This window comes from Somniosus microcephalus, chromosome 11, assembly GCF_052327205.1.
Source record: "Somniosus microcephalus isolate GS21.2 chromosome 11, FLI_Smic_1.0, whole genome shotgun sequence".
Lineage (NCBI taxonomy): Eukaryota > Metazoa > Chordata > Chondrichthyes > Squaliformes > Somniosidae > Somniosus > Somniosus microcephalus.
The window spans coordinates 173740235-173812323 of NC_140997.1; the positions used below are offsets into that span (position 1 = coordinate 173740235).

At 44.7% G+C, this 72089-nt stretch overlaps 1 protein-coding gene across 1 annotated transcript; it reads left to right on the top strand.

Annotated features, from left to right (window-relative positions):
* The first annotated feature begins 10822 nt into the window (after positions 1 to 10822).
* Positions 10823 to 60589, top strand: prok2 (prokineticin 2). The gene is made up of 3 exons (XM_086002288.1): positions 10823 to 11116; positions 49488 to 49613; positions 59994 to 60589. The coding sequence occupies exons 1-3, from the start codon at positions 11045 to 11047 to the stop codon at positions 60117 to 60119; spliced, it is 324 nt and encodes a 107-aa protein (XP_085858414.1). The 5' UTR covers positions 10823 to 11044; the 3' UTR covers positions 60120 to 60589.
* Positions 60590 to 72089: the final 11500 nt, after the last annotated feature.

A 72089-nucleotide genomic window follows, 5' to 3' on the forward strand; every position in this document is an offset into this window, starting at 1 on the left:
GTAGAGGGTGTGGCCAGCTTTCCTTTAATATGGCGGTGGCCATCTTTATTTTGCCCATGGTTGTGCTTTTGGAGGGCTTTTTTTTTGCGTTAGGCCGACGTTGAGGCCCGGTTTCAATAAAGGTGGAGTGGCTCCTCCCCAGTTTGTGGGAGTGAGTCGTTTGTTGGGCTTTTTGTGGGGCCCGTTTATTGTTTTGGGGGATTCATGTGGGAAGGGCTTTTCATTTTTGTGTAATAAAAAATTATCTTTATTCATGCAGTCTCCATGGTTGTTCTTCTTAGTGTTTGTTGGCTTCGCCGGCTGAGGGCTTGCGGAGCGGCTGCATTCATCTTCCCTCATGGCCCCTGGCCATTCCCTGACAGGGGGCTTAGAAGTACCGTGTAATAAGGTGGCGTCGTGCGGCCCTTGGCCCTGGTCGCTCCCTCCTGGGAACGTACTCCTGCTCCTCCTCCTCCTCCTCCTCCTCCTCCTCATGCTCCTCCTGCTCCTCCTCCTGAGGTGCTGGTCCAACGTCAGGTGGCAGTGCCTGAGTCCTGCGGATAGCCAGGTTGTGTAGCATGCAGCAAACCACCACAAATTGGGAGACCCGGTCCGGCGAATACTGGAGAGCTCCTCCGGAGCGATCAAGGCAGCGGAACCGCTGCTTGAGGACCCCAATAGTTAGCTCGATGATGTTGCGGGTGGTTTGATGGCTCTCGTTGTAGGCCTCTTCAGCAGCGGTCCTGGGCGCGCGGAGCGGGGTCATGAGCCAGGTGCACAAAGGATAGCCTTTGTCCCCGAGTAGCCATCCTCTTGGGGGAGGCTGTGCCTGGAACATGTCATGCACAGTACTCTGCCGCAGGATAAAGGCATCGTGGCTGCTGCCTGGGAAGCTGGCATTGACTGCCATGATGCGCTGCTTGTGGTCACAGACCAGCTGCACATTCAGAGAATGGTAGCCCTTCCTGTTGCGATACTGCTCGCCATGCTCCAGAGGGGCCCGCAAAGCCACATGCGTACAGTCAATGGCGCCCTGCACCAAGGGGAATTCCCCGAGTCTGGAAAATCCCAATGCGCGCTGATGCTGGCTCTCCATGGCCATGGGGAAGGAGATGAATTGGCTTCTCCTTCTGAACAGTGCTTCGGTCACCTGGCGGATGCAGCGATGCGCGCCGTACTGGGAGATGTTTGCTATGTCCCCAGCAGCGTATTGGAAGGAGCCGGTGGCATAGAAGTTCAATGCCACCGTCACCTTCACTTCCACCGACAGAGACGTCCTGCACCTGAGCTTTGGCCGCAGATCTCGGCGAAGCAGGTGGCAGATCTCTGCAATCACCCCCTTTCGGAATCGGAGCCTTTTAACACATCGCGCGGCACTCATGTTTAGGTAGGAGCGCTGCTGGCGGTATAGCCTGACTGGGTAAGGCCTACGTGGCCGACGCCTGTAGCCCCCTCTGCCTCTAGCCAGGGCTGCCCCTCTCACAATGCGTCTGCGAGCCCTACGGACATGGAGCTGCAGCTCCGCGTTGGCACCCCATGCAACCCCCATCAAATCCTGGCAAACACTCTAATTTCCAAATGGCCACTTGCAGCGCTGTTGCCTGAGTCCAAAAATACCTGGCTCTTGCTGCTTGAAACCAGTTAGCTATCCTCCTTGTTGTGTCTCCAGAAATGCGTTGCACAAGACTGTTTTCTGAAAAAAGGATGGCCTTTATACTGGAGAGGACGTTCCCTTTAATTAGCGCCCCCCGGGGCCCGCGCTGGTTGTGTTGCGTTCCTTTTTCCAAACGCTCCGGCCGCCCGCCGCACAATGGGGCGGTCCGACTGAAGTTTGCAATCGGGGCGGCCAAAGGGCGTTGCACGAGGATGTGACGTCATTTTCTGCGCGCGCATCCGGGCGGGCGCTAAACTTTGCGCCGGCGCTAACGGGCAACTTAATTTGGGGCGGGGCGCAAACTGCGCTGCGCCCGGGCGCTACACGCATAGCGCCCGGAAATCACTTCTCTTAAGGCGCTAACTGCTGGCGCAAGCAACTGAAAATCTAGCCCTAAAACTTTTTATTAAGTAAAGGTTATACTGCAGAAATTCTACATAATCAGAGGAGCAATATACTAAATGATTTAATGCTGAGCAAAAACATCATTGTTTATGAATAAACATTCCATAATATTCATGGATTTATAACTAGATCTGTACAATCAGACCCATCCATTGTTTTCACTTCATCTTGTGCTGGAACTAGAGACCACATTGAAGAATGTAATGGATAGTATCAAATTACAGTTCCATTTTGGGGCTGCGGTGGGTACAGCGAGAATCAAGCAAAGGGAGAAGGTCTAGGATTGGGCTGTTCCCACCCGTCTGAATAAAGATCTATTTGTACCTGAGCCAGTTTTTAAATCGTATCAGAAGGTGGAAGAGTGTGCTCCAAATAAACATTGGTGCACGTTAATAATGAACTTAAGTTCAGAATTGATGTAAATCCAGAACAAATCCAAATTAACAACTGTTAATGAAGTATCAATAGAGGATATGTCATGCCTGGCAATGAGTATGATAAATATTTCTATCACTGAAGCTGAGAAGATGGCCTGCATTATGAAATCCTGAGTGAATTCACGTCAGCTTCACATAGATGCATAACTCTCACTACTGAATTCATAACACTTATGGAATGTTTCCAACTGAAAAATTGCATAATAAACATTTGTTTCATGTCGATAATCCAAAAATATCAAAGGAAAATACGATGTGATGATCACACGTTTGTCATTTTGATGTAATAAATTTGGCTTAGAGCAAGCTGGCAATTTAGCAGACTTCACTGACTACATACTCCGCCTTCAAAATGTTGTTTTACATTCTTAAACAAAATTACAAGGACTTGACACATCTGTTTCCTTTTAATTAAATATACGTTTTATACATTTTGCCAGAATATTTAAAAATGTCCTAAGTATTTTTTACTCTCCTTAGATGGGGGTGTACCACAATTGTCACAAATGTGGTGTGTTTTGACCTGGCCCATGAAGACCCTGCCAGTTCCTTTTTTCTTTGTACATTGGGATGCAAAACCGATTTTGACTTCATGTCTATTTCCCAGTTGTGGGGGACTGAAAAAGGCTTTCCCAGATTCTTTAACTTTAACTCATCAAGGAGCAGCCTTTACCCAATGCCCGGGCCTAGGAATGGAATGGAAGAAGGGAGGTTGGCTGAAAAGATGAGAAGGGGAGAGCCTGAATTTATTGTGTATGGGGGAGGGTGGATCTTGGAATTTTCTGGGGGGTCAGCGGGTGGGATCGGTGGCAGATCAGGTGGGAAAGTGCTTTTCTTTGACGGGGTTCGGGACCCTGCTGTCAACCCACCACCACGCGCATTTACCATATGTCGGGTCTGTCAGCGCTGAGCAAGCCCGACTGGCAGCAGCGGGGGAGGTAATTCAGGTCATTATGGTCTTGGTAACAGAGGATTAACAACAATTTTGAGCTCACCTTTAGAATTCACCAGCTCGCCAACAGGGTCCATGCTGCTCGGGGATCACATCTGTTAAGCTGGGCGGGAGTTGAATGGCTATAGAATCATCTCATTACTTGACAGCTTGAAATGTGCTATAAAAGCTCCCATCTCACAGCTGTTCACTTTCCAAGCTCAGAAGCTGTTGATTACTGCATTTGGAAGACAGATTGAGCTTTATGCAGGTTGCAAGTGTTTGGAGCAAACTCTCTATCCAGTGTCACCTCATTGGAACAACCTCTCTCACCATTGACAGATTGCTTCTGTCATCTCAAGTTCACCTGCCATCTATTCCATCAGCGTGGGTACCGTTTATACTTTCTCACCTTGGTCCTCAGAATCTGACCATGATCAGCTGCAACACCAGCATCACCAGGCACACCAGCAGCACCAACAACCACACCAACTTTCTCCGCAATCACCTGATGCTGCACGGGACAGAGGACATCAGCACCCGGCCACATTGCTGCCCAGGACACCAGGGATGGCCTCACCATGGCCACATTTACTTCACTTGACGCTGCACAGCCTGGCCACTACATGATGCACCAGGTTGGCACCATCTCACATCAACACCATAAAGCATCCCCACAATGCCCAAGCCTTTCATTTCACTCTCATCACCATTGCGGGGGTACCGTTATGTCTCACCATTCACTGCAACTCACTAAGCCACTTCCATAGGTGCACACAAATCTGTGCAAGAATGGAAAGTGTTGAAAATAAAGATTTCAATGTTTGACACCACATTAATAGAAATTTCACATGAACATTGCCTAAAACACCCAAGTGCCTACCCTTGTGTGTTGTTAGTTGGTATAATTGGACTAGGATGAGGGTGAGTGTGAGGGGTGGCTAGTGAAATGGGAAAGTGATAACGTAGATAGAGAGGAATGGGTGGGGGTGCAAGGTAAGTTGGTGTGAGTAGGGTAGGGAAGGCAGAGTGATGGGGATGTGATGCGTGGCACAGCAGGATGAGATTGAGTGGAGCTTTGCAGTAACGTTTTGTGATCTACTGAGATCATTGAAAGATTTGCACCACTGAAGCCAGGTCCACCTGACGACATCCCTGCTTGTGTCCTCCTGTGCAATGTGCAACCAGGCTGCGTTGGTCTCCTGGGGTGGTCTCTTCCACCCATTGGAAGGGAAGAGAAGCTCCCTCTGAGCTATGACTCCCTCCATTAGCATATGGAGGGAGCCATGGGAACACCTGGGTGCAGCCTTCTGTGTGTATCGGGCTTCAATTTTGTTGGCTTCCCCCATTGTGTATTTGGGGTGGATGCTGTATTTTGTGTGTATTAGGGTCTTATACTTGCGTAAGAAAGCTCACATCTCTGCATAACCATTGACACGTGTATCTGGCCCTCAGCTCCAAAGGTTGGACATGCTGCCTTCAGATATACAATAATGCGGTTATGAAACCTGATAGACATTGAATGAACATCACGTTGTACTTTTAAGGTGTTAAGCTAAACTGTGCAGATATCCATGGTCGGATGCATTCTCACAATATGACCCTATCAACTACAGATGGCTGCTGTATTAACATTAGTTACTGTTATTGGCATACCTGCCAATGGAAGGTAAGACAAAATGTAGTAGGTTAGTTAAATAACAATAAATATTGCAATGCAAAAAGAAAGACAAAAAAATTACATCAGGTCAATCGTGGAAAAGACAAAATACTGTCATTACATCATATATGTAAATGGTAAATAAATTATTCCCTGAAAAGTACCCTTTGGCTGTTCCTTGATCTATTTAAATGTGCCTCAAATTGGATCGCAAAAATGTCTATTCCAGCACATAAGGTGCATGTGATCCACTTCCAGGAGAGCAGGAATCTACGCCTGACCCAAATTCAGAACAGCTACAGTCTCAGAATTTATGTCTCAATGGAGTAAAGTTGTTTGCTTTTAGTACTATTCTTCAGTTACTTACACTAGATAAGTAAAGTGTTTTCTTCAACTTGTGTTCATTATCTACTTTCATTGCATGAACTGCTGGATTTTTGTTTCAAACAGAATTGGTTCAAGTGTTTTGTAAACTAATCACTCTTGATATGTGTCCTGTTTAATTTAGTATGTTTATGTTTTTAAAATTTAAATTTAATGTTTGCTGTTTAGTTGTCAATTTCATTGCAATTCATGTGATTATGCATGTTTTTGGCATTTTCACTTAATCTATAATGGTTAAGCTGCCTGAAATTGGTGAAAAACTATTGGAAGCAAATTTGAAGTTAAAAAAATTCCATGAATCAAAGAATTGTACATGTAGATTATTAATTGGGGCTGGTGGCTTATAGAAACATAGAAACATAGAAGATAGGAGCAGGAGTAGGCCATTCGGCCCTTCGAGCCTGCTCCACCATTCAATGTGATCATGGCTGATCATCCAAATTCAGTACCCTGTCCCTGCCTTCTCCCCATACCCCTTGATCCCTTTAGCCTCAAGAAATATATCCAACTCGTTCTTGAATATATTTAATGAACTGGCCTCCACCGCCCTCTGTGGCAGAGAATTCCACAGGTTCACCACTCTCTGGGTGAAGAAATTCCTCCTCATTTCAGTCCTAAATGGCTTACCCCTTATCCTTAGACTATGACCCTTGGTTCTGGACTCCCCGGCCATCAGAAACATCCTTCCTGCATCTAGTCTGTCCAGACCAGACAGAATTTTATAGGTTTCGATGAGATCCCCTCTCAATCTTCTAAACTCCAGTGAGTATAAGCCCAATCGACACAATCTCTCCTCATACGTCATCCCTGCCATCCCAGGTATCAGCCTGGTGAATCTTCGCTGCACTCCCTCCATGGCGAGAACATCCTTCCTCAGGTAAGGTGACCAAAACTGCACACAATACTCAAGGTGCGGTCTCACCAAGGCCCTGTACAACTGTAGCAAGACATCTTTGTTCCTGTACTCGAACCCTCTTGCTACGAAGGCCAACATACCATTTGCCTTCTTAACCGCCTGCTGCACCTGCATGCTTACCTTCAGCGACTGGTGCACAAGGACACCCAGGTCTCTTTGCACTTCCCCTTCTCCCAATCTATTGCCATTCAAATAATAATCTGCCTTCCTGTTTTTGCCACCAAAGTGGATAACCTCACATTTATCCACATTATAGTGCATTTGCCATGTTTCTGCCCAATCACCCAACCTGTCCAAATCGTACTGGAGTTTCCCAACATCCTCCTCGCAGCTTACCCTCCCGCCCAGCTTTGTGTCGTCTGCAAACTTGGAGATATTACATCCAATTCCCTCGTCCAGATCATTAATATATATTGTGTTTATTCCAACTCTTTGCTTTCTGTCCGCCAACCAGTTCTCTATCCAAGTCAATACCTTGCCCCCAATCCCATGTGCGTTAATTTTGCACGCTAATCTCTTGTGTGGGACCTAATCGAAAGCCTTCTGAAAGTCCAAATACACCACATCCACTGGTTCTCCCTTATCTATTTTACCAGTTACATCCTCAAAAAATTCCAGTAGATTAGTCAAGCATGATTTACCTTTTGTAAATCCATGTTGACTTTGTCCGATCCTGTCACTGCTTTCCAAGTGCTCTGCTATTACATCTTTTATAATAGACTCTAGCATTTTCCCCACTACCGATGTCAGGCTTACCGGCCTATAATTCCCCGCTTTTTCTCTACCACCTTTTTTGAATAGTGGGGTAACATTAGCTACCCTCCAATGCATGGGTACCGTTCCAGAGTCTATCGAGTTCTGGAAGATGATCAGTAATCCATCTACTATCTCTCGGGCCACTTCCTTAAGTACCCTGGGATGTAGACCATCAGGCCCTGGGGATTTATCGGCCTTCAGTCCCATCAATTTTCCTAACACCATTTTCCTACAAATACTGATTTCTTTCAGTTCCTCTCTTTCATCAGACCCTATGTTCCCCGGCATCTCTGGGAGGTTATTTGTGTCCTCCTTTGTGAAGACAGAACCAAAGTATGCGTTTAGTTGGTCTGCCATTTCCTTGTTTCCCATTATAAATTCCCCTGATTCTGACTGTAAGGGACCTACGCTTGACTTCACTAATTTTTTTCTCTTCACATATCTATAAAAGCTTTTACAGTCAGTTTTTATGTTCCCTGATAGCTTACTCTCATATTTTATTTTCCCTTTCTTAATTAATCCCTTTGTCCTCCTTTGTTGACTCCTAAACTGCTCCCAATCCTCAGGATTATGCAAAATAAGGTACTCCTTTTATGACCTTGGTAACTCATAACTCTCACATAGTGAAGGCATGGTGGGACTTGGCAGCCTATACTGCATAAACCATTAATTGCTGCAGCGCATTTTTTATTATGACCTTCAAATTGAAACTATATGCATTTCAGACAGTTAATCATAGTGCGGTAGATATGGTCCCATTTATGAATGCTAATAATGCCTGAGGTCCACTATTTAGTAAGATTTGGAGTGAATTTATTTGCATCTGAACAGCAATAACTAGCATTAATGTCTAAGTTAAGGGCAAGGAGACAATTTGACCTCCTGACAATGTCAGTGGATTCGTTTTTAAAAATGAACAGTAACAAGTCTGCCAACCAACTGTACACTGCTACTTAGAGGAAAGCCCATCCATTGTCATTAAATAGCAAATTGCATGTTTCATTAGCAGGGCTATAATATATTAGCTTTGACTTTATCACCTTACTACTACTATTTAACACTGTGCCATGCCTCATCTTAGGTCTTTAAAGTTCGGGGACAAAACATGCAAGTCTTGCATGAACCAGCTTGCCAGTTTCAGTTTCTAATAGCTCTTAAAATAGAACCGTCGCCAACATGAAACATTGTGAGTCTATGAGGGTGGAGGAGAAGAGAGAGGAGTTCTAAAAACAAATGCAGAACCTAAATTTACCCGATTTTAATGTTTTTATTTGAACACTTCTTGGAATTAATTGTGAAATTAATCTGATTAACTGGAATAATCTTCTATCCCAGGAAACACTTTAAAATCTCTGAAATAAAAACCAATCCTTCAAATGTTTCACTCCAGTCCAATTAGACATTTTAAAATATACAGGTTTGAATTCTAAGGAAATTGTGGCAACATTTATTTTTGATTTGGAAGGTCAATCTTTGCAGAATTCCCATATTTTCTTTGCTGAAAATCCCAATAATTATGAAAATATTAAGCTGTTTATCCAACTAACTGTCAGTAAGTGAACATTTCCACAATAACTAAACACAAACTAAGAATCTTGTGAACTTTGCCGATGGTAAGTTGAATGATGTGCTGTTTTTAAATGACAGTAGCATTATACAATGTAAAACACAAAATTATTTTGCTGCTAAAATGAAGCTGTGTTAAACTGACATGTCCTTTAAAATTCTAACTGCAGTTTGCAAATTGGAAGGTGCTGGTAATTTTTTTTAACTCCAGGTCTGAAGAACTCAGCATGAAATTGATAGCTATCTTTCTCATTTGTTTATGATTGTTTTTGCATCTGTAACAAATCGTGACATCTGGAGTGTGGTGTTTGAAAAGTGATGACATACACTAAATGCAAAACTTGGATATTAGTGGATCACCAGTACCAGATATGCTGTTTTATAAGGACAGTTTCATTATACCATGGAATGCTCAACACAGTATTCACCTGCTAAAGTGCAGCTCTGTGCAACTTGGCGTGTCACTTCAAGGTATAAATACTGCGACTGCCTGCGTTAATTAAAGGGTAATTGTTCTTAGGTAAATTGTCTGGGTCGATTAGAAGTCAATTTGGTTTCTCATACCTTTTTAAAGTGTGACTCCTCAAGCAAATTAGAAGGTATTTTCTATTGGTGAGAAAGTTTATCTCTGCATTAGAAATGATTGGATTACTTTCTCACTTTTTAAAATTATTTTATTCGGTGTAACAGAAATGTGTGCAACATCTGAAGTGAGTAGGGTGTAATCAGAACTATGTATTTCCCATGGCATTTCTCATGATAAGTAGGATGGTACACTGCTTTAGTAGGACAGCATTGTTATACCATGTAATACACAATGTAACATTCTGCTAAAGAATTAAGTTGTGTCAGCTATGGCTTAGAGGTAGCACTCTCACCTCTGAGTCACATGGTTGTGTGTTCATAGTCCCGCTCCAGAGACTTGAGCACATAATCTAGGCTGACACTTCACTGCAGTACTGCGGGAGTGCTGAATTATTCAATGTGCCATCTTTCGGATGAGTCGTTAAACCAAGGCCCCATCTGCCCTCTCAGGTGGACGTAAAAGATTCCATAGCACTATTCAAAGAAGAGCAGGGGAGTTTTACCTGGTGTCCTGGCCAACATTTATCCTCAACCAACATCTAAAACAGATGACCTGGTTGTTTAATTCATTGCTCTTTGTGGGAGCTTGCTGTGCATTTTTTACATCACAACAATGACTACACTTCAAAAGAACTTCTGATGAAAGGTCATCGGCCTGAAACATTAACTCTGTTTCTCTCTCCCCAGGTGTTGCCTGAGCTGCTGAATATGTCCTGCATTTTCTGTTTTTTTTTCAGATTTCCAGCATCTAGATAAATGCAAGTCTGTCTTTCACAAAAGGTGTGCCCCATTATGGTAACTAAGTCTAATTGTTGTTAAGCAAACACAGATTCGGTCAACCAGAGCATAATTGCTCATTGGTCAGGGAAGTTTGAACATTGGACTGTGCTTGTCAGTTTCAGGCTGCAACTCAAAAGCACCCAATATCATAACTTTGTTTTCTATCTGCTACAAAGTGTGATATCTATATATGCTAGATGTACTTAAACATATTAATAGATAGAGATTATATTCCATTTCCTAATACACAAATAGCAATGGAGAAGCTTTTGAAGGGTCCTTTTACCTGTGATGTGAAATAATTATTGTTGGAAGATCTACATGCCAATCATTTTTTACAAAGCCAAAAACTTAGCATAAACATCACTAAAGATTGATTGTGGAATAACCCATAAGTGCCTCAGTATATTCATTGACTGCAAATAAACTGATGGAAGGTTTGTACTTTTTAAGCTTATTAATGCAGCTATTTGTCTTAAAGTATTAATTTCCTTGTAATTGGATGTTGGCAAGTATTAGCAGAGGTTGGAAATTACAGCACATACTGTCCTAAAACCACTAACCTGAGTCCAAGCAACAAATTACTGTGCTCGCTCTTGAACTTGCATTATGAGAATGACATTTCCAAGTTGATCGCTAAGGTAGTCTTCAGTTATGTTTCAAAGTGCCCAGCAAGTCTGGGGTTCTGGAAATAGTTAGCTTGTGAGACTGGCTGTGAACAGCGCTGGGACTGAGGCAGGGTACTGATTGCATGTGCTTTGGGAATGTTGGAGCCGTAGTTGCTGCCGCTTTTCCCGTGTTTCGCGGAGTTTTGACAATCAGCAATGTGGCCGCAGCCTCTGATGAGTCATATAGAGCTGAATGACAGATCGCCCCTCTGCTCAGGCTCCGTTATATTACAGCCGCTCATGTTCAACAACGCACATCAGTCAATCCGACAGAACGAGCAACCGGGCGGGCAAAAACCCCAACACTTTATCGAAAGGGCATCATGAAGAGTCTTTCCTTCGCCCTCATCAGCTTTGCTGCCATCAGCTACGTTCACACTGCCGTAATTACTGGGGTGAGTTAAGGAATTTCTATTAGAATTATTTCACCATTGGTTTGATTATGTCAACGTCTGAGCTACTAGGAGAAATAAATTAAATCACAGTTGTCCTGGATAAGTTTATATTCTGTGCTTCGAGTTTAAATGCGCAATTAAAAAGTTTCTCGTCTGCTAAATAGACTGCAATCTACCTGTTACAGTGACAATTCTCTGATGAGACATCATCTGCTGAGACTCGGCCAGGCTTGATTTTAAAACGGCTATTGGATATAAAAATAGAACTAATATTTGCCATTTGGAACTTAGATTTTGTGTCCTTGTAGTTTGGGGGATGTGTGAAAGATCTCCCTCTCCAGAGGCTGCAAAATTAAACAAAGCTGGTAATATGTAATAACATCACACCTTAGGTTGATTGCAGGAGTTGCTGGTATATTTGCCCTTAAACCAATTATCTAAGCTTCAAAAATAGGAAAACTGTTGATTTTGCAACAGTTCAGAACAGCACAGATTTCTGCATAATTATTGTTACTGCTACTGTCCTGATAATTTAGAATAAAAATAGAAAATGCTGGAAACACTCAGCAGGTCAGGCAGAATCTGTGGGGGAGAGAAACAGAGTTCACGGTTCAGGTCGATGAAATAAAGCAAGTATGAGTCAAGTGACATCATAGCATTTTGGTTTTGAAGTCACAGAACCCATTTTCAGCTGTGAAGTCAGTCATTTCAATTAACTGCCTTACCCATCAACTACAAGTTTTGCACAAAATTTGCGCTCACAGAAAATCTCCATGCTCACTATTTCACATAAGACATTCTCAACCGAAGCGTCTTTGAAGTCTGAAATACCAATTGTTTTGTCACAAGGCTGTGTTGCACCTGTGAGTTCCTATGGTGTTAATAGATCATTTGAACATCTGTCCTATGGTTTATCGTTCTCTCTGAATTACACATGTTGCAGCTTTCCAACATACTTCTACCCAAAGTGAAAATACCTGGAATAACAAGTGCTTTAGCAGGAATTATAATTGTTAGGTTGCAGCAACAACAGTGACTTACATTTATATTGTATGCAAAAGAAAGAAAGACTTGCATTTATATAGGGCGTCCCAAAGTGCTTTATAGTGTAGTGCAATCACGGTTGTAATGTAGGATATGCAGCAGCCACCAAGTTCCCACAATGTGAGAATAGCCAAATAATCTGGTTTTTGGTGGTGTTGGTTGAGGGATAAATATTGATCAGGACACCAGGGAGAACTCCCCTGCTCTTCTTCAAAATAATGCCATGGGATCTTTTACATCTACCTGAGAGGGCAGACGGAGCCTCGGTTTAGTGTTTCATCCAAAAGGCAACACCTCTGATGGTGCAGCACTCCCTCAAAACTGGACTGCCGTGTCAGTCTAGATTTTGTGCTCAAGTCTCTGGAGAGGGGCACAAACACCTGACTCGAGGCGAGAGTATTACCACTGAGCTATGGCTGATGGACCAAGCCTCACACCCAATGGATCGGGCAGCCAGTCTGCCCGCTCCACCAGCCAGCCGCCTGAGAGTTAAAGTCTACTCTATACTGTACTTCGAATTTAATTTGTCATCAACTAGAAATCATTTCTCAATAAAGTAGTAATAATTACATCATCATTGTTAGTCTCGCAATGTGATTGTGTTCATCCACTACTAGAAACAAGGGAAAGTACAATCAGAAAAGTCCATCTGGTGCTCCCAAAAACTAATACCTCTCAATTGCCCAGTTCTTCAAATATCTATTCAATTCTCCCATAAATCTTTCCATACGATCAGTCTCCAATGCCTTCCTGGGCAGTCCATTCAACACATTCACCACCCTCTGCGTAAAATAATTATACCTAAACTATATACTCATCCTCTCTCTTCTAAGCTTGAGCTTGTGTCCCCTGGTTCTAGAGTTTGTGCCAATCTCGAACATATTATCCCGGTTCAATTTACCTATGCCTTTAAGAATCTTGAATATTTGAATAACATTTTCGCTGAGTCTATTCTCCCCAGTAAATAATGCCAGGCTCCTCGTGGTACAAATGCCTTAAGCTACAAATTGGTTTGTTTGCCCTTTTCTGTACTGTTATCAATGCCTGGATATCCTTGCTGTAATATGGTGACCAGATTTGTACACAGAAGTCTAGATGTAGCCATATCAGTGCCTTCTCTCTCCTCCTTTAAGACACTCCTTAATACCTAATTCATTAACCAAGCTTTTGGTCATCTGTCCTAATATCACCTTCTTTGGCTCGGTGTCAAATTTTTTTTGTTCAATTAAACTCCTGTGAAGCACCTTGGGACATTTGACAATGTTAAATGTGCTATATAACTACAAGTTATTGTTGTTATACAGACTCAATACTACCTCCTGTGATTTGTGCTCTATCCCTCTGGCTATAATCACAATTTCCAGTTAGCTTTCCTTACTGCTGCAGCATACTGTGCTGCTGGTTTCAGTAAGCTAATCACCAATACCCCCGATCCTTCTCCTCTGTATTGTGTTCTGCAGCCTAGAACCATTTACTTTATATTCCTACTTTTTATTTCCCTTCCTCATGTTGCATTTGTGTATGTTAAATGCTATTTCCCACTCATCAGCTCACCTTCCCAACCTACCTCCCTTTGTATTATGTTTGCCTGTTCCCTATTGTTTGAACCCCAAAATTTAGCTCTGCTTCTGTTCCCAGTTCCAAATATACACAGCAATGTCTCCAGCATTGATCACTGTGGCACCTGCTAGTGATTTCTTACCAGTCAAGTGCAGCTCTTTTCACAATCATCCAGTGTTTTCTCTGATTTAGCCAATGTTCAATCCCCCTCAGGAGTTGCCTCCTGTTCCATTGTCTTCCTACCTTGTGGACTAATTGTGGCGTGGTATTAACAGCCTTGCTGAAGACTAAATGTATCACATCACAGAGTTTCTATTGTCAACAAAGCCTGTCATCTCCTCAAAGAACTCCAGTAAATTTGTTAGACAAGATCTCCCTTTCATAAATCCATGCTGACTCCCTCGTACCATACTTTACATATCATGATTTTTCATTATCTCCTCTTTCAGCATGCCTTCCAATATTTTGCCCATAACAGATGGGCAACACATAGTTTCCTGAGTTGTCCATTTCAAAAGATTGGTGTCATGTTAATATAATAAAACTTGCATTTATATAGCACCTCATCCCATTGTAATGTCTCAAAGTGTGTTAACAAGTAATTATTTTTGGAATGCTGTTATAGCAAATGCAGCACCCATTTTGCACCAACAATGTCCCACAAATAGCAACAAGTTGAATGACCAATTAATCTTTTAGTCTGTTTAATACATTTATGAAAACATCTTTTGGCATTTCCATGTTGCTGACCTTCCTCATCCTTTTTGTTCTTCAACCTGCCTCTTCAGAAGCTTCATTTTATGAGTTATGTCCCCACCATTAACGCTCTTATGTTTTGGTAATGTGGCATGAATCTGCATTAAAACCAATATAAAATTAAAATGGCATATAATCTAAAAAGAGTGATTTCTAAGCTGTAATCTAATTTCATATTTGGAACAACAACAACTTGTGTTTATATAGCACCTTTAACATAGTAAAACTTATCAAACAAAATTTGACACCAAGCCACATAAGTAGAAAGTAGGGCAGATGACCAAACGCTTGGTCAAAGAGGTAGGTTTTAAGGAGTGTCTTAAAGGAGGAAAGAGAGGTAGAGAGGCGGAGAGGTTTAGGGAGGGAATTCCAGAGCTTGGGGCCTTGGCAGCTGAAGGCACAGCCACCAATGGTGGAGCGATTAAAATCAGGGATGCTCAAGAGGCCAGAATTGGAGGAGTGCAGATATCTAGGAGGGTTTTAGGGCTGGATGAGGTTAGAGATAGGGTGGGGCAAGGCCATGGAGGGATTTGAAAACGAGGATGAGAATTTTTAAATCGAGGCGTTGCTTAACCGGGAGCCAATGTAGGTCAGCGAGCACAGGGGTGATGGGGGAACGGGATTTGGTGCGAGTTAGGACACGGCAGCAGAGTTTTGGATGACCTCAAGTTTACAGAGGGTGGAAAATGGGAGGCTGGCCAGGAGTGCATAGGAATAGCTAAGTCTAGAGAGAACAAAGGCATGGATGAGGGTTTTAGCAGCGGATAAGCTGAGGCAGGAACCACATATAAAGCCTTACAAATATGGTTTAAATTCAACAAACTATTACTTTTTAATCTCCCTTATTCATAGTAAGTTAGTTAAAGTGAAAACTACAGAATTCAATAGTGAGAAAATTAGGAAAATATCAATCCTCCTCATAAATGGTTTCACCCGTATGGTATTAAATTTTAATGAGTTGTGTTTTTTGCAATTTAAAAATGCATGTGTTCTTTCAATAATTTTCTTGAATTTTATGGAATCAGGGCAGATGATGTTTTTCTACTGTCCGTGAAGTTATGTGAAATGGTTTTCACCTTTCTCTAGAAGCCATTACATTAGAAATCCTCTAGATGAAGATTTGGATTAAAAATCTAAAATTGTATTATCAACACACAATGAGGAATTAGGTTTAAAGAATAAAAAGTTAAAATCGCTGTGAAAACCACATGAAAGAAAAAGAAAAACACATCATGATTAAAACTGGATCACCTACTTGACAATCATGTTCCCAGCAGAGTTATACATAGGACAAATCTACTACATGAAAATTTACATTCCATTCAAGCACAGATCTCTTTTTCCTGTTAAGAGAGCAATGCAACAGCTGGACGTATCACATGGGCCTGCTTGCCATAAGTGTATCTAAACAGGTCTTTTAAAGGACCTGTAATATAGTGATGTACCTACTGCAAGACCTCAAGGGATTAGGTGAATGCATCACCACTAAAAGGATGCATCCCCCCTCCACCAGACTATTAGGGACCTTATATGCAGACATATACCACATGGCCACATATCACCATCCTCACTAACCTTCTATGGATCAGATATATTCTCTATCTTTCTAGTCAGGAATTGTATATTCCCCACATTTTATTTTATGTTTTAACTCCTTTAAAGGGAAAGAACAGCATACCTATATTGTAGGAAACATCTTTGGTTTTGTTATTGATTTACCACCCCATGGAGACTTTCTGCTTTGGTCGCTGTCAAATCAATCTGTACATGAACCCAATGGCCTGGATTCTGCAGTCAACGGTGCATGAACGACGTACACTTGCCCACAGACTTTCTATGGGCTTTTGCACTGGAACTTGATGGGAACGGTAGCATAGTGGTTATGTTACTGGACTAGTAATCCAGAGGCCTGGGCTAATGATCCAGTTAGATGTGAGTTCAAATCCCTCCACAGCAGCTGCAGAATTTAAATTCAGCTAATTAACTAAATCTGGAATAAAGAACTAGTAACAGTAATGTTGACCATGAAACTATTGGATTGTCGTAAAAACCCATCTGGTTCACTAATGTCCTTAAGAATAAAACCAGACGGACCACCCGGCATCAACCTCGGTGCTGGCTTCGGACACAATAACGCACACTCAGCCCAGTTGCCCTACAAAGTCCTCCTCATTAACATCTGGGGACTTGTGCCAAAATTGGGCGAGCTGTCAAGCAACAGCCTAACATAGTCATACTCACAGAATCATACCTTTCAGCCAATATTCCAAATTCCTCCATCACCATCCCTGGGTATGTCCTGACCCACCAGAGGTGGTGGCACAGTGGTATACAGTCTGGAGCAAGTGGCCCTGTGAGCCCTCAGCATTGACTCTGGACCCCATGAAGTCTCATGGCTTCAGGTCAAGCATGGGCAAGGAAACCTCCTGCTGATTACCACCTACTGCCCTCCCTCAGCTGATGAATCAGTACTCCTCCAGGTTGAATACCACTTGGAAGAAGCACTGAGGGTAGCAAGGGGCACAGAATGTACTCTGGATGGGGGACTTTAAAGTCCATCACCAAGAGTGGCTTGGGTTGCATCACTACTGACCGAGCTGGCTGAGTCCTGAAGGATGTAGCTGCCAGACTAGGACTGCGGCAAGTGATGAGAGAACCAACACGAGGGAAAAATCTACTTGACGTCCTCACCAACCTACATGTAGCAGATGCATCTGTCCATAACAACATTGGTAGCAGTGACCACTGTACAGTCCTCGTGGAGACAAAATCCAGTCTTCACACTGAGGACACCTTCCATTGTGTTGTGTGGCACTACCACTGTGCTAAATGGGATAGATTCAGAACAGATCTAGCAGCTCAAAACTGGGCATCCACGAGGCACTGTGGGCCACCAGCAGCAGCAGAATTGTATTCCACCACAATCTGTAACCTCATGGCCCGGCATATCCCTCACTCTACCATTACCATCAAGCCACCAACCCTGGTTCAATGAAGAGTGCAGAAGAGCATGCCAGGAGCAGCACCATGGTACCTAAAAATGAGGTGCCAACCTGGGGAAGCTGAAACACAGGACTACTTGAATGCTAAAAAGCAGAAGCAGCATTTTATAGACAGAGCGAAGCGATCCCACAATCAACAGATCAGATCAAAGCTCTGCAGTCGTGAATGGTGGTGGACAATTAAACAACTAATGGGAGGAGGAAGCTCCGTGAATATCCCCATCCTCAATGATGGCGGAGCCCAGCACGCGAGTGCAAAAGACAAGGCTGAAGCGTTTGCAACCACCTTCAGTCAGAAGTGCCGAGTGGATGATCCTTTTCGCCCTCCTCCTGACGTCCCCACCATCACAGAAGCCAGACTTCAGCCAATTCCGATTCACTCCACATGATATCAAGAAACGGCTGAGCGCACTGGATACAGCAAAGGCTATGGGCCCCGACAACATCCCGGCTGTCGTGCTGAAGACTTGTGCTCCAGAACTAGCCGCACCTCCAGCCAAATTGTTCCAGTACAGCTACAACACAGGCATCTACCTGACAATATAGAAAACTGCCCAAGTTTGTCTTGTCCACAAAAAGCAGGACAAATCAATCCGGCCAATTACCATCCCATCAGTCTACTCTCAATCATCAGCAAAGTGCTGGAAAGTGTTGTTGACAGTGCCATCAAGCGGCACTTACTCACCAACATCCTTCTCACTGATGTTTGGGTTCCGCCAGGACCACTCAGGTCCAGACCTCATTACAGCCCTGATCCAAACATAGTCAAAAGAGCTGAATTTCAGAGGTGAGGTGAGAGTGATTGTCCTTGACATCAAGGCAGCATTTGACCGAGTGTGGCATCAAGGAGCCCTGGTAAAATTGAAGTCAATGGGAATCAGGTGGAAAACTCTCCACTGGCTGGAGTCATAGCTAGTACAAAGGAAGATGATTGTGGTTGTTAGAGGTCAATCATATCAGCCCCAGGACATCGCTGCAAGAGTTCCTCAAGGCAGTGTCCTTGGCCCAACCATCTTCAGCTGCTTCATCAATGAACTTCCCTGCATCATAAGATCAGAAGTGGAGATGTTCGCTGATGATTGCACAGTGTTCAGTTCCATTCACAACTCCTCAGATAATGAAGCAGTCTATGTCCGCATGCAGCAAGACATGGACGACTTTCAGGCTTGGGCTGATAAGTGGCAAGTAACTTTCGTGTCACACGTGTACCAGACAATGATTATCTCCAACAAGTGAGAGTCTAACCACCGCCCCTTGACATTCAACGGCATTATCATCGCTGAATCCCCCACCATCAACATCCTAGAGATCACCATTGACCAGAAACTTAACTGGACCAGCCACATAAATATTGTGGCTACAAGAGCAGGTCAGAGGATAGGTATTCTACGGCGAGTGTCTCACCTCCTGACTCCCTGAAGCCTTTCCACCATCTACAAGGCACAAGTCAGGAGTGTGATGGAATGCTCTCCACTTGCCTGGATGAGTGCAAGACAAAGCAGCCCATTTGATCGACACCCCATCCACCACCTTAAACATTCACTCCCTCCACTACCGGCACACCGTGGCTGCAGTATGTACCATCTACAAGATGCACCGCAGCAACTCACCAAGGCTTCTTCGGCAGCACCTCCCAAACCCGTGACCTCTATCACCTAGAGGGACAAGGGCAGCAGGCGTATGGGAACACCATCGTATGCAAGTTCCCCTCCAAGTTACACACCATCCTGACTTGGAAGTATATCGCTGATCCTTCATCATTGCTGGGTTAAAATCCTGGAACTCCCTCCCTAACAGCACTATCGGAGTACCTTCACCACACGGACTGCAGCGGTTTAAGAAGGTGGCTCACCACCACCTTCTCAAGGGCAATTATGGATGGGCAATAAACGCTGGCCTTGCCAGTGATGCCCACATCCCATAAACAAATTTTTAAAAATTGGAAATCAAAAACAGTGCAGCGTCCTCTACAGGGGATCTGGAACCTGTGTGAACAGGGCAAGCAACTGTGTGTCTCCTGAACCAATCAATGTGAAGAATCCTTACTGAGCAGTGCAGGTTAGAATATTTAATTTAATGCCAAATCTTGTACAGAAAACAAAATAAAAAGAGAGAGAGAAAGATGGGATTAAGAGAGAGTGATAAGAGAGACATAAAGAAAAAGTTAAAATAAAATGATTTTAATGTTCTAATTATTTTAAATCTCCAACAATAATTAAAATTTGAAGGAATGAGACTCCACACTTATGAAAATTAATTTTCAGTGCCAGCGAGGTTGTTTGACAGTATTTAAGACTGGAATGGACAAGCCCTAACTTTTTCTGGTGTGTTTACTGGGTATCTATCATGTAAGTACAGAAATTTCACAGTGTTCCATGTGTTTCAATGCTGAGTCTTTCGGTGAGATACCATTATCACGCAGCTTTTGGTGCAGCAGAGCAACTCGGACAGCAACTTTATGATTTCCGCATTTAACTGCGCATGTGCGGTCGGTGGAAGTTGCTGTCTGATTTACTCTTTAATAATGGTGAGCGCTGTTAGCCTCACTGTTATTTTTGTCGCAAAATCTGGGCCCTTATATTCAACTTTCCCAACAAGACTTGCTGGAAGCCTTGTGGTTTAAATCACTGTGGTTCTGAATTGCCAGTTAGAAAATAAAGTAGCATGTTTTTTAAGTCTAGCAAGGTAGATCTGGTTCTTCCTTTCGGGACCTGTGTAATCAAACCTCACTGTTACAAATTGGTGACTCAATGGTGATTGAGATAGTGATATCTCATTCAGGGAAATAGATGGTGAGCAGCCTGCAGCTATCGGTAATGGAGAGAGAGGGGAAATGTCTAGAAGAAGACCCCAGAGTAGAGAAAAACTCTTAACTCTCAACATACTATAGGAATCAATCATATGCTTGCTGCTAGATGTTAAGGATACTTTAAAAGGCAAGACAGCTCAATAGCAAATTAACAAAGTCTTGGCTGAGATAGATTCTCAGCAGTGAATTTGGCAAGTCTAAGGCAAGCTTCAACAAAATAATTGAGAACCAGTGCAGGAATGCAATATGTGATGAATACCTGAATAGATCAGTGTTCTGAAATATTAAAGATGTTTGGACATGTGCCTATAATCTTCAGTTGAATTCAGATAGAAATTATGAAAATAGATTATCTGTAACCAAAACAGGAAGAGACAGGGGGAATGAAGACAGGAAATGCTCTCAATTTAAGGAAGAGTGATCTAATAATAAGTCGGGAACTTCAGCTACACAGGAAAATGTCACATCTCCATTCGTCCAGATGAAAGATTATTGAAAAATTAGAGGATGGGATGCTGGTTCAGGTATATAAAGAAGAATCACAGTGCAATATGTGGGCCCTGATCCAAAAGCAGCAATGAACAGACAGACAATAACTAGTCTGTAATCCCATTCATAGAACTCTGAGCCCAAGTCATCAGAGTTGAGTCATGCCTTAAGCTACCTATATAATCATCAGAGAATTAGAACCCTCAATTTCAAACAGTGCATAGGTTCAAAGGAAAAACCAGACAACAGCAATATATAAAACTCCTAGTGAACTTTCTGATTGGCACCTGAGTAATTATTAGACTGCTGGGATCCAGTGATTACAACAGTTTTTTTTTAAACTAAGGAGGCTACATCTAGAAAATAATTAGGCATCTTCCATTTGAAGTAAAAGAATAAACAACTGAGCTTAGGTACTTGGTTACAAATAAAAAATGAAAACTCTATCTTTGAAGTTAAAGGGCAGGTTAATGTTTGGGTGGACCCTTCACCAAAAGAGTACTTAATCTTAAATTCAGCTGCATCAGGGCAAAGGATAGTTTACTCTTTACTTGTAAACTACAAAGCAGATATTTGCAGAAATATTGAAAATCCCTGACTTAAATTTTTAATCACTTGTCCAAAACAATATATGCATTGCCGTTGATCAGTTAAACTATTCACTGCGTATGCACCAGCACTGCAACACAGAACAACATAAAAACACTGGAGTGGCACAGGTTGCTATTCTCACTATTCCTTTCAAAGTTATTGATGCTATCTGCAGACTCAATATTAACAAGAAAAGGGAAAGAATAACAAAAGTGAAAAAATAACCCACTGCTCTTTGAATACTGACGAGACTCAATTATGCATAAATGGCAGCTGAGGTATGCACAAAGTTACAACAATTTGGAGACCACACTATACCCCCACAATGTCCAGTTGCTAACTAGCTCTGAATCTTAAGTGGAAAGAAACTAAACAATATTGCAGTGACTCAGCTAAAATCTTACCTGAATATCCTGCAGCAAAGTTTTACTAACTACAATGAGATAAAACTCACAGCAAGAAGAAATGGACTTGTTTTTGCAGCCAATAGGGAATCCATTAGTGGAAATTAGACAACCTAACAACTGGTGTTGCCTCGAAACATGAGAGCTGAAGTGCTTGATCAGCCAAAATCACTGTTGATATGTCGACACCTAATCTGGAAGGCTGGTAAAATTATGTAACAACCATTACTGAAGTAGCTGTAGCTGATACAACAACATGCATTTATATAGTACCTTTAAAGTAGAAAAACATCCCAAAGTGCTACACAGAGATGTAATCACGAAATGGACGCTGAGCCAAAGAAGGAGATATTCTAAAGGGTAACCAGTAGCTGAGTTCTGACTAGCAGGGCTACGGGGAAAGAGCGGGGGAGTGGGACTAGCTGAAGTGCTCTTGCAGAGAGCTGGCACGGGCTCGATGGGCTGAATGGCCTCCTTCTGTGCTGTAATCATACATTCTTTGATTCTATTCTATGATTCTATGGCCTAGAAATTCGGTGGTGCCCCATTTGGGGCGCCTGTCTCACCTGGGCGCCGGAAGTACTGCCCCGGAAGGAGCCGCGAATGCCAGCCCAATATTCAGTTTGAGCGCCCCAAACAGAAGCGCGGCGCTACTCGAGGCGCCCCGCATCCGTCTTGGGGCGCTGCAACTGAAAATTGCAGCACAACATGCCGCAGCGCCACACGCTGCGGCACGGCGTGCTGCGGTACTGCAGGCCTTCCTCCCCTTCTTAAAGGGGAGGGGCCTGCTGCAGCGCGATCAGAGATCACGAGTGCCGGCAAAAGAGCCCGGCACTGAGGAGAAGTGCCGGGCTCTTGGGACACAGCCGGCACAACGCGGGGGGGTGGTTAGGAGGCCAGGGACGGGAGCGCAGAGAGGTGCTGGCAGGCGGCCAACAACAAAGATGGCCACCCCGCACCTCTCCTTTAATTTGCGCCTCTACCGCCGCAGGTAGGCCCCCCTGAACTGGTCGCAAATTGCGACCGGCGTTACAGCAGGGGCCGCTACCAAATATCGCGATCGGGGTGGTAGCGGGGCACTGCGCACACTGATGAAGTCATCGGTGGCGGCGCAGCGCTACAGGCTAACGCCGCCATTAGTGCCCCTCTAAATTTCGCGGGAGGCATGGCCAGTGGCGCTAAACCCACTAAGTGCCCTCTTTGGGCGCTAACTGGTGGCGCAGCCCACCGAATTTCTAGGCCAATGAGTTTTAAGGACAGTTTTAAAGGAGGAGAGGGAGGGGGAGAGGTGGACGGGTTTAGGGAAGGAATTCCAGTGCATGGGGCTTAGGCAGCTGAATGCACAGCCATCAATGATGAGGCAAAGGGAGTGGGTGATGCACAAGAGCCAAGAGTTGGAGGAGGGGAGTGGGGGTGGTTGTAGGGCTGGAGGATGTTACAGAGATAAGATGGGGTGAGACCATGAAGATAAGGAAGGGTGAGGCCACTGCTGGAGATGGTCTACCTAGGATCAGAGTGGAACCAAGCAAGGGCAGTCCTACCAGCTATACACTGGAGGAGAAATGTTGAAGGAGGATGGTGTCAGAACATCAAAGGCTACAGAGAGGTTGAGGAGGGATAATACCACAGTCACAGAGGATATCATTTGTGACTTTGCTTATGCCGTTTTGGTGCTGTGGCAGGGGAAGGATTCAAGCAGGGAGCTTTGAGAGCAACAGGCAAATTTGTAAGGGGTCATGTTCAAGGACTTTAGAGAGGAAAGGATGGTTGGCGATCAGGTTGAGGATGAGGCTGAGGAGGGAATGGCAGTTTTGAAAGGGAGAGGGGCAGTACCTGAGGAGAGGAAACCATGTACAAATGTCAGCTAACTTGGGGTTGAGGAAAGTAAGTTGGGTGGGAATGGGGTCAAAGGAGATGCATATGGGTCTCATGAATGAGATAAGCTCAGAGAGGGCATGGGGAAAGATAAAAGAAAAACTAAAGAGAGACATGGGTTTAGGTAACCTGGGAGAATGTTTGGCTTGGTGGGCAAGTGGAAGGGGCGAAACAGCAGAGGCAGCTGAACAGATGATCTCAATCTTGGTGACAAAGAAGTCCCTGAGCTCCTTACTTTTGCTGGAGAAGCAGCAGTGATGGATTTCAGGAGGGGAGTGGTAGTGGAGAAAAGAGGCCTGGGAAGATCTTTGCTTTTTGGGATGATCCTGGAGCAGTGGATGGTTTTGACAGAGTGGATTGAGGCCCAGAAGTGCTTGATGTGATCCAACCAAATCTGATGATTAATGGCTAAGCTAGTTCTGTGCCATATACACTCAAGCCTATGCCCCTTGGACTTGAAGGAGCGGAGATGGTGGCCATACCAGGGGAGCAGACTGGGATGGAAGACTGCAAAGGTTTTGTTGAGGACAAGGGCATCAAAGTTGGAGGTTGAGCAAATTGGCAGCTGCAGAAGTATTGTGATGAGTGGAGGGCCATAGACTAGGCTGCTGGCAGTTACAGCCACAAAAAGGTGGTACAAGGTTTATGACTGAGGAAAGAAGAAACCATTAAAGACCATTTCAATAAATGGACATAAGCATATCTTCTACACTATACCTTTTTTATGACTTGTACCTAAATTTTGTAATGTAATGTGTTTTGGAATAGGCATTTTTTGAGTTAATATTGATGTGTTTAAGGCTTCCTTTACTGTCCTAAGAACATTTTTGTCAATGAACAGGCAACTTATTCAAATTCAACCATTCTATTACAGCCTTGAGGCCAGTATTTAGTGTCCATTTCAATAATCTAACTTCAGCGAAACTTAAAGCTATCTAAACAGAAGAGTAGGCATGCAGTTACAGACTTGCATTGTCTGCTGTGACATGCAATTTACTCAATCTTCATTCAGCACATTGCTTGGCATGATTCATGAATCTCATTGCTGCCCACAGGCCTACTTCAATATATATCAGTAGACACGTTAAAGGAATGACCAGCAGCAAGGGCATGGTTTAAGTAGGCATGGAGAAGGGTGTTACTTGGCACAACTAACCTTCTCAGCATGTTACAATATATGTACCCCAGAAAGCAGACCAGTCACCCACTACAGCAGACATACAGGTGGAAACAGTTGCAGGGCTATCTTGGGAACCAGTACAAGGAGGTACAGAACCCTAAGGCCCAGCAGCCAGGCACCACATTTATTCCTTCCTTAGAAGAAATCATAGTTTAGGAGTTAGAAAATGCACATGATATGCTAGCACCAAAGAAAAGCAACAGGGTGAAAAAAAACCTCTTGAATTATAATGCAAAGTAGAGTAATAAACTGGTTGCACTGTATTTGAACTTCGTCCAAACCGGAACAAAAAAGGAGTGGCATTGATATCAGTTGTGATAGAGGAGAGGACAATGTTCCTGTTGCTCCTTTGGGCTGCTTTGTTGTGTTCATGTGGACTGCAGGGGGGCTAAATTTGACAGCCCCCAATAATGGGCGCAGGGATCATGATGCGCGATTAACCCGCTCCCGTTGCTTCTGATGCAGGCAGCACGCAAACTTCGTGCTACCTGCTAATTTAAATGATTGCAGCGATGATGCAGTGCTAAACGCACTGTTGAGTGGCTGAGCACTTCAGCATGGGGCCCAAGTTTGTGCAAGGCTAGCACCACTTAAAGATAGCCTGCACTACTTAAAGCCAGCCTGCACCTCTTAAAGGGGAAGTGCATTCTGGCCGGAGCAGCTGCTGTACATGGCTGGGGAAGCGAGTCTGACCTGCAAAACATTAATGGAGCAATAGGGGAGAGAGTGGCTCCAAGGTTCTCAGATATTGCACTGGAGTCCTTGGTGGAGGAGGTGAACAGGAGGAGAGAGGTCCTCTATCCACAGGAGGTCAGGAAGCCCTTCAGACAAACTCTGCAAAGGCAGTGGGAGCAGGTAGCCATGACGGTTCATGCCAGAAGCCATGCCACGAGGAACTGGATGACATGCCACAAAAAGTTCAATGACCTCACACGAGTGGTCAAGGTGAGTGAATTCATCTTTAACTCCCATATCCCACCAATTGCACCACTAGCCTCACACACTGCTCAATGTACCAGATTCCCAACACTCACCTACCAACAATCTCTATCAGTCATACCACACATTCATAGCTTCACCTCACCCTTACACATTTAGCACTGCTGCAAGCCTCACAACCACATCTCACAGCTTGCACACACTGTCAGCTATTCAACCATGACAGGCACATCACCCAAAGACATTGCACCACACTCACTGACACACTTCCCTCTCCCTTGCAGGACACGTTGGCGCATAACCGATGGCAGCAGGAGTTAACCGGCGGGGGACAGGCACAGCTGCATGACTTTACCCTGATGGAGGAAACGGTGGTTGCCATCATTGGAGCAGCCATCACTGAGACCGTGGCTAGCTGTGGGGCTGAAACAATCGAAGATGATGGTATCCGTATACCTAATCCTCCTTCTCACATCCCACTTCCCCCTCATCCCACAATTTCTCATGATTTACAAGCTGCAGATAGTGTAAGCATGCACCTCTTGCTTCCAACCCCCACCCCCGCCTTCCCTTGCCACAACCCTCCCCTCATGCCATTCTCCTTTCAGATACCCAAGAACTCCAACTTGGCCAGGTAATGGTGGACGAGCAAGAACTGGAAGAAGACATTTGCAGCCATCAGCTCAGATACCAACATTCTGCGTACTTTAGAGGATAGCTTAGACGTGGAATCTGCATGTGAGACACCAGGCATGAGTGGCCTGCAGTCAGAGCAGGGGGCAAGGGTAGCACAGGTGCTGGCTCCCCGGAGGGAGAAGTCACACATGAATTCTGCAACAGAGGACTCGGATGAACACTTCAATGGAGCAGGCTACAGAAGAAGGCTGATGGGTATGCACAATGAAATGCTTGGTGCATTGGCAGGTCTGCCAGAAAGCCTGCATGCAATGTCAAGGAGCATAGAGGAGTCCGGCACCAACTTTGCACAGGGCTTTGCACAGAGCTTGGAGCCAATCCTTTCCAGCATGGAAGTGATGGCCAACACCGTTAACACACTTGTGGACCCAACCAGGATGCTGTGTCTGATGGCCAATGTCTCAGCTTCCATTGCAGCATAAGCAGCATCTAGTGCTGCAGTGGAAGCTCAGCTTGCTGCCACACAAGCTCAGTTTACTGCCACACAAGCTCAGACTGCTGGCATTGTGGCTGTGCTTACCAGTGTTCAAAGGGGCTTACAGGGTGTCACAGCAGTCCAGCAATCTGTCCTCCAACAGATTACTAGGATTGCACAGGTGCCGCCCTGGGGAGTGGCAGAGGCTCCATGGAGCACAAACCTGCTGTCCTCTGTCAGGATGATAGCATTCATGCTCCCACTCCTACTCCGCCAGTGCCCTTGCAGTTGCCTGTCAGCCAACCAGCCCGGACTGCTGCCACCCATGCTGAGATGGTGCAGTCCAAAGCCGAGCCTTCGAGGCCCAGAGTCACTTGAGGTCATCCTCCAACGCCATCTACAGTCTCCTCCACTGAAAGTAAGCAGCCTTCCACCAGCCATGCTACTGGGGTAGCACTGCATAGGAACACTAGGACAGGCAAAGCCACACAAATGCACAAGGATGATTAGTTTACGTTTGTATGCAATATGGCATGATTTAATTTATAAATTTGGCTTGGAATGTTTATTTTGTTTTGGCTTTTATTTTTGCATTGTGGCCAAGTAGACACTGTGGTGGTCAGTGACAGAGGGAAGGTAAGGTGTGTGACTGTTGGTAAATGTGGAATTGGGGTTGTGTTTATTGGCACTGCATTCGGTCACCGACAGCCCGGCCATAGAGGGGCTAGCTGGGTTGCCTTCTCCCCTCCTCTTCCTCTTCCTCCTCCCTTCCTTCTCAGCTGGTCGCTGTACGGCTGGTGGCAAGAACTGTGTCCTCACGATGGCGAGGTTGTGCAGCATGCAGCAGACCACCATGAATCTCGACACCCACTCTACCAAGTACTGCAGGGCTCCTCCAGAGCATTCCAGCCAGCGGAAGCGTTGCTTCAGCACGCCAATGGCCTGCTCAATGATATTTCGTGGGGCAGCATGGCTTTCATGTATGAATGCTGGCCACATGTGCGTGGATTGCACACCGAAGCCATGTTGTTAATCAATAGCCCTTGTCGCCCAGTAGCCACCCTCTGGTTTGTTCTGGCGGCTTAAATGCAGATGGCACAGCGGACTGCCACAGAATAAAGGCATCATGACTGCTGCCAGGATACCTGGCATTGTCCTGTATGATTCGCTGAGTATGGTCGCATACCCGCTGGGCATTGAGGGAGTGGAATCCCTTTCGGTTGCGGTACATCTCAGAGTTTACATGCGCACCTGCAAAGCAACGCTCGTGCAGTCAATGGCATCCTGCACCATGGGGAAGTCTACAATCCTCGCGAAACCGTGTGCTCGCTCCGCCTGCTACTCTCTGGCCAGAGAGAAAGAAATGTATTCAGCTCTCTTGGAATACAGAGCCTCAGTTACCTCCCTTAAGCAACAGTGGACGGCAAACTGGGAGATGTTGCAAATATCTCTTGCTCCAGCCTGGAAGGAGCACAATGCATAAAAGTTCATGGTCAGCGTGACCTTCATAGCGCACACGTCTGACACACTGTTCTTCGCTGAGGTTCAGGTAGGAGCATTGCTCCCTGAACACATTGGGCAGCTATGGCCTTCTGTTGAGAGCCCTTCTCCCCCTCCTCCTCCTCCCTCTTCCTGCAGCTTGTCCTGTTCTGTGTCACCTCTGCTCATTCTCCCTGTCATGCTGTAGGCCAAGTGGAATTCCTACTACTGCACCCATGTCTTGGAGCAAGTGGTCTGTGCAGAATCCTTGAAGTCAGGACAAAGTCCTTCAGCACCTGCCACACCACTCCCTGTAAACTTCAGCCACCTGAAATAACTGTACAAACCACCAAACACTTCTACAAACTCAGCAACAGCCAGTAGCAATCAATCAGCAGCTAAAGTGTAAATAGTTGATGATTCCTTTAAATAGCATTGGTTGGGGGTTGTTCCTGCTGCTGAACGCATGTTCAGCTGTGCGAGCTTGAGTGGGCATTAGTTGGAGCATTGAATTCCAAAATGGCACCGCTGGCATCAAATCAGTTCTGCATGCTGATTGACGTAACGATCTGCCTACCCTGCATACTTCCGGCACACGCTACCTGTGCCCGTGCTAACGCCCTACCCAAGATGGCGTCCGACACAGCCCACATCAGAAGCATGCATGCATGCCGCAGATGCCATTTTGGAACCAAAGCGGTAGCACCCAAACAACGGGCACTTGGGAGCTGAAATTTGGGCCCAGGTTTCTTTAAATGTCCAGCTCAGATACTTAGGCCTGTAAATTAGAGAGCGATTAAAAACCTGTGGGCCAGAGTTAATGGCCACCGAAAATAATGGCACTGGCAGGACCAGGATATTGGTGCTGATTGCTAATTAATATTAGCCCAGCGGTAAACTTACCGTGCAAGGCCTTTTTCATGGCAGTAGTCCAAGCAGGAGGCCCAATGTAGCATGGCCATAGCATCATTGCAACCAGAACAGCCTTCTCTTAAAGCAAAGCTGTCATTTTATAAAGCAATGTGGTCCCTTAAAGGGGAACTACCTTCTAAAATAAAAATCATTTAACAATAGGCAGTTGTTAGCCCTTACAGTTGTACTGCCTTCTGAAAAAAAATTTACATTAAAAAGAATTCCCAAATGAAAATCTTCAGCTTTTAAAGCTGAATTGCCTTCTGCACCTAAAAAATGAGAAAAGTTCTTCAGCACTAACACAAATGGCTCAGCAAGCCAGAGAAGGGGCATCCAGGGTCTCGCACACAGCACTCCAGCTTTGTGCAGGAGGTTAACACTGCAACAGAGGTACACTACCCACGGAGGCCAAGAGGTCCTCCAGAAAGAAGGATGAGGGACCACATCTCCGAGGCTGTCACTGCCAGTGCAGTGTAGCCCCCACCACCTGGCTCCAGTGCCCAAAGAAGCTTCATGACCTCAGGCCACTGGTCAAGGTCAGCGAATGCATCTTCGAAAGCCGTCTCCTACCAACTGCACCACTAGCCTCACACACCTCTCAATGCCCGCCCCCCCCAATCACTCACCTACCAACAATCTGTACCAAACGCGAGGCTTACCTCCCATTCCTAGCTTCACCTTACCCCTTTGGAGGAGATGGTGCTGACCATTCTTGGCAGGGACATGGCTGAGCCCTTGGACAGTGGTAGGGCTGAAAGGATACAAGATGCTAGTATCCTCATACGCTATCCTCCTTCTCGCTTGCACCTCTTGCTTTCCCACCCTCCCCTCACCAGGACTGCACTCTTGTGCCTTCCTCATTTCGCAAACCTAAGAAATACACCCTGCCCAGCCAAAGGTTGACCAAAAAGAGGGAGCGGAGAGTGAAGAAGAAGAAACACCATCACTTGTTTTGACACTCCCAGTCACCGGCTCCTCGAGGTCGTCCTGCAAGGCCATTTGAAGTGTCCCCCAATGAAAGTCGCAGCCTTCCACCAGCCATGCTGCAAGCACTGAGGTAGCACTGTGTGACATCAGTAGGATAGGCAAAGGCACACAAAAGACTGTCACAAAGGGAATGCATAAGGGTGATTAGTTGATTTCTTGATGTCATATTGGATGGTTAGATGTATAATGTTGGACTGGAAAGTTTGCTTTGTGGTGTCTTTTATTTCAGCATTGTGGCCAAGAGGATGCTGTGATGGTCAGTAACAGAGGGAAGGTAAGGAGTGGGACAAAAATTGAAAGGGGAATTGGGGTTGTGGTCACTGGTACCACAGGCGGATGATTCCATCCCGGCTTCCCGGCCAGAAATGGGCTGTCTGTGTTGCATCCTTCCTTTTGCTTCCTCCTCTTCAGCTTCCTTCTCTTCTGTTTCTTCCTCTTCTGCATCTTCCTCTTCCTTCTGCAAGCGGATGCTGGAAATCTGAAATAAAAGCAGAAAATGCTGGAAATACTCAGCAGATCTGGCAGCATCGCGACCTGAGTCATGAACTTTGTTTCTCTTTCCATGGATGCTGCCTGACCTGCTGAGTATTTCTAGCATTTTCTGTCTTCTCAGAGGCCTTCCTTTACCATCTGAGGCCTTGCAAGCATCCAGCAGCACTCCCTGCACACTTTAAAAGCTTTTAACGTGTATTGCACCAAGCCACTACTTCAATAAAATATAAAAAATCCAGTCCAAAAGCTTAAATGCAAACTTACTTGAAAGATGTGTATGTCCCTTTAAGAAGTGCTGACAGTGTCTCTGTCCGTCTGCTGCACACTCGTTTTTCACATTAGTCTTCTGGCTGTACAATTGTTCAGGCATATGTTGCTGTGGCTTTGTTTGCAGGTTGGCCTATTCCTGCATGGTAAGAACATAAGAACATAAGAAATAGAAGCTGGAGTAGGCCATTTGGCCATTTGAGCCTGCTCTGTCATTCAAAAAAATCATGGCTGATCTTCTACTTCTACTTCTTCTTGTACGAGGCCCCTTGGGTCAGAGCGATCATAATATGATCGAGCTCTCAGTCGAGATGGAGAGTGAGGAAATTGAATCAGAGACTAAGGTCCAGAACTTAAATAAAGGGAATTACGAGGGTATGAGACGGGAATTGGGTAAGATTGATTGGGTGGTGTTTCTGGGGGGATTGACAGTGGATAGACAATGGCAAGCATTCAAAGATAGAATGGAAGAATTCCAGAACATGTTTATACCGGTTTGGCATAAAAATAAACCTAAAAAGGTGGCTCAACCGTGGATAACGAGGGAAATTAGGGACAGCATAAAATAAAAAAAAAGGGCATATCAACTGGCAAAAAAAAGCACCAGACCGGAAGATTGGGGGCAGTACAGGATACAGCAAAAGAGGACAAAGGGATTAATCAGGAAGGGGAAAATAGAATACGAAAGTAAACTTGCAGCAAACATAAAGACAGACTGCAAAAGCTTTTATCGGTATATCAGGAGGAAAAGACTGGTAAAATCCCAAGTCGGTCCCTTGCAGTCCGATTCGGGAGAATATATAATGGAGAATAAGGAAATGGCAGACCAATTAAACTCATACTTTGGTTCTGTATTCACAAAGGAGGACACAAATAACCTCCCAGGAATATCGGCAAACATAGGGACTAATGAGAGGGAGGAGCTGACAGAAATTAGTATCTCTAGGGATATGGTGTTGGGTAAGTTGAGGGGACTGAAGGCCGACAAATCCCCGGGGCCTGATAAACTACATCCTAGGGTACTTAAGGAGGTGGCCCTGGAGATAGCAGATGCTCTAAGGATCATCTTCCGGAACTCCATTGACTCGGGAACAGTACCCGTGGATTGGAGGGTAGCTAATGTTACCCCAATATTTAAAAAGGGGGGTAGAGAGAAAGCAGGGAATTATAGACCAGTAAGCCTTACATCGGTTGTGGGCAAAATGCTAGAGTCCATTATTAAGGATAAAATAGCGGAGCACTTGACAAATGGGGAAAGGATCGGACAGAGTCAACATGGATTTACAAAGGGTAAATCGTGTTTGACTAATCTGCTGGAATTTTTTGAGGAAGTAACTGGTAAAATAGATGGGGGAGAGCCAGTGGATGTGGTGTACCTTGACTTCCAGAAAGCCTTCGATAAGGTTCCACACAAAAGATTATCATGCAAAATTAAGGCTCATGGGATTGGGGGCAAAGTATTAACGTGGATAGAGAACTGGCTGGCGGATAGAAAACAGAGAGTTGGAATAAACGGCTCGTTTTCGGAGTGGCAGGCAGTGACCAGCGGGGTGCCGCAAGGATCTGTCCTGGGACCCCAGCTGTTCACAATATATATAAATGATCTGGATCAGGGAATTGGATGCAATATTTCCAAATTCGCTGACGACACTAAACTAGGAGGAGGGGTGGGCTCTGATGAGGATGTCAGGAGGCTACAGTGCGATTTGGACAGGTTGGGGGAATGGGCGGATACGTGGCAGATGCACTATAATGTGGATAAATGCGAGGTTATCCACTTTGGGGGTAAAAACAGGAGGGTAGATTATTATCTAAATGGCAATAGATTGGGAGATGGGGAAGTGCAGAGGGACCTGGGTGTTCTTGTGCACCAGTCACTGAAGGAGAGCATGCAGGTGCAACAGGCGATTAAGAAGGCAAATGGTATGTTGGCCTTCATATCAAGGGGGTTCGAGTATAGGAATAGGGATACCTTACTACAGCTGTACAAGGTGCTGGTGAGACCGCATCTGGAGTATTGTGTACAGTTTTGGTCGCCCCATCTGCGGAAGGATGTTCTTGCCATGGAAAGAGTGCAGCGGCGATTCACCAGGCTGATACCTGGAATGGCGGGAATGACCTACGAGGAGAGATTGAATAGTTTGGGCTTGTACTCACTGGAGTTTAGAAGATTGAGAGGGGATCTCATCGAAACATATAAAATTATGGCAGGCCTGGACAGGCTGAATTCAGAGAGAATGTTTCCAATGGCAGGGGAGCACAGAACCAGGGGCCACAGTCTAAAAATAGCGGGCAAATCATTTAAAACAGAGATGAGGAAGAATTTCTTCACTCAAAGAGTGGTGAGCCTGTGGAATTCCCTGCCACAGAGGGCTGTGAAGGCTAATTCAATAAATATTTTCAAGAGAGAATTGGATATATTTCTGAAGGCTAAGGGGATTAAGGGTTACGGAGAAAAGGCGGGGACGGGGTACTGAACTGGTAAGATCAGCTAAGATCTCAGATGAAGATCAGCCATGATCTCATTGAATGGCGGAGCAGGCTCGAAGGGCCGAATGGCCTACTCCTGTTCCTATCTCTATGTTTCTATGTTTCTAACTCTACCTTCCCGCATTATCCCCATACCCCTTAATTCCCTTAGTTCCCCAAAATTTATCAACCTCTGTCTTGAATATACTCAACGACTGAGCCTCCATAGCTCTCTGGGGTAGAGAATTCCAAAGATTCACAAACCTTTGAGTGAAGAAATTTCTCCTTATCTCAGTCCTAAATGGCCGACCCCTTATTCTGAGACTGTGACCCCGTGTTCTAGATTCCCCAGCCAGGGAAAACATTTTCCCAGCATTAACCCCGTCAAGCCCCTTAAGAATTTTATGTACTAAACTTTAGGGAATATAGGCCTAGTCTACTCAATCTCTCCTCACAGGGCAATCCCCTCATCCCAGGAACCAGTCTAGTGAACCTTTGTTGCACTCCCTCTAAGGCAAGTATATCTTTCCTTAGGTAAAGAGACCAGAACTGTACACAGTACTCCAGGTGTGGCCTCACCAATGCCCTGTATAATTGTAGTAAGACTTCTTTACTCTTATACTCTAATCCCTTTGTAACAAAAGCCAACATACCTTTTGTTTTCTTAATTGCTTGCTGTACCTACATGTTAACGTTCCATGATTCATGTACAAGGACACCCAGGTCCCTCTGAATGCAAACATTTCCCAATCTCTCACCATTCAAAAATTCTGCTTTTTTGTTTTTCCTACCAAAGAGAAAACTTCACACTTCCCCACATTGTATTCCATTTGTCATGTTCTTACTCACTCAGTTAACCTGTCTATATCTCTCTGCAACCTCTTTGCGTCCTCCTCACAGTTTACTTTCCCACCTAACTATGTATCATCAGCAAACTTGGATACATTACACTCAGTCCCTTCATCTAAGTCATTAATATAGATTGTAAATAGCTGAGGCCCAAGCACTGATCCTGGCGGCACCCCGCTAGTTACAGCCTGCCAACCCGAAAAAGTCCCGTTTATTCCTACTCTCTGTTTTCTGTCCATTAACCAATCCTCAATCCGTGCTAGTATATTACCCCCAATCCCATGAGTCCTAATTTTGTGTAATAACCTCTTGTGTGGCACCTTATCGAATGCTTTTTGAAGATCCAAATACACTACATCCATTGGTTCTCCTTTATCCATCCTGCTAGATTATTCTTCAAAAAACTCGAACAGATTTGTCAAACACGATTTCCCTTTCATAAAACCATGTTGACTCTGCCTAATCATATTACAATTTTCTAAGTGCCCTGTTACCACGTCCCTAATAATAGATTCTAGCATTTTGCCTACTACTGATGCCAGACTAACTGGCCTATAGTTTCCCATTTTTTCTCTTCCTCTTTTCTTAAATAGCAGGGTTATGTTTGTTACCTTCCAATCCTTGGGGATTGTTCTAGAATCTAGAGAATTCTGGAAGATTAATACCAATGCATCCACTATCTCTGCAGCTACCTCTTTTAAAACCCTAGGATGTAGGTCGTCGGGTCCAGGGGATTTGTCGCTACTTAGTCCCATTAATTTCTCCTGTGTGTTCTCCTCCCACCTGTGGTGGCGCTGTCACAGCAGATAAATGGTTGGGTGTTCTCTTGGTTAAGTTTAGCTCTCTTTGTTCGGAACTCTCCAGAACTTCCCTTTCCCTTCGAATAAAGCACTTCATGTTTGAATCTCTGAGTTCTGAGTTCTAATTGTGTCTAGGTAAAAAAGGTACCGACACAACAAAGTGGCGACGAGGAGCAGATGAACCTGCGTACGTTACGGGTGCAGTGAGTAAACAGAAATTTAAATTTGAAACGTGAGATGGCTACTATATTAGGAAACATCGGTGATTTTGATGAAAATGTGGAGCAATGGAGCGCTTATATGGAACGTTTTCACTATTTTGTCTTGGTGAATGCGGTGGCAAACGAAAAGGTTGTGCCTACCTTTTTGAGTGTAATGGGACGGAAGACATTCAATTTACTTCGCAGCCTTGTGCAGCCAGATAAGCCAGGAACTAAAACATATAAGCAACTAGTGGAAATTCTTGGAGCACATTTTTCACCAAAACCTCTGGTTATTGCTGAGAGATTTAGATTTCACAAACGGAATCAAGAGGAGGGGGAATCAGTGACAATGTTTATTGCTGCTTTAAAAAGGTTGTCGGAACACTGCCAGTTCAAGGAGGTGCTGAATGACACCATTAGAGACAGACTTGTATGTGGTCTACAAAGTGCAGCCACAAAGAAGCGCCTTCTCACTGAGGACAACCTTACTCTTGAAAAGGCCATTGAAGTTAGTGTCTCCATGGAGATGGCGGAAAAGGAAGCTCACCAGTTGAGTTCAACAGGGAAAGTTCACAAGGTGTCGTCTGAGCCTAAAGGTGCGCGGAACGGCACGTGTTACCGTTGTGGGAAAACGGGCCATCACGCTAATGACTGCTGGTGTACGGAGCTGGAATGCCGAAATTGTGGCAAAAAGGGTCACATTGAACGTGCCTGTAGAGGTAAAAAAAGAACAGACACAGCTGGGAAGCATGGAAGCAAAATGTCTGTATTTGGACAAGAGAGGAAAAAGAGTGTTCATTCAGTGCAGTATGATGGAACAAGCAAAACAGAGGGGAGCGACACCTCTGAGGAGGAAGAGGTGCATATACTGACGGTTGCAGGTGGTTCAAATGGCTACTGGGTGTCACCACTGGTGGAGGGACAATCAGTGCAGATGGAGGTGGACACAGGCGCGGCTGTGTCCCTTGTTTCAGACACTGCCTACAACAAAATGCTAAAGCATCTTACCCTTCAGCCAACAAACATTGTGCTAAAGATGTATACCGGCGAACCTGTGGCCATGAGAGATGCCATTGAGGTGACAGTTAAATTGAATGGACAGACTGCAAAACTGCCACTATATGTGGTAAAGGGAAATTACCCATCGTTACTCGGACGTGCTTGGCTAGAGAAAATCACACTGGACTGGCCTGCAGTCCGCATGATGTCAAAAGGGGAGTCAGGTCTGACTGCAGTGTTAAACAAACATGCAGAACTCTTCAATGGGGAACTTGGGAGCATGAAAAAGATCAGCGTGAGACTGGACATTAAACCTGACAGCAAGCCGAAGTTTCACAAAGCCCGACCTGTACCCTATGCAATTAGGCCAAAAGTTGAGGCTAACTTGGTGGCCTTAGTCAAGAATGGAGTCCTGGAGCCTGTGAGCGTGAGCAAATGGGCCACACCCATTGTTCCTGTCCTGAAAAAGGATGGATCTGTTCGAATCTGCGGGGATTTTAAAGTGACTATTAACCCGGTGCTGTCTGTGGAACAGTACCCTCTTCCCCTCATTGATGATCTTTTTACGGGCCTGGCCGGAGGGCAAAAGTTCAGCAAAATAGACTTATGCCAGGCTTACTACAAATGCATGTCGATGACAAATCAAAGGAGCTGCTGACAATTGTGACACACAAGGGGCTATACAGGTACTGCCGCCTTCCGTTTGGAATTACGTCGGCCCCTGCTCTATTCCAAAGGGCAATGGATCAGATTTTGAGTGGACTGCCAGGAGTCCAGTGCTACCTGGACTACATCCTTGTCACTGGGACAAATGAGGAGGATCATCTTCTGAACTTGGATGCGACACTACAACGACTGAAAGAGTACAGACTCAGAGTTCATAAAGACAAATGTGAATTCTTTCAGTCTTCAGTTGAGTACCTGGGGCATGTGATTGACGCTACTGGCCTGCATAAGGCGCCGTCAAAGGTCAAGGCGATCGTGGAGGCCCCAGTACCCCAGAATGTGAGCCAGTTACGTTCATTTCTGGGGCTACTTAACTACTATGGGAAGTTTATTCCAGACTTGGCAACATTGCTGAAGTCGTTACATCAGTTGCTATGTCAAGGCAAAACATGGAAATGGACTGAACTGTGCAACGAAGCTTTCACCCAAGCAAAGAAAGCATTGCTGAAATCGGAGGTCCTGACACACATCGACCCAAAGCTACCCGTGCAGCTAACATGTGATGCATCACCATATGGTGTGGGAGCAGTCATATCCCACATCATGCCTTCGGGTGAAGAGAAACCTATCGCCTTCGCATCACGCACCTTGAACAAGGCCGAGAGTAACTATGCGCAGATCGAGCGCGAGGCCTTGGGAATCGTTTTTGGAATTCGAAAATTTCATCAGTATCTGTTTGGGAGAAGGTTCACACTCCTGACAGACCACCGTCCATTGACTTCAATCTTCGGGCCCCACACCGGAATTCCATCTCTCGCTGCAAGCAGGATGCAAAGGTGGGCTTTACTGTTGTCAGGACACACATACGACATCAAATATCGCAAATCAGACTTGCATGGCAACGCAGACGGTCTGTCGAGGCTACCCTTGCCTGTTACTCCCCCAGAGCCTCGTCAGATAGACATCTTCTACTTTAGACAAGTAGAGGGAGCAACTGTCACTGCAGTTAAGGTGCGAAGGTACACCCGCAACGATCCAGTCCTGTCTGAGGTAATGGACGATGTCATTCGAGGGAGAGCGATAGGAGACTCTCCTAGTTTGAAACCTTACGTTTCATAAAGAAATGAGCTCTCCGTCCAGGCAGGTTGTCTTCTTTGGGGACGCTGTGTCATCATTCTGCCACCTCTGAGGGAACCTATATTGCAACAACTTCATACAGGCCACAGTGGGATGGTTCGGATGAAGGAAATGTCAAGAAGCTACTTCTGGTGGCCAGGTCTCGATGGGAATATTGAGGAGAAAGCCAAAACATGTTCCCCATGTCAAAGGGTCCGGAATGTTCCACAGCTGGCAACCCTACACCCCTGGGATTGGCCTGCAGAAGTGTGGCAGCGAGTACATGTGGACTTTGCCGGTCCTTTTGAAGAGAAGATGTTTATGGTGGTTGTGGACGCTCGTAGCAAGTGGCCAGAGGTCGCTGTGATGAGGTCTACCACGGCAGAGAAAATAATTGCGAAACTTGGTGAGATGTTCAGCCATTATAGCTCACCGGAACAACTCGTAAGTGACAACGGTCCACAATTTGTATCACAGGAGTTTGCAACCTTCCTGCATGGGAATGGTGTCCAACACATCAGGTCTGCGCCCTATCATCCCTCTACTAACGGCCAGGCAGAAAGGTTCGTGCAGACTTTGAAGCACGCTTTGAAGGCATCACAAGGTCAGGGCTCAATCCACCAACGTCTGAACAGCTTCCTGTTGTCCTACAGGAACGAGCCGCATGCCACAACCAAAACTTCCCCCGCTTCGCTCATGATGAAGAGGCAGTTGCAGACAAGTTTTGACTTACTCAAACCTCCAAGGGCAGAGCAGGTAGTCCATCATCAACAACAAGCTCAAGTTGAAAAGAGAGAGAAAAGAGCCAAGGAGAGACGGTTTCATCCTGGAGAGCACGTCCTAGCTCGAAACTACAACACTGGACCGAAATGGGTTCCTGCTACGGTGATCGCGCAGACGGGCCCTGTGTCTTACACAGTTGAGACTGCTGAGGACGTCGTCTGGAGAAGACACACAGATCAACTGTTGCTAGGAGCAGAGACCGCCACAGAGGCTCTAACGGCTGGTTGGCCTGAACTGTTTCCGGATGATACCGCAAACCAGCATCCTTTGCCACAGTGCTCTTCTCCAACACAGGAAGTCAAAGAGACTGTTCCATCTGTGCAAACTCCTGACTTTCGACTGACACAGGCACCTTCTCCATCTAGGCCTGTGTCAATGCCTACTGCTGTGGAAGCCAGCGATGACCGCCGGTATCCTGTCAGAGAGTGGCGGCCTCCAAGACGCTTGGATCTGTAGGCTTAGCGACTTACCCACAAGACTGGGGCAGAATAAACCCCAGGGTAAAGTTAGGGGTTGAGGCAGTCTACCTCTACCCTAGGTTAGTTGAGTGCATTGAAAGTAACTTACTTGTTGAGGAATAATGTCGACCTTCCATTTAAGAGGGGAGGAATATGTTATGTATTGTGTGTTCTCCTCCCACCTGTGGTGGCACTGTCACAGCAGATAAATGGTTGGGTGTTCTCTTGGTTAAGTTTAGCTCTCTTTGTTTGGAACTCTCCAGAACTTCCCTTTCCCTTCGAATAAAGCACTTCATGTTTGAATCTCTGAGTTCTGAGTTCTAATTGTGTCTAGGTAAAAAAGGTACCGACACAACATCTCCAGTACTATTTCTTTACTTATACTGATTTCTTTAAGTTCCTCATTCTCTCTAGACACTTGGTTTCCCATTATTTCCAGAATGTTTTTGCGTCTTCTACTGTTGTAGGTATGGGATAAGATTTTGCACATCTACTGACCTTCTAACTGTTCAAGCTGACACCCATCTGCAGTGTGACCTGAATGGAATCATTTCAAGCCACTTCGACTGTGCGCTTGCAAGCTTGTTGCCTCAAATTAAATCTATAGCAAGGGAATGGGAAACAATTATGCCCTCTCATCCTGGTCCTCATAATCGGGTGAGTAGCAGCACAGATCTTCCTGGGAAGAGGAGTAGGAGGAGGACGAGGGGCGCCTTGCATGCCCTGTTGTGACCAATGCAGCATCCCTCCAGTTCACTGCTGTCTGTCAAGCAGGGTATGCACACTGCCATGCCACATTAGCATAAGCTTACTCTTCAACCATAGGTGGCTACCATATGGCTCTGTAATTGCAGGCGACACTTGTCCAATGTCATACATCATCTCTGCTATACCCTGTTATGTCCTATCACTTTTACCATCAGCATTACAAAAGCAAGTCACCCTGAGCCCTCAATGCGCTTTTGCCATTTCCCATAATACATAGGCCACACAATCAACTGTTTGACATAATTTATCTTTTACACATCACAAAAGGATAATAAACCAGCAACAGTCAGGAAAAAAAGGATAAATCACCCAAGTGACACCCTTGTGACTATAGGTGCTTAATCTTTCTCTTACGCATGCTTCTGCGTGGTGCTTCCCCTATGGCTTCAGCAGATGTAGAGACACCTTGCTGACTAGGATGCTGCACCTGCTTAGACACCTTTGGTGGGTGTCCTCTGGGTTTGGGAGCCTGGGAGGGCTCTTCAACAGTCGGCTCTTCCTGTGGCTGTGCAGGGGCTGAAACGGCCATCTCAGTTGTCTCTGCAAAGTGGGTCTCTGCAAAGTGGGTCTCTGACCAAGGGCTCCTCAGTAGCATGGTCGTGTGAGCGCTTTGAGAGGAGCCCACACTTCCTTCTGTCCTGCCAACAACATCCCTCTTATGTGTCAGCCACACCTCAGTGCTGGCAAGTGGCTGGAGAGCACCTTGTTGCACATCAGGGGGACCATGAGGACCCGAATCTACACTGACAGTCCTCATCACAGGAACGTCCATGAACTTCTGGTCTCTCTGCTCAATAGCTGCCCATCTCTCCTCCAGAGATGACATTCTATTTTGAACAGTCACCATGTTTTCCTGACTTTAGCGACTTATTTCCTCCATGGCCATAGCTATCCTTTCCACTTAGGTAGCCAGCCTTTCCACGGAGGTTGCCATACTATCCATGGTGGTGCGTTCATACAACATTGCCTCCACCACAGCAGTGCTGATGTTAGAGATGGACTCCTCCATTCTCTCCACACTCGCACTAACCCTGGAGGCAAATCCTTCCAGAGACTCCGGCACTTGTTTCTGTACTTCCCGAGCCGCTCATTTTCTGGATGGACCCAGAGGCACAGCGTCTGCATGCAGCTCAGCAGAGCTAGGAGAGTCCTGCGACCTCCGCCGAGGACTCTCCACTGCTGTCGCTATCTCCACCATCTGCTGATGCTCACTTGTGCGCTGTGACAGACCAGGTGGCAACACTACTCTAGCTCGCGAGGGCCCCACCGAGGTGTGCGGTGCTGCACTGGTGCTGGGTGCGCTGAGCCCTGGTGACGCTGCTCCCTCAAAGGCCTCAGGTTCCTCTGAGGAGTCGTCTGGCTCTTCATCCTGGATTGTGGGGTGCTTGATGTTCCTGTGGGAGAGTAAAGGCATGAGTTAGACATCTGATATTGATGTAGCAGACACATCCTTTTGAGTAGATGATACAAAGGGAATCTCTATGAACATCATATGCCATTGCTTTCTGAGAGGGATGAAACTCTATTATGTCACCAGCTTCCTCTAGTGCACCCATCTCTCCATCGCCCACTTCCAGGTCCTTGCCACCACCAACAATCTCGTTTGCAGCCTCCTCAGCACTGGTCAATGTTGCTAGGGTAGGTGTACCTCCTCCTGTCAGTGCTCTCTCCCTCTTATTGTGGGCTATCTTTTCCTGCAAGGAGGGACACAAGTGGTGTTTCAGCCACAGTGATGGAGTGAGTGTGATTAATCCCTACCATAGAAGCTTTGAGTGAGACGAAGATGGGGTAAGGTGCCAAGAGGAAGCCAGCTCCCTGTACGTTGTTAGTTGTTGTCACTGCATGACAGTGAGAGTGAGTCTAAGGGGTGCATAGGCAGGATGCTGAGGTGATTCAGTGCAGAGATGGAGATGGATAGGTAAGGGTGCAAGGGAAGTGAGAGTAAGGTGGGATGTGAAGGAGGAGGCTTACAACGCAGTGCTGGTGATGGTGATGAGAAGAGAAGGGAAGCAGATTGAAGGCAAGTGTGATGGGATACTCACTTTTGATGTTCACACAAGATCATTAAAGCTTTTTCGGCACTGGATCCATGAGCGTTAACATATGATCCTTGCGCTGACCTCCTCAGCAATGCGCAGCCAGGCTGCCTTGGTCTGCTGAGGTGATTTCTTCCAGCCATCAGGAGGGAAGAGAATCTCCCTGCACCCTCTGACAGCATCCACAAGAACATGGAGGGAGTCATCATTAAAACGAGGAGTTGCTTTGCCTCTGGAAGAAGTCATTGCGTATAAATCAAGTCCAGGAAACCACAAGAGAAAGGCTTAGGCTGAATGGCAGCTTTAAAAGCAGCTGCTATGATGATGTCATCAGAGGCGGCCAGCTGACCCGATCCCACTCATTGGACTGGCCAGCGCACCTCATTGAAATTAACAAGCTTATTGAATCAAAATCAAACATCAGCAGCTGTTCCCGCCGGAAGCGGCTCCGGAACCCGCCCACCACGCAACCCGACTCCAACCCGCCTCGGGAATTAAAATCGAGCCCAAAGTATTTGTTTAATGCCTCTGCCATTTCCCTGTTGCCTATTATAATTTCTCCTGTCTCTCCCTCTAATGGGCCCACATTTACTTTCCCTAATCTCTTCCTATTTACATACCTATAGAAACGTTTACAATCTGTTTTTATGTCTCTTGCTAATTTACTCTCATGTTCGTTTTTCTCTTTCCTTATCAGTTTCTTGGTCCCCCTTTGCTGAATTCTAAAACATTATTTATGTTCTGGTTTGGGTCCTTTTGTGCTATCAGGGCTTCTGACATGACATGTGATGATATCCACCCTGAAGAATTAATGATTGCAATGTGGCCATTGGACAGTAAGCAGTTAATTATGAGAAAATAATGCCATTGGTATATACAAGAACTGTTTAATATTGTAAGACAAAACACTGTGGTTGGTGCACCCATACACCTTACCAGCTATCTTACCTCAGAGGAGCCCAAACAAATCCTTAACCCCTTCACCTTAATTTCTCATCAAACAGTCGTCTAGAGGTTTGCTATCCACATCTAGGAATTATTAGATGCCTAAAGTTTAACTGACTTGATCTGTCTTACAATAACCTGTCCAAATTGCATTAACAGTTACACAAACCAATCCAACCCCTGAGGATACAAAGTGCATCGCTGAATGACTGAGTTAACCTCTTCTTGCCAAATCACGAACAAAGAAGTCAGACAAAATAATTTCTTTATTATGATAAAACAATTAGCAACAATCTAATACTGAAGATGTTATTAACCGATGAATTTAATAAACTTAAAGTAATAAAGGCAGTTTAAATTTATCAACATAACTCAGCATTGGTTTGGCTCTAATTAGTTCAACATGACATTGTGCTCAATGTTCAAGACTAACATAGGGCTCAATTTTCATCGGGCTGTTGAGGCGGAATTGGAGGCGTGTGGGGGGTTAAAATTGCAAAAACTGGTGGGCGGGCCCAACCCCGCCTCCATCCCGCCTCCAAGCAATTTTCATTAAATCGTGTCGACTGGTCCCGTCTCCGTCCCACCTCCAAGAGGCGGGATAAGCCATTAAGGCCCTTAACAAGCACCAGATTGCCTCTATAATGCCATTTTGATAGGCCTTGGTGATTTTAACCCTTTTCCGACGTGAAGCATGCCTGTTCTGAAACACGACGGTGAAACCCGGTGGGAGCACAATTGGATTGCTGACTATTAGCAGCAGCTCCACCATTAAATAGGATATTTGATCAGCCGTCATTTGCAGGTGGCAGGACTTTGTTGTCTCAGGTCTGGGGGAACTTTTAGAAGGCATAACCACAGCTGTGGAAATTTGGAGCCTGACACCCATCTCCAGTGTGACCTCCTGGGAAACCCCTCTCGCCACCTTCACTGAGCACTTCCTCAACTGAGGCATATACCAAGTAATCCTAAGCCCTCAATGTGGAAGTCCCATTAGCGAAATGACACACGCCACAACAGCAGCTCTTAGCAGTCAGATTTTTTATTTACAGTAATCATCTGATGGCGTTTTAACATGAAACATCAAATTTCACCCAAGTGACTACCCTTGTGACTATTTGTGCAGTATCTTTCTCTTACGCGTGCTCCTACGTGGTGCTTCCCCTGTGGCTTCAGCAGATGTGAAGGCCCCTTGCTCACTTTCTTGCTGCTCCTGTCTCGACACATTTGGCGGGCGTCCTCTGGGATTGCGAACCTGTGAGGGCTCGTCAACAGTCTGCTGCTCCTGCGGCAGTGCAGGGGTTGAGACGTCGATCTCAGATGGGTGTGGACTCTGGTGGGGCTCTGACCAAGGGCTCTGCAGTGGCATGGAAGTGTGAGCGCTTGGAGAGGAGCCCCCACTTCCTTGATGTCTGCCACCAACTTCCCTCTCATGTGTCAGGTCCCCCTCAGCACTTGCAAGTGGCTTGAGAGCACCTTGCTGCACATCAAGGGGGCCATGGGGATCTGTATCTGCACTGGCAGTCTTACTCAGAAGGACTTCCATGAAGGTCTGGTTTCTCTGTTCAATAGATGACCATCGCTCCTCCAGAGATGTCATTCTATTCAGAACACTCACCATGTTTTCTGCACTCTGGCGACTTATCACCTCCATGGAAGTTACCATCCTTTCCATGGTGATGCGTTCATGCGCCAATGACTCCACAAAGGCTCTGCTCATGTTCGCAATGGACTCCTCCATTCGCTCCACACTCGCAACGACCCTGGAGACAAAACCTGCCAGAGACTCCTGCATCTGTTTCTGGAGTTCCAGCACTGCTGATCTTATGGGTGGACCCAGAGGCAGAGGGTCGACATGCAGCTGAGCCGAGCTGGCAGAGTCCTGTGCCCTCCGACTAGGACTCTCCACTGCTGTCCCTGTCTCCACAATCTGCTGAAGCTCACTTGTGAGCTGTGATACACCAGGTGACAACACTACTCTATCTCGCGATGGGCTCACCGAGGTGTGAGTGTCTGCGCTGGTGCTGGGTGCGCTGAATTCTGCTGACGCTGCGCCCTCCGAGGTTGCAGCTTCCTCTGAGGAGTCTGGATGCTCAGGCTCTTCTTTCTGGCTAGTGGGGATGGGTGCTTGCGATGGTCCTGTGGGGGAGTAAAGGAGAGTCAGAGATGTGATGCCAAGGTTACATGCACATTGCATATTGCAGATGACCATAAGTCCATCTGTTAGAGCTTCAGAATCATTATCAGCGACTCATGTAATGTCATTGAGAGAGATGGAAAACTATTCTGTCATCAGCTTGCTGTGATGCACCCGTCTGTCCGTCCCCCACTTGCGCATCGTCCTCCACTCCCACGATCTCCAGGACCGCATCCTCCCAGGGGGTGAGGTGAGCTACTGAGGGTGTCCCTCCTCCTGTCCTCGCTCTTTCTCTGTTATTGTGAGCTCTCTTTTCCTGCAGCAAGAAAGTGAGCAAGGGAGACAAGTGGAGGTTGAGTGAGAATGAAGGAGTGAGTGTAGAGAATCCATAGCATAGATGCTTAGAAGGAGACAAAGATGGAGTGAGGTAGCAAGACCAAGGGCCCTCCCTGTGTGTTGTCAGTTGTTTTCATAGCATCACAGTGATAGGGAGTGTGAGGGCTGCATAGTCGAATAGTTAGGTGAATGTGACCATAGAGAGAGAGGGACTGGGTATGGGAGCATGGATGTCAGTGTCAAGTGGGATGTGGAGGAAGAGATTGCTAAAGCTGAGTGCTGGTGAGGAAAGGCAATGGGGATCAGATTGAGGGTGATGGAAAATTCATACTCACTTTTCCAGTGTGCAGAAGGTCATGAAATCTCTTCCTGCACTGAAGCCAGGTTCTGTGGGTTACTGACAATGAGTTGACCTCCTCTGCCACCTGGATCCACACCGCCTTGGTTTGCTGTGGAGGCTTCTTCCTCCCTGAAGAAGTGAAGAGCACCTCTTTATGTGCTCTTGCTCCCCCTACTAAAGCCTGCAGGACAACGTCATAGAACCTGGGAGCAGACCTAGGTCTCTGGCTGGCCATTCTTCCTCCAGGACCCTCTCACTGCAAAGGCCAAAAGGTTGGCAGTCTGCAGAAGAAGCAAGGCTTGTTGCAGACCTTAAATGTAGCAACAATGATGACCTCATTGGAGGCGACTTTCAGACTGGAAAAACTCATTGCCCATGGGTTCCCACACGTTAGAACTCAATTGGCCACTTAAGTTAAAATCGCATCATTCTCCCACATCGATTTAGAATCGGGTGGCTAACACGAAATGCGGTTTACACGACCCCAGCGCACCCCTGAATTAAAATCCAGCCCATAATGTTCACAAGATTCAGTTACAGTTAGATTCCTTGATAGCAACCTTCACTAACAAGTCCACAGGATATGTTCTCGTCTAGTTCAGCATATTGCTGGTAAACTTGTAACAATGTGATTCCTTGACAAGCCATTGCAGTAGAGCTCGCTGTCTGGTCATTTATCTTATCCTCCTTGGTAAATCTATGTCTATAGATGTGATATCTTTTCCCTCCTGGGTTGTCTGTGGCTTACGGATAGAACCGTCTTGTATGAAGGTAGCAATATTTGGACATCAGCCAGTTCAAATATTGGTTCCCTTATGATCAGGGAAAATGAACTCTTACTTACACATGATACACTCGAAGATTTGTCGATTTAAACTTAAAGGCCTTGTTTTTAACCCCCCTCACCCAGCAAGGACAGTGGGTGGATGGGGTTAAAATGAGGCCAAGTCGACTTACCGGCCTGAGGTCGCACCATTCCTGCCCGGTGGCATTTCATCTTCACCAATTTTCAAATCGGCTGAAGCTCCCACTATAGGCAGGCAGGGACCTACTTTACACTTAAAACTCGCCACCCGATGATGTCACCAGTGCCACAATGTGATCTTAGCTCAAAGTCAGGGTGAGTCCCTCACTGTCTGCAGCCCGACAGCTGAACCATGGCGGGAGGCAATGACTGGCCAGAAGAGGCCAAGGTAAGTTCTAAAAAATTACTTTTGTTAGAACTCCTTGTGGGCCAGGAGGAATAGGAGTGCCCCCCCCCAACAGGCCCCATAAGGTGTCCTTGGGCATTCCCAGCCCCGGCCTCCACCCCCCAAACCACTGCACCACCCCCCACAATGCCCCCCCAACCCCCACCCCCCCGAATGCAATGTGAACCGCCCCCCGCCTCCCCCCACCCATCTCCTCTGCATCACCAATGCCCCCTCAGCCCTCCCCATCACCTCCAGACCCTTCCTCCCACTGACTGCCAGAGACTGTTCTCACAGGTCTCTGGCTGCGGTCTCCTGCCGCCAAATTATTGACCCACCCGCCGACCAGGGAGTGGATCAGGCCGGGTTCAAGCAAGACTCTAGGAGCATTTATGACTCCTTCTACAGAGATTGATTTTGATCATTAGACTTGGGGGCTAAAAGGGCATTAATGGGGCGCAGAGCAACTAGAGCCCGGTTGCAGTGATGTTTGCGCCGCTCGCGAAATTGACCAGACATTTTGCGGCAGCGCTAAACACTGCCGCCACGATCACCTGCACCTGCAGATTGTGACATCAGTCGAGCGTGCAACGCCCTGGTAGTGCCCCGGACCAGAATGGTTGAGGGGAACGTTTTGTGGTCGGGAAGGGACTGAGGGAGCGCTCTTTAAAGGCGACCGCTTCCTGACTTTTTTTGTTGGCGACATTTTTGCACCGCGCATTCTGAGAGAGAGAGAGACACTTCTGGAGAGATTCAATGCTGTGTGAAGGAGTTTTGGGTACTGAGCAGCACTTTGCAGGTTCATTTTGATTTGACCTTCCTTACATCGATTTAGAAGAGACTTGGGGGCTGCACTCTGAACTCTTTCCCTGGGCCTCTCCATTGTTCTTTCCAGCAGAATTGATGTACAGGTCTCTCCAGGCCGATATTCAAGGCTGCAATGAGCAGGGTGTGGATGGAGAGCAAGATCGATTCTCCCCTTTAAGAACTGGCCGGCGCCAGTGTGTCTGTGTTCCATTGCTGACTGGCATCACATGAGCTTCGCCAGCGCTCTGAGTTAGCGCCTCGCTCCTCGGCGTTATCGCCTTAAGAGAGGTGTGTAGCGCCTGATTTAGCGCTCAAATCACCTCCAGGGGCGATAGAAGCCAAGTTTGCAGTCGGAGGCGATAATTAGTGCCATGCGCTAAACTTTGCGCCCGGCCGATAATTGCACCCCAAACAGGGCGATACTGAATTTCTCCCCTTTGAACTTTAAGTAGTAATATTAGCAGGTATCTAAGCATTGATTACTCAAATGCCAACGTAAGGAGATCATCACATTGAGCATCAGCCGTGGCTCAGTTTGTAGCACTCTCACCTCTGAGTTCGAAGGTTGTGGATTCAGGTGCCACTTCCAGAGACTTGAGCACAAAAATCTAGGCTGACACTCCAGTGTAGTACTGAAGGAGTGCTGCACTGTCAGAGGTGCCGTCTTTCAGATGAGATGTTAAAATGAGGCCCTGTCTGCCCTCTCAGGTGGATGTAAAAGATCCCATGGCACTATTTCGAAGAAGAGCAGGGGAGTTCTCCCTGGTGTCCTGGCCAATATTTATCCCTCAATCAACATCACTAAAACAGATTATCTGGCCATTATCACATTACTGTTTGTGGGAGCTTGCTGTACGCAAATTGTCTGCCGCATTTCCTACATTACAACAGTAACTACACTTCAAAGGTACTTCATTGGCTGTAATGCACTTTGTGATGTCCTGAGGTTGTGAAAAGCGCTATATAAATGCAAGTATTTCTTTCTTTTTACTATATAGTAGAGGTGGACACACCATTCATTGAAGGGCCCCATGCTCCACCAGTTTTTATTTTGATATATAACACTCTCATACAACTAGGTGAGAACATAGGTGACTCCTCCCCCACCCCCCATATTCTGTAATTTTATTGTAACATCTAAGTCAGAGGTTTGAAATACCAGAAAGGTTCCTGAATACTGTATTAAAAGAGTTCCGAAACTTATAAATCAAATCCTTAAATGTATTGTACAGAAACCTTTTGCTATGCACATAGTTACTTTAGTTGCACTGATATCTGGGTGGAAATCATTGCAGAAACTTCAGGCCAATTTGTTTGTTCCATTACTTTCATCTAAAAGTATGCATACTGGTCAGGACTAGATTTTCAAAGTCTTCCATCAGATTATATAAAAAAATACATAAATGCCAATAGATTTAGTGCAAATTGTCAAACATGATATGTTAGAACACTTCAGTGCGAATGGCGTGGTTGGTAATAATTTGTCATTGTTTAATCTAACAGATGTACACATTTGAATGCAGATAATATTTTCCATGTCCTTATTCTGCTGAGTTATGTATTTGGTTACAGGCTTGTGACAGAGACCAACAATGCGGAGGGGACATGTGCTGTGCTGTCACTCTGTGGCTGAGGAGTCTACGAATATGCACACCAATGGGCAATGAAGGGGACGAATGCCATCCGTTGAGTCACAAAGTTAGCATTTTTATTCTTATTATACAGAATGAGAGTTAGCAAGTTCGAGAAATAATGCATGAAGGTGCTTAGTTATCAATGAAATTTATCATTATGTGTCATATTCTTAGCAATTGTCATTATCTGATGTACATTTTGCCACTATTTTTAACTGTAAATATATCAATTTATGCACATCGCATTATAAGAAATATTAATTTTAAATATCTGTTAAAAAAAAAATACATATTAAAACTCACAAACAGATAAGAACATATACCTGTACTTACAATATGCAAACTTTCGCAAAACTTTTAACCCTTAGACTGCCAGGAAATTCCTGCTTCTTTGTGCTGGCCTGTTTGTAAGTTTTCAGCTTAATCACAATTGGGGGGAATTTTAACCCCAAAAAACGGGTGGATTGGGGTCATATGGAAGGTTAAAGAGTTAAAAATCTGAATCCCGACCCCAACCCGCCTCCAACCTGCCCATTTCCGGTTTTAACGGAGGCAGGACGAGGGCAGGCAGCCAATTCGCTCCCAGGAGGCAGTTCACCCATTTAAATATTAGAATGAGGCTCCATGCCTCATGGTGATCCACCATTTTAAATTGAACTCTGACTGGTTGGATTTCCTGGGCCTTGGGGAACCTGCCAGCTAAAGGAGGGCAAGGACTGCTGGATCAAGGCGGTAAGTGCCTTTCCACTTACCTGCTGGATCCAGCGTCCCTGCCTCGCCAACAGCTCACAATCAGACCCTCCACCCGACCCTTCTGATTTCCCCGACCGCCCCCCCCCACCAGGCCTCTGATCTGCGCCCCCTCATTTCTGAGGCCTCCAAGCCCCCCACCCATGAGACCTCCTCTCTCCAATCCCCCTCCTCCGGCCCCCCGAACCAGCCAACCAGCCTCCAATCCCCCCCCAAACTTCTGACTTCCCCATCGCCCCCCACGGCTCCCGATCACCCTTGGGCTTTCCGACCTCCGGCCTCCCGATCACTTCTGACCTCCCCCCTCTGGTCCCCTGATCACCTTCCAACCTGCCCCACTCCACTCCCCAATTACCTTCCAACCTGCCCCATTCTGGCCCCGGATCACCTTCTGAACAGCCCCCCTCCAGCCTCCAATCCCCCGCCCCCCAATCCCTCCCTCTCTCCTCTCTGCGGCCTGGTTCTGTAGGCCTCCCGACCCGACAGCCAACCAGCCTCTCAATCTGGCTGGCTGCAGGCGGAAATCAGTGATTTGAAATGCTAATCAGGTCAGGCCGTTACATTTGGCAGGGCCTAAGGGAAGCTTGCTCTCCCAGGTTTCCCAACCGCTTTCCAGCCCCCCACTCCCTACCCGCCTCCAAATTAAAATTCCAGCCAATGTTTCTGAACAAAACACTGGGCCGGGTTTTCTGACCCCCACGGGTGCGTACAAGGTGTGTACGCACCCGTAGGAGCCTCGCAAGTGCCGGGTTTAGGCATGCGAAGCGCATGCACTAAAACTGAGCACTTCTGTTCTCTTGACAGATCGCACACCTGCCCGGGAAAAGGGCCTCTGCAGGCAGGGAGTTCCGCTTTCTGCACCACTTCCACCTGCTGAAAGCCTTTAAAAATCTTATGCATGTGTAAGGCCTGCTTTTACCAGCATAACAGTTTTAAAAAATTTTAAAAATTAAAAATTTTCACTCATTTATAATTTAAAAATACTTTTTTAAAAAAAAAAGGTAAGTTTATTTTTAGCCCGGTAAAAAACTTTAATTATTTTTTCCCAAAAATTTAATTTTTGTTTAAAATATTTAATTTAATGGCCCAGAAATTCGGGTCTCCACGGGTGAGTACACACGGGGTACTCACCCGTAGGCCCAATGGAAGTGCCTGTTTCCTGCATGCACTGCACATGCGCAGGAAACCGGCACTTCCGTTCCTCTGAACGAAGAGGTGCGCAGGAGAGGCTGCGCGTGCGCATCGAACTTCATTTTTTTTTACAGGTTTTCCCTGGAAGGTAAGCCTGCAGAAGTTAGAAATTTAAAAAGCAGGCATAAGGCCTGCTTTATACAAGGTAAGTGGTGAATTAATTAAAATTAAAACATTTTTTCCACAGGTTTATTATTTTTAAATACTTTAAAGCAAGGTAAGTTTATTTTTAGCCCTGTTAGAAAATAAAATTACTTTTTTCAAAAATTTAAATTATTGTTTAAAATAGTTATTTCATGTAATTTATAGTTTATTTAAAAAATGTGATGTTTTTTTTTAATTTATTTGAAGATTCAGTGTTGTTTTGGGGCCGTAGCATTTATAAATCTTGACAGCACTTCCTGTCAGACTTATGAATGGAGCATTCCCTGCTCCGATTGGCTGCCCATGGCCCACGTGATCCCAGGGGACGCATCGAACTAACTGCGCCCCTGGGATATGCAAATACTGCGCGCCGGCAGCTGGACCAGGCCCCGGATCGGAATTCCACGGGGGCCCACAGCTCAACGGCCGGCGCGCAAGGTAAGTGCAGATCGGAGGCTTACACCCGCGGGAAGCCCCCGACCCGAATTTCTGGGCCAATGTAATTTTAACTAATTTTAAATACGTAATTAAAAACTAAGTTAATGTTTAACTTTTTTAAGTGATCCCCATTCATACTTTTGACAGATCTGAACTTAGAGACCTGTCAAAAGTGTGAAGGGGATTCCCTTTTTTGATTGGTTCCCCATGGCCCACGTAATCCCAGGGGCGCTTGCGAACCGCATGTGCCCCTGGGATACCTGGGCCTCTGCCTGTGCGGACCAGGAGAGGCCCAGGATCAGAAGTCTCGGGACCTACAGAGCCAGCAGGTAAGTGCATAGATTTTTTCCAATCGGAGGCATCCGCCCGTAGGAAGCCTCCGATTGGAAAATCCAGCCCACTAATATTACAGCAGTAGAGTTACTCAAATACCAGGAATAGCTTTACTGCTATAATATTAACACTAAGATAAAGACAGAAAACACAATTTGATAATACAGTAAAGATCTTGCATGCAGCACATACTTCATGTAAGTGTAACACTACCTGTTGCACTTTGCCCCCTCACACTTTCCCCGTCATACTCTTCTGACTCACTGTGAGCAATGCCTCAGGAAATCTGCTAATTATCATTAAAAGTGTAAACACTTTAGTTTTGGTTGTTCTGACTTGTTTGCTTCCAATTCTTTCCGTCCTTTTGAGTTTCAAGTTTAGCTTTACTTTTTTCTGGTTAATTTGTACTTTTCCATGACACAAACAAAAAGGGGAGCCAATGGATGTAAACTCATTGTTGGCACCCAAAAGAAGAGTATACACAGAGGAGGGAATGTCTTTGTGATGTATTAAATGTTAAAATATCAGAGCAGACCATTTAACAGGTGTGCTTTAAACATACATACAGTTATGTACAATTTTAAATAACAAAAATAACAAAAAATAATTTGGGAGAATATTTTTGAATTTGGTACCATTAAACAGTATGCCTAAAATTCCCATGCATAGGCAGTAAAGGATCTGAAGTGGTCTGAATTTGGCCGGGTTTATTCACAAACTTGTCTCAATTGGGACCATTTTAAGATCATGGGCCGTATTTTCCGATCGGGGGCTTCCTGCGTGAGGAGGCCTCCGATCTGGAAAAAATCTACGGACTTACCTGAGGGCTCCCGAGGTCCAGACGCTTCCGCTCCTGGGCCTCTCCAACTTGAAATGTGCAGGACCCATGTATCCCAGAGGCGCATGCGGTTCGCAAGCGTCCCTGGGATCACGTGGGCCATGGGGAGCCAATCAAAGAATGGAGATCACCCCAAAAACACTTTAAAACATTAAATAATTTTTTTTTTTAATCACATTTTTAAAATTAGTTGAAATTACAATAAATTAAATATTTTAAACAAAAATTAATTTTTTTGTAAAAAATAATTAATGTTTTTTACGGGGCTAAAAATAAACTTACCTTTTTTAAAGTATTTTTAAATGATAAATGAGTGGAAAAAAAAATTTTGTTTTACTTTTTTCAAATCTTATACTGTTAAAAGCAGGCCTTATGCCTGCTTTTACCAGGCGTAAGATTTCTAAGGGTTTTCTGCGGGCGGAGGTTCTCCAGAAAGCTAAACTATCCGCCCGCAGAGGCCCTTCTCCAGGGCAGGCGTCCAATCTGTCAAGAGGATGCTTGATAGATAGGAAATGCCAGTTTTCAGCACATGCGCTTGGCATGCCTGAAACTGGCATTTCTGATGTCCCTACGCGTGGGTACACAGCGCATACACACCCGTAGGCATCGGAATATCCGGCCCCATGTATTTAGCTTCACTAAAAAAAAGGAGTCAAAGTTCGAAGGAGAGGAAGGAAGGCAGGAAGGAGAGAAAATTGTTGAAGAAAAACATATAAAATTGCTAATAATTCTGGAGTGCAATCATTAATTTAAATACAGAAGTTACAGTGACACATGCGTGGAGAAAATGCTGGGAGCTGTTTTGTAATTCGCAGCATCCTAAGTGAATCATGCAGCCATTGTGTGGGAGGCAAGCTCCAATTTATTTTAACAGCATCAGAATAAATGTGGGATTTTTTTCACCATTCCAAACAAATGCTTGCTAAATTCCAGTATATCTGTAATTCAAATTTGTGGATAGTTTCACAATTTGTTTGAAACGTTACTAACCTAAATAAATTCTAATATCTGTTCCATAAGTTTAAATAAGATTTTTTTAAACCCAGGTTTAGTTGCTTGATTGCTGTTTCGATTGTTCCACTTATTTCAGGCATTTGTCTCTCTGAAGGTTCCATCTGCTAATGACTCACAGGAAAGCAGCAGAGCAAACTAAGGAGAGAACCCGAGTCCTAAGACTCGGTGGCGTAGCAAGTTTGTGCACCAAGTGGCACATATCGTCCCAGGCGATGCATGACAATATTTGACTGGCAGGCTGACTTTCATAGGAAGCTCATCCAAAGGCTTGGTGCAGCACAATGTAGGACAGTGCTGTGTGACAGAATGGTGACAATTACAATCCAACTGACAGCTCCCTGCACCATTCTTCTAAAACTTTACTCATCTGTTTTCCATGCGGCTGCTACTGATGACAGTCGTCCTTTGAGCACATTTTACTTTCTGTAGCAATGGAGCATTTCTGTAGGAGTTAGCAGTTTGCGTAGGTTCAGAGATGGCACATCAAAAGAACATTAAGTGACTTTGCAGGGATTAAAATTTGAATTCATTGGGTTGATCAGCTACTAATGACAATATTTTGGCAAAAGGAGTAAGACGTGTTTGATCCTGCCAGTAGCCTGGCCAGTACTTCAGGGCTTCACCATTAGAAGGCTGCAAGTTTAAATCCCAGGGATGCCTGTCACACAGTTTTATTTAAGTTTTGTCAGTCATCAGCTGGGTCATTAATCCAAATCGAAGGCAAAATATTGATCTCTTCCACCCTCATAATAATCTCTACTAAAAAGGTAATTTCAGTATAAATATGTAGGAATGGAAGTAGAATTTGTTATGCATTTTGGTAAGTGCTACCTAATGGGGTAAATTTTCCCATCCCACACTCCCAGCAGGGAGCCGCACTCAAAGGGAATGCCGATCAAAAATAGGACAACAACTCTGTAGTGCTGATTCTTTGGACCATGCTCCCTTTGAGCATAGCTTTCCACTGAGAACACAGGATTGGGAAATTTGTCGCTAATAGCTCATCTCAGGCTCTGTTTCTTGTGAAATGCCAAACCAAATCATGCCTGTGTTTATGAATCAATCCCGAGTACAGTATCCACCATTGCAATAATGAACTTGGCTTCACCAAATTGGAGCGACTTAGATTGCGTATCGACAGGAATATCTTTAATGATGAATTAGAGTGAGTCATACAAATTAGACAGAGGAAGCACTCAGCAGCAGGATATTAAGCATCTCAACTAAAACAAGCTGTTATCAATTAGTTTCAACTTCAGATCGTGCTCTCAGCATCCTCTTCTCTGTAACTTGACAGATTTTTCTTAGAAATTAAGATGAAAGTTCTTGGTCAATAATTAAATGCATTTCTTTTGTACAGTAGTAGAAATAACTATCCAGTGAAGTTTTTCAACTGCTACATTTGCACTGCTGAAATATCTGCTTCCGATAACTGAGTCCAAGCTCTAAACCATTTATTCATTCATTCATCAGCAGTAGGTAAAGAAATACTAAATTCATTTAAGTAACTTAATAGCTCTTCATAACACTCTATGATATGACACAAACTCTTTGCAATGGTGCATGGATTGTGCTTCCTTCTTTACGAGAAAACCTATATGAATCAACTTCACTTTTTATATAGCTCCCAAAGATTAGCCTTATGGAACCATGCAACAAAAAAAACAGCTCATTTAATCATTCCTGAAATAGCATCAGTAGTTCTTTCATTTCAAATAATATTTCAGGAAGCATTTTGAGTAGTACATTCAGGAAGACAGAAACATCACTTAACATTCACAGGGCGATAAGGGCTACTAGTTAACACCATTAAGGGCTATAGATGACTTTATGGTAAAGGTGTTATTTTTCCCTGGTCAAATATGACTACATCAAAAAAGCAGATTTGTGGGTAATTTATTGATGTGATGTAGGTAATTACTTTAGTAATATTAAACAACATTTTTTTTTCAATCAATATATGAATAGTATTTTGAAATCTCTTTTAAATATAAGAATGTACATATGGTAGTCCAGTGGTTATGTACTCGCACCCGAAAGCTGTGATTGTAAGGAGTGAAATTTAATGCAATAAATCTAGGTTGTTTGTGCCAGACCAGTGGTTAAAGTGGGCCAGGATGGCGCAGCCCCTCACTCACTGGTAATTTACAGTATCACCTCTCGATATTCTTAACATATTTGAAAATTGTTCTTTGTTTTGCATTGGTCATTCACAACCTCACGTAATTAGCAAAATATTGAAATATTTGCTCATCAGATTCAATCCTGATTCTTTCATTTATGGGTGACTGGCATGTGCTCCCAAACTTTCATAAGATAAATTTATCTTTCTAGGGTAAGTTTACCTTTTGAAACACAATCTTTTATTTTTGTTTTCTTGTTCTTTCTGATCACCAGCCTCAATGCACCTCCTTGCAAGATTCTGAAGGGGATTGACAGGGTAGATGATGAGAGGTTGTTTCCCCTGGCTGGAGTGTCTAGAACTAGGAGGTATAGTCTCAGGATAAGGGGTCAGCCATTTAAGACTGAGATGAGGAGGAATTTCTTCACTCAGAGGGTTGTGAATCTTTGGAATTCTCTGCCCCAGAGGGCTGTGAGTGCTGAATCTTTGAGTATATTCAAGGCTGAGATAGATACATTTTTGGACACTAGGGGAATCAAGGGATATGGAGATCGGGTGGGAAAGTGGAGTTGAGGTCGAAGATCAGCCGTGATCTTATTAAATGGCGGAGCAGGCTCGAGGGGCCGTATGGCCTACTCCTGCTCTTATTTCTAATGTTCTTTGCCGTAGGCCTCACTCATGACTTGGCAGGGAGATCAATTCTCTGTGTTTTGTGTATAGGACTTCTGTTCAAAACAAGGTTGGTAGTTTCAGAAAAATTTTCCCTTTAAAAAGAGTGCTTATTTTCAGGATGACTTCAGGATCAGTTGAGTTCGCTACTTTCTGTCAATATGTTTATCCACAAATCTTGGTACAGTAAACAAGCCTGTAATAATCTATAACAACTGGCTATTGTCAGTCACAATACTCAAGAGAAAGCAATGTAAAAGTGCAAGATTAAACACAAAAACATCATCTTTGATGTACTGAGCGCCAACCCTGGGGTTTCAATTCAAAAGGGAAGTGCAACGAGACCTGGGTGTCCTTGTGCACCAGTCGTTGAAGGTAAGCATGCAGGTGCAGCAGGCGGCTAAGAAGGCAAATGGTATATTGGCCTTCATAGCGAGAGGATTCGAGTACAGGAACAAGGATATCTTGCTGCAGTTATACAGGGCCTTGGTGAGACCACACCTTGAGTATTGTGTGCAGTTTTGTTCGCCTTATCTGAGGAAGCATGTTCTTGCCATGGAGGGAGTGCAGCGAAGATTCACCAGACTGATACCTGGGATGGTAGGAATGACGTATGAAGAGAGATTGGATCGATTGAGCTTGTATTCGCTAGAGTTTAGAAGAATGAGAGGGGTTCGCATTGAAACTTATAAAATTCTAACAGGACTAGACAGACTAGATGCAGGAAGGATGTTCCTGATGGCGGGGAGTCCAGAACTAGGGGTCACAGTCTAAGGATAAGAGGTAAGCCATTTAGGACTGCGATGAGGAGGAATTTCTTCACCCAGAGAGTGGTGAACCTGTGGAATTCTCTACCACAGAAGGCAGTTGAGGCCAATTCGTTAAATATATTCAAGAAGGAGTTAGATATATTTCTTAAGGCTAATGGGATCAAGGGATATGGGGAGAAAGCAGGGACAGGGTGCTGAATTTGGATGATCAGCCATGATCTCATTAAATGGCGGAACAGGCTCGAGGGGCCGAATGGCCTACTCCTGCTCCTATCTTCTATTTTTCTATGTCCCTGATCAAGAGAATTCATTAATCCATCAATGTATCCACAAATCTAGTGGAAGAGATAAAAGTGATTAGAGATCATAGGAATCTATCTATAGTGCAAAAAGAAAGGGACAAAGGAATTTGTGTTTAAAAATTGATTGTGAGAAACAGAGATGTGTGTACATCAATGAAACAGTTTTAGATTTAAACAAGAATAGTTTTGAAGAATGTGCCTTAAAATATACACACAAACTGGTTATTTTTTTTTAATTGTTCTTCCTCCTTATTACATGAGTATGACCAAGTACTTGGAGAATCTTAATGGTTTCAGGGACATAGTCAAAGGTTTCTCAAGTTAGGGAAAACTGAGACCCCCTTCTTAACAAATTCCACTTTAACCACTACACTGAACATGTGTTCTTTTTCAAATAAGTTTAGATAGTCTCTGTTCAATTCCTAGTACATACAGGCATACAACATGAACTTTCCCTAATTCAGCATAAATCGGCAATCTCCCTCAGTGAGGCAACAATATGGTTGGTGTAGGAAATGGAAAATGTCACGTGGTGCAGCAAAAGGTGCTTTTTTGAGGTTGGGTTGACACAGATTTTGTGAATGGAGACGTGCTGGAGGCGGGACTGCTGCTTGTCGGGTCAATGTCCCACCTCCATCATGTTCTGACCAACCAGGGGGATTTTCCCCTGATTGACCTTGTTAAGCCCGCCCTGCGGGCTCAGCAGGCCAATTAGGGGGAAGTCACTGACAGAGCATGTCAACGTCTGACGTGCCATCTATCAAGACTTCTTGAAAGAAGAAGTGTTGGCGTTTGACAGCTCTGTGAAGCTGTCAAACACTGACATTCTATGTAGTTTGATGAGCCCTTGTGTTCAGGACTCATCAAACCTTTCAACTTTGTAGATTTCAGATGACTGTTGGTTCGGAGGATCCAACAGCCAGTCTGTGAAATCTACAAGGAAGATGTCGGGACTCCCGATCCAGAGCGGATGAAGGCTGCAGGCAGAAACCAAGGTAAGTGAACATTTTTTAACACTTAACACTCACCTTACATACTTACCACTCCACACCTGCACCCATCACTCACCTCTACATCTTACATTCAGGCCCCTCCATCCCCCGCAGACCTCCTACTCGACTCCTCCACCCCGGTGGGGTTCTCTGAGGTCAGAAAGCCTTCACCTGAAAAGGTAGAATGGGACTAATCCTTTTTTCTGCCTGTTAACTGTTAAAGGATCTAATCCCTTTCCCGCATCCAAGAGACTGGACCCAAAGCAGCACATCTTCCCGCCTCCAAGCAAAAGGGCACGGAGGCGGGATGGGGGCGGGTTTGCCATCCGCCCCCACTTTCTGCAACTTTACTGGCAGTCCTAACTCCATACCCACCTCCTCGGGGCTGAGAAAATCCAACCCTTTAAGAGAGTTTTACTTTACTGTATATCCACCATGTTATAACTGACTTTGTGCTGCTTAATGCTGACACTGGATGCCAGAAAATTTTAAAAAACAAGTAATAGCCCGAACCTGAAGCCCTCATTCAGCATGATTTCATTCACTATGTTGTCAAACAGACCGGACCATGTTTGTGTATATGCAAATGTTCTATTTCCCATCACTGGCATTCCACACCTTGATGAACACAAAATTCACCAAATAGAAAAAGTAAATAAAAGTCCCTTCAACTTTACAAAATAAATAAAATTCCTCTAATCAACTCATTCTTTAGTTAAAGCAAGGGTTGGCTTGGCTGAAACATAGCTGGAGATATGGTATATCTGATTCCATAAAAGTTATTTTTAAAGGCAGGTTATAAATTACATTGAAGAATCATTTATTGTACATGATAATGTTTCAGTTATCTGTAATTATTTATTCTTTATTGTGTTTCCTAGGTACCATACCTTGGGAATCGAATGCACCATACCTGCCCTTGTTTGCCAAATCTTATTTGTGTGAGGTTTGCAGATAGCCAGTACAAATGTTTACCACTGTTCAAAATTGAAGATGTGTTCTTTTAGCAGAAATAATCCTGGTTAGCCAAATTTGCATTAACTAGCCTACTTGCCAATAACAAATATAAAAAAAAACAATTGTAAATCTTTGTCACATTCATTTGTGAGATGATATTCAGGCTGATTGTATGTATTTAAATAAAGATATGTTGTGCGTACATATTTTATACATTTGCCCAGCACCATTTGGGAGTGTCTGTAAATGGACTTTGCAATTATATGTTTCTGTATCAGAATGGAAGGAGTTTTTCAATTGTTTGTCAATTAAAGAGTAAAGTGCAACTTAAAGCAAAACATTCTTTGGGATTCTCATGGGAAAAGAGGGCATCGCTGATACAGCACCATTGAACCAACCACAGGAGCACTCGGGACATCTCCCAACGACCACCAAGTGCTGTCGTTGTTGAGTTAATTGTAGCATTAAAAAGGAATGTATCAATTCATGTTTGAACAGAAAGTAAAGGGAAAAAATTCTTTGTGAGTTTCTGCTCATTTATGCCAGTAATATCAATGCAATCCGTACAGAATCGGCAGAACCACTGCAAAAGATCGTGGAACTTTAAACGTGAGTTATGCCCAAAACCACTTATACTTGTGTTTACCATGATCTTTTACGTTGGTTTAAGATTCAAATCACCGGATTAGGCCCAGCCCACAAAACTGGCCACACTCCCAGGTTGACATTGCGAGATTCTGCTGATTGCACTGGTTCAGGAAGGCTCCTCAAATTGTGCTCATTTTCTTAGGCGCACAGGCACTAGTAGGCACATTTTCAAAGTTCTTTCATATCAAAAAGTATTTAATTTACGAAGAAATTGATGACTGTACATCAATGAAAGTAGTAAATGGTTAATAGTTTTTTAAGTCATTTTCAGTGATTTTAAATCAGGTTACTCACAGGTGGAGGACTGGACACTTATTAAAAATGCTTATTTTTGGTGATAAATTCATTTATAGCTGTAGTAATAAAATTGGACCAAGTTACCACGCTGAAATACATCAATGCATACTTTTTATTGGAAAGAAAAAGAACAATTATATCCTATCACTCTGCCCACTAAGTACATGGACAGCAGGGAGAGCATGACAAGAGAGAATACGAAGAGATTAGGAGTGAAGTCAAAAAAATTACACATAAATAAAAAAAGGAAAGTCGGGATGGGAATAGGGCCACTAAGGGATGGACAGGGTAATATCACAGGAAGCAATAGAGAGATGGCAGAAATATTAAATAATTACTTTGCCTCAGTATTTACCATGGACATGACATCAGATGATGAGATTAGAAATGAGATAGCTGCATTTAAAATAAAAAGAGAAATATTAAATAAACTAATCAAACTCAAAGAGGATAAAACTCCTGGTCCGGATGGATTACTTCCATGCATTTTAAAAGAATCTAGGGAAGAGATAGCACAGGCATTACTACACATATTTAATAATTCGTTAGAACAAGGTGTAGTGCCAGAGGACTAGCAGATAGCTAATGTAATAATACCTATATTTAAGAAGGGAGATAGAACATGTCCAGGGAACTATAGACCAGTCAGATTAAGATCGGTGATAGGAAAAATAAGGGAATCCCTAATAAAAGGCAAAAATAGAAGAACATCTAGAAACCAAAAATATGATAATGAATAGACAGCATGGATTTCAAAAGGGAAAGTCTTGCCTGACCAACCTCATTGAATGTTTTGAAGAGGTAACAGATAGAGTAGACAAGGGTAATGTAGTAGATGTAATTTATCTGGATTTTCAAAAGGCCTTCAATAAGGTACCACATAATAGACTAATGAATAGGGTCAGAGCAGGTCGAGTCAGGGGACAAGTAGCAGAATGGATAACAAGCTGGCTTTAAAACAGAAAGCAGAGAGTAGGGGTAAAGGGTAGCTATTCAGAGTGGCAGAAGGTGGGAAGTGGTGTTCCACAAGAATCAGTACTGGGACCAAATATACATTCCTTTAAGGCACAAAAACCCCACAGGAAATGTGGTCTAACTGTGGCTAACAGGAGAAGTTAAAGATAGTATTAGATCAAAAGAAGAGGCTTATAATGTTGCCAAACCTGAGGAATGAGAGGATTTTAGAATTCAGCAAATTGATAAAGAAAGGGAAAATAGAATGAGAGTAAACTAGTGAGAGACATAAAAACAGACTGTAAAAGCTTCTATAGGTATGTAAAAAGGAAAAGATTAGCAAAAATAAATGTGGGTCCCTTACAGGCTGAGACAGGAGAAATTATAATGGGGAATAAGGAAATGGCTGAGAAATTAAACAAATACTTAGTATCTGTCTTCACGGAAGAAGATGTAAAAAAAACTCCTGAAAATAGTGGAGAACCAAGGGTCTGGTGAGAATGAGGAACTGAAAGAAATTAGCATTAGTAAAAAAAAGTACTGGAGACATTAATGGGACTGAAAGCCGATAAATCCCCATGACCTGATTCTCTACATTCTAGGCTTTTGAAAGAGGTGACTATAGAGATAGTGGATGGTTTGGTTGTCATCTTGCAAAATTCCATTGATACTAGAACGGTTCCCATGGTTTGGAAGGTAGCAAATATAACCCCACTATTTAAGAAAGGAGGTAGAGAGAAAACAAGGAACTACAGACCAGTTAGCCTGACATCAGTAGTTGGGAAAAAGCTAGAAACTATTATTAAGGACGTGGTAACAGGGCACTTAGAAAATAATGGCCCAGATATTCCGATCCCTACGGCTGGGTACATGCTGTGTACCCACCCGTAGGGACATCGGAAATGCCGGTTTCAGGCATGCACAGCGCATGCGCTGAAAACCGACATTTCCGATCTGTCAAGATGAACAGGCTGGGTCGCTTTTCTCTTGAAAAAAGAAGGCTGAGGGGTGACCTAATAGAGGTCTTTAAAATTATGAATGGTTTTGATAAAGTGGATACAGAGTGAATGTTTCCACCTGTGGGGAAGAGCATAACTAGAGGCCATCAATATAAGATAGTCACCAAGAAATCCAATACGGAATTCAGAAGAAACTTCTTTACCCAAAGAGTGGTGAGAATGTGGAACTCACTACCACAGGGAGTGATGGAGGAAAATAGTATAGATACATTTAAGGGGAGGCTAGATAGGCATATGAGGGAGAAGGAAATAGAAGGTTATGCTGATAGATTTAGATGAGGAAAGATGGGAGGAGGCGCAAGTGGAGCACAAATGCCAGCATGGACTGGTTGGGCCGAATGACCAGTTTCTGTGCTGTATATCTATGTAATCCTATGTGATTGTGCTGGTTCATGGAAGATTTTACGTTTGTGATTATGCAAATAATTTTTATCGGAAACTTGAACTGTAACCTAACCAGCACAATTCCAAGCGCAGTTTGGGTGTAATTTCTCAATTATGCTCAAAGCGGAAACTCTCCCCCTGTTATTAATCACTTCCCCCGAGAGAGGAAGGGACAGCATTCCATATCTGCCAGTAGCAGGTTTCAGAACATCATTGGAAGGAATCCCGCGAGCAGCCTACTTGGTTATGAAAAGAGCAAACCCAAGGATACAGTAGAAAATCACACTCAATATTGGGAGGAGGAATCGAACATGCTTGTACTATTGAGTCACTTTTTAAAGATAATACTCAATATACTGATGAGTGATCTGTGTGCAGAAACACAGTTTTTCTGTTTTAACTGCCAAAGTGCCTTTCTTAAAAATAGCAGCAGTATGCACTTCCTTCATGAATATAGATTACGTGAAAAGCACATGTTTCCTTCTTGCATTATCTTCTTTCGTATGATAGTAGCAAAGCAAATCAAATGTCAATATCTAAGTCAGCTATTGTTGGTGTTAAGTCCGTGAATGATTTAGACACGGACTAGCAGGAGAGAAAACAACAGATCTTTACTGGTGGAAGGCATAAACGAATCTAACCAACAGAGGCTCTCTAGCGCCTTTTATACAGGGGTGGTCACTGCCGGTATTGCAGTCTGAGACCAGTTATTCTCTTAAAGGTACATACACAACAATTCCTCCCCTTTTAGATAAACAGTACATAACATTCATTTAACACTAATGATAACGAATTACAATCACAATTACTGTTGCTAGATACATTGGTTAAGTTTAAGCAATTATAAGTTCAGTCTTTGAGGAGGCTTCCTGATTCTGTCTGGATAACGCCTCTTTGGAGTATCAGGTACTTCTGGCAATGTTGAGTCGGAATCAATGTTGTTGTTTGGTTCATCTGCTTCCAATATTACCGGTTCTGCGGTAGCTGCAATTGGAACGTCGATTTCATTACCAGGTGTATCAGATCGTGGTGTGGAGTTGACGTTTTCCAGTGACTCTAGGATCTGGTCAGCATGGCGTCTTACAATGCTCTCCCCAACGTCCACGGTATACATGAGAGGTCCTTGTCGTGTACAAATCATTCCTGGCTGCCATTTCTCAGTGCGGTAGTCCCGGGCCAAAACTGGTTGACCTATCTTAAAACTCCTGGTCGGCCTTTCATTCATATTCTGAAACTGCCTGTTCTCCACATCTCTTCGGACGTTTGGCTTAACCAAATCCAAGCGGCATCGTAGTCTTCGATTGAAGAACATCGTGGCTGAAGTTTGGTTGGTAACCGCATGTGTCGCATTCCGGTAGGCAAACAAGAAGTTGTCCACCTTGTGTTGCAGGGGTATATCTTCATTACACATTGCCTTGATAGCCTTCTTGAATGTTTGGACAAACCTCTCGGCCAATCCATTAGTGGCTGGATGATATGGGGCAGATGTGTAATGCTTAACACCATTGTTCTTTAAGAACCTCCGAAAATCTTCAGACACAAACTGTGGTCCATTGTCATAGCAAATCTGTTCAGGCAGCCCATTCCTGGCGAATATGGTTCGTAAAACTGCGATAGTTTTTTCTGTGGTGGTTGAGGACATTTTTATTACCTCTGGCCACGTTGAATGTGCATCCACCGCAATTAAAAACATCGAGTCCATGAAGGGACCAGCAAAATCAATGTGCACCCTTTGCCATGGAGATGAGGGCCACTCCCATGGATGCAGAGGAGCTTGTGGTGGGGCGTTTTGGACCTTCTGGCATCCTGCACAGCTCTTGGTCATCTCTTCGATTTCTCTATCGATTCCCGGCCACCACACAAACGCTCTGGCTAAGCTCTTCATTTTTACCCCACCCAGATGACCCTCATGAAGCTCACTGAGCACTCTATCCGTCAACTTAGGTGGAATTACTACTCTGGATCCACACATCAAGGTTCCTCTGCACACTGACAGCTGTTCTCTTCTTGACAAAAATGCTGGCAGCAGTGGTTCGCCATGTGCTGGCCATCCCTTCACCGTTAAATCATAGACCCGTGATAGTGTCGGGTCATTCCGTGTTTCCTTTTCTATGTTTGCATTCGTCACAGGGAGACATTCGACTATGGTCGAGTGGAATAACTCCATTGGATCCACTGCAAGGTCTTCTTCTTCCACCGTCGGCAACGGTAGACGTGACAATCCATCAGCATTTCCATGCTGTTTAGTTCCCCTGTACTCGATGTCATATTGGTGTGCCCCTAGGAAAAGGGACCATCTCTGCAGCCGTTGTGCTGTCATTATCGGTACGCCCTTCTGAGGGTTGAAAATGGAGACAAGAGGTTGATGATCGGATAGTAGAGTAAATTTTTGACCGTGCAGATAGTGATTGAACAGCTTCACCCCCCCACACTAGGCTGAGGGCCTCTCTGTCAATCTGGGCGTAGTTACGCTCGGCAGAAGTTAACGAGCGTGACACAAAAGCTATCGGCCTCTCCAAACCATTAAGGAATTTATGTGACAGTACCGCCCCAATGCCGTAGGGAGACGCATCACACGCCAGCCTGATTGGCAGTGCTGGGCTGTAGTGAGCCAATACTTCCTTCGAAGTGATTAAGTCCTTACTCTTCTGAAAAGCACGTTTACAATCATTACTCCATTTCCATGCTACCCCCATTCATAGCAGGGCGTTCAGTGGATGCAGAATTGTCGACAAATTCGGCAAAAACTTATGATAGTAATTCACCAACCCGAGGAATGACCTCAGTTGCGACACATTTTCAGGCACTGGGGCCTTAACAACCGCTTCAATTTTGTCAGGGGGCTTATGTAACCCCTCTTCATCAATCACGTGGCCACAATACGATATCTGTTTCTTAAAAAATTCGCACTTGGGACGGTTGGCTCGCAGCCCATGTTCCCGTAGTCTAGTGAGCACCTGTTCTAGGTTGTTAAGGTGTTCACTGTCATCTTCACCTGTTACAAGGATGTCGTCCAAGTAACACTGAGTCCCCGGAATCCCTTGCAGGACTTGTTCCATCGCTCTTTGTCATATCGCCGGAGCCGATGCTACTCCGAATACCAATCGATGATATTGGTAAAGACCTTTGTGAGTGTTTATCGTGAGATACTTCCTAGAGGACTCTTCAACCTCCATCTGCAAATATGCTTGTGCTAGGTCAATTTTTGTAAAACGCTTCCCTCCAGACAGTGAGGCGAAGATGTCTTCTATCCTTGGAAGAGGATATTGTACTGTGTGAAGGACAGGGTTCACCGTCACCTTGAAATCCCCACAGATGCGAATCTTCCTTGGCTCTCCGGACTTATTGCTTAACGTTTTTTTCATGACAGGAACGATGGGTGTCGCCCACTCGCTCCAGTCGACCTTAGATAACACGCCCGCCTTCTCCAGATTCTCCAGCTTTGCCTCGACGGCTGGACGAATTACATATGGTACCGGTCTCGCTTTGAAAAACTTGGGAACTGCATTCTCTTCTATTTTTAACGAGGCGGTTACGCCTTTAAGCGTGCCCAGTTCTTGTTGAAATACCTCTTTGGCGTTAGCTAAGATTGTTGACCATCGTCCAGGAGTGACGTCTTCATCTTTTTTACCGTCCACCGTCATTGCATGAATGGAATGCCAATCTAAGTTTATCTTCCTGATCCATTCCCATCCCAATAACGGTGGTCCACCATTTGGCAGTATGTAGAGATACAATTTCCGTATTTTCTTGCCATTGTATTCGACAGGCACCCTTATTTTTCCTCTGGGGTATACTTTTTGCCCCGTATACGTCGTCAAGATGATGGATGTCTCTCTCAAGGGTATGTGTGAAAATAGCCGCTCGTAGTCTCGTCGATTCATGATGGTTAGCGCTGATCCTGTATCCAATTCCATTTTAACTTGGGACCCTGCTATCGTGAGGGTGACCCAAATGGTTCGGTGATCCTCTTTTGCGATTACATTGTGAAGTTTGAGACAGCTTAATCTCCTGTTCTCGGATTCACTATCACTCATCTGGTCTTCGGAACTACTGTCCGTCATCTTTTGTACTTTATTGTACGGTTCCTTAGTAGCCTTTTTGTTGCCGCTGGTCTTCTTCCCAGCCCTACAAACTCGTGCAATGTGTCCAATCTTCCTGCACTGTTTATTTTGTCTTTGGACCAGCAGTCCTTCTGGTCATGGTTAGTTCTGCCGCAGCGATAACATTTTGCAAATCCCCGTGTCATTTCGTGGGTGCTGTATTCCTGTGGTTTTTGTTGAATTTCTGCAGCTCCCCTGTCTGCTGCTTCATACGATACTGCCACGCTGAAAGCCTTATCTAGCATCAGCTCTTTTTCTGCGAGTAACTTCTTCTGTGTTCCTTCACTCAGGAGTCCACAGACAAATTTGTCCCGTAGGGTATCTGCCAGTCCTGCTCCGAACTGGCAGTGCTTTGATAGCTTGCGTAGTTCCGTAAGATACTCAGCATTGCTCTCATCTTTGTGCTGAGTTCTCCTGTGGAATTTAAATCTTTCTGCTATCAACAGCGGTGCAGGGTTTAAGTGCTCCTGTAGAACAGCAACAATTTCGTTAAAACTCTTCGCCTTCGGTTTGGCTGGAGTAATCAGATCCCGCAATAGGCCGTACGTTCTAGCGCCCATTATGTTTAGCAATATTGATGCCTTTTTCCCCTCCGCTATTTCATTTGCCTCGAAATATACCTCGACTCTTTCCACATACGTGGTCCAGTCCTCTAATGTATTATCAAAAGCAGTGATACAGCCTGTCTTCGGCATCTTGCAAATCTAAAATGGCGCCTCCCGCGTTTTGCCTTCTTCTCTGATTTAACAAAATGGCGCCTCCCGCGCTTTTCCTTCTTCCCCGCTGTTAGCGCTGCTTTCCACGGTTTCTTGCGCATATTCTTTTTCTTTTATTATTTTCCCGTTGTGGAGCGGACCCTCTGGGACACTTCCCTCCCTCTTCTGAGGTCCGAACGCTGCCCAGCTTCGAAACACCGGCCGCGCCCTGTATGCTCCACCCTCTCTCTCTCTCCTTGCTTCCCGACTCGCTGCCCGGCCCCGTTGCAGCCCAGGAAGGATCAGAGCACTACCTGCCACCAGCCCGATTAGCTGGGAAACCACGGACCGAGGAACCCAGCCTGGCTCTGGAAAGTCGCTCCTGCAAAGCCTTGAACCCGATGATTGACGGTCGACGCCCGTTCCTCGAGTTTCAATGGACTCTATTTTTTTTTTTCTTCCGACCTTCAACATCGTTGGAGCTGCTGCTGAGTTACAGGTAAGTTCTTTCTACTTCGTCGCCAGTGTTAAGTCCGTGAATGATTTAGACACGGACTAGCAGGAGAGAAAACAACAGATCTTTACTGGTGGAAGGCATAAACGAATCTAACCAACAGAGGCTCTCTAGCGCCTTTTATACAGGGGTCGGTATTGCAGTCTGAGACCAGTTATTCTCTTAAAGGTACATACACAACAGTTGGGGTGAAAATAAATTCACATCTAAACCGTGTAAAAGTAAAAAGATGCAGTTTATTATCAGAGCTCTGTGAGAAGCGCCTTAGACCCCGCGGTCTGAGTGAGCACCTTCTCGTTCTCTCTTGGTTGGTACAGCTTTTTATTCTATTTTCATCCAATCACATTGTATTACAATAATCACCTGATCACATTGTATTACAATAATCACCTGATTACATATGGATTCTTTTCAGTATTAATAAAGGTTAGTTACATCTTACTATGCCTTTGGTTACAGGTCAAATTCCCATGACCCCTATATTCTGCTGGGTCTACAATTTTTAGCTAAAGCAGCATATTTCTTATCGCTTACGCAAAACGCACATATTCTGTCTGGTCCCACAACTGCGTCCTATCTTGGTTTTTCGAAGCTTCTCACATTGTTCTTTGTTTTAGTTTCGCCTCTTTACGCAAGTCAATTTTTATTGTGATATTTCTTATCTTATTCACTTTCACATGACCTCACTCCTTTGTTCTGAGTTTAATTTTGCTGGCATCACTTAATTAGTGGTCACCTCGGCTGTCCGAATTCTGAGAGGGTTCAATTTAACCCCTTCAATACAATAGCTAATTAATCCTCCCCTGCAATGATTCTGGCAGCTAGGCCCTCGTGACCCTTCTTGGTCTGCAATACTGGGCTGCAGGTCATAGGTTACAGTATCAACAACTCGTTTGTAACTGAGCCCATTCTTTCTGTTCTATTTCTTATCTCTGCCACCTGTGTTATGACGTCTTGTTCTACAGTTGCTAGGCTGAGGTTTCTTTAATAATCTACGCAAGCCATTTTGTTTCTTTATGTTACTTTAAGTTTAGCTGATTTTATTAAACCTTTCTCACAGTTCAGCATTAGCTGTGTGTAGCTTGGTGGCTATGCCTTATCTTATTCTTGTAAGGCTCCATTGTATAAAGTCCTTGAGCTGGGCAGACATTTTATCTAGCCACCTGGCTTCTCCTCAGCTCTTAGTGATTTCGCACATAACCCCTTTCTCTTTCCTTTGTAATTTGTTTGCTTTGCATTTTAAACACTGAGAGGATTTGCTTTTAACCCTTTCAGCTATCCAGGCCAAAGTTTCCGGTGTAATGGCATGGCTATCTTGTAGGTTGCCTGCAAGTCATACACCATCCTGACTTAGAAGTATATCGCCATTCCTTCATCGTCGCTGGGTCAAAATCCTGGAACTCCCTCTCTAACACCACTGTGGGTGTATCTTCACCACACAGACTCCAGTGGTTCAAGAAGGCGGCTCACCACCACCATCGCAAGGGTAACTAGGGATGGGCAATAAATGCTGGCTTTGCCAGCGACGCCCAGATCCCATAAGCGAAAAAAAACACGGGCAGCCAAGGTGTTGGTGTCGATAAAAGCGTACCGGTGATAATTCTTATAGTGGAATTCAGCTGGACATCAACGGATTTGACATGCGGACTCAATAGCCATTGTGGAGAGCAGTATTCCGCTGGTGAGTGCTGCTATACGGAGGGTTTGAGCGTTTGCTCCCTATGTGGATCCGGCGAGTTTCTGGATCAAATTGACCCTACTCTTTAGTTTCTTCCCAAGGTTCTGGACATGCTGTCTATACAACAGGGTGCGATCAAGCATGACTCCTAATTAGGAGGTTTTTTTGGCATGGTTTACCTCTGCACTGCAAAAGGAGACTTTCAAAGCATGGTTTGCTTGATGGGTGTTGAGGTGGAATGTCGAAGTGATGGTCTTTTGCGGGTTTGGCCGAAGTTGCCATCGGCGGAAGTAGGCCTCGATCCTCTGTAAATCACCGGTCAGGGTCTCCAGGGTGATGGACAGATTCATGTTTTGTGTGGCCAAGGCAATGTCATCAGCATATATGAACTTGCGGGACTCTATTTCGGGCAGATCACTGGTGTAAACATTGAATAACATGGGTGCCAGGACAGAACCCTGTGGGAGTCCGTTGTTCAACGGCACTATAATTTACTGTCAGAACTGCTGTCAAGCAGTTTCACTCACAACCTTTGGACCAGGCAGCAAAATAGTAAAGATTGCTTGCACCAGTGCGTAATTCACATCCCGCCTCTCACAGCTCATGAAAATCCAGATTAATGTGTGACACAAAGTAAGTATTTTATATGTTTTTGTTTTGCAATTGATAGATCTTTATATCTTAAACCTCATGTTATGCTGTGGGTCTTGTTCTATTCATTTTATTGCTGGGCCAAGTGTAAATTTTCAGTCCTCTTAAGAAACCCACAGTCCTTTGCCACATGTAAGTGCAATCAAAAAGAGTAGAAAATTGGACAGAAGGTGAATAGCGGTGTCAATGTTCTTGTTGACTTTACAGCCCCTTTCTCATTCCACGTGGGAGCTACCTACTCTAAGTATATGGAGAGGAGGGACTATTAGTAACGTTGTACTGGAAATTAAATTGACTGCAAGCAAATGGGCAGTCGTGATAGTGCCTGTTATAAATCTCATCATTCATCAAGAAACTACTCGTGAAATAACACTGGACGGCCAGCTGGTGGCGCCGTCCAAGGAGTATAAATACTCGGGTGTCGGCCCCAGCTTTCCAGGGACATTTTGTAAGACAAGGAACTAGTGAAGTACAACTAGACCTCCATGTTCTGAAACAAGTTGATTAAAGCCTTGCTTTATGCTCAAACCAAGTGCGTAGTGAGTTTTATTACGTCAATTTAATCAACTTGATATCGACTCCACGCTTTGCGTGATTTGGGAACAGCCAGCTACAACTCGAACTGTAGAAGGGAACTCAGATAAGTAATCGATCCATCATGGAGAAACTACTCAGACCCGCCCGTCTCGACCTGGACCCGAATTCACTTACAGCTGCTAAGGTATGGAAACACTGGTATCATACTTTCAGGAACTTCCTCAGGGTGTGTGGTGAAAATGTTCCTGATAAATTAGAGATACTTGCTAATTATGTATCCCCTCATGTGTTTGATTATATCGAAGACTGTGTAGACTATGACGCCGCTATCCAAATACTACAGCAGCTATATGTCAAGTCCCCAAATGAAATTTTTGCTCGGCATCTACTGGCCACAACTCGACAACAACCCGGGGAATCACTTGACGAATTCCTTCAAAAACTTTGCGGGCTCAGCAAGGATTGTGATTGTTACATAGTTATGTTGGGACTACATTGTACAAGTGTACTAACACTCAAATCAAGTGTAGCAGCACTACG

Bases quoted from the DNA above. Each gene is read 5' to 3' on its own strand.
- prok2 (XM_086002288.1), top strand. From the start codon at position 11,045: ATGAAGAGTCTTTCCTTCGCCCTCATCAGCTTTGCTGCCATCAGCTAC. The intron at 11,117-49,487 runs GTGAGTTAAGGA...ATTTGGTTACAG, and splicing joins ACACTGCCGTAATTACTGGG to GCTTGTGACAGAGACCAACA. The intron at 49,614-59,993 runs GTTAGCATTTTT...TGTGTTTCCTAG, and splicing joins GCCATCCGTTGAGTCACAAA to GTACCATACCTTGGGAATCG.